Below are 72089 nucleotides of genomic sequence, written 5' to 3'. Positions count from 1 at the left end.
AACCATTCTCTGTGGTTATGTGAAAAATAATTTAAAGTCTTGCAAACAAGTTGTAGAAGTACAGAAGAAAAATACATTTGCATATGTTGTTTGAGCTAAACATGATATTGTGCATTAATTGTTGTCATCAGTAGAGTTTGAGGACACAATAAAACTAGCTTATATTTGATCCATTTATGCTTTAATTTTCTCCCATAAATGTGAGGTGGTTGATATTCATTTCCATAATTTCTTTATAATTCATTATTTTCAGACTCAGCAATATCACCCAAAATCTAACAATAAAAAGTTATGAATTTAACAAGTATTTTCTCTGCCAAAATTATCACTGAACACTTGAAAATGCACCATGAAAAGATCATAAATATTGTATCACTAATTTATATGAAATTAACAAATAATTGTTAAATGCCTGTCATTCAAAAGAGACTTAAGTGGTTATTTTTAGAAAAAGATATATGTAGCAAACACACTTTATCCTGGAATGCTGAAAACATTACCTTTGGGATTAAGAAACAGAGATGCCTCCTCTCACCACTTCTATTAAACCTTTTCTAGAGGCATTAGGTTTGGAAAGGATGAAATAAATCTGCCATTATTTGCAAATCTGTCATTATTTGCAAATGCCACCTTCACTTGGTCATTTAAAACTTTTCCATGGGCTTTTTAAAAAAAAAAGAAAAGAAAAAGATGTATGTGAAAATTATTTTTATGGAGTTTAAAATTTAAGGAAATAATGAGCAAAGTAAAATTAATAATATTTGTTCAATAGAATTTCAAAGGAACAAGAAGGATATTTTTACAAGAGAAATGAATAAAATAAAATGACTGGTTAGGTGTTCAAGAGTATAGATATGGGAGAATTTTCTACAGTCACTGGTGGTTTAAAAGTATGCTTTAGAACTTATACATTTATCAACATTCTGTTCTAACTTGTACTGAAACTACTGCCATCAATTGGGGATGCACACTTAAAGCAAATGGCAAAAATATAATGTATATTTTATGTAATATTTACGATTCTGGAAAGTAAGTATTATTATTACAAATAACGAAAGGGGAAAATGGAACATAAATGACTTTGCAAGATCTCTGCCCTTAAGTAACTAATCTGAGAATAGAAACCAGATTTGTCTGACTTCAAAGCTTATGTTCTCTTTCTTATACTATGATCTCTGTTTAAGACTTTCTTTTTTTTTTTTTTTTGTGGTGCACAGGCTCCAGACGCACAGGCTCAGTGGCCATGGCTCATGAGCCTAGCCACTCCACGGCATGTGGGATCTTCCTGGAAGGGGGCATGAACCCATGGCCCCTGCACCAGCAGGCGGACTCTCAACCACTGTGTCACCAGGGAAACCCAAGACTTTCTTTTCTTAATTAAAGTTACCTTTTTACTCTCATGCTTATTAAGAAAGGAACTAGAATGTCCTGAAAATTAAGACTTGGAAATCATATTGCTAAAGTCACTCAAGGTTTTATAAATATATATTTTTTATTATTTTTCATAAATATTATAAATGACATTATTTTGGGGGTTTACTCTATATGGTCTATTCAAGTACTTAAAGTTTTCATAACTAATCTAAGATTTTTCAGCATGTAGGTAATATTTTGGGAATTTGTGTTTATTTATTGGCTTATAACTCACTGACAGTAAGTCAAATTATTATCTGTTTAATTGTTCTGTCAGATTCTTCCTACTTAAGCAAATAGTGTAGACCAAATTCAAGGGAGAAGGTTTAACAAAAAATATCTGTAAACATTCTAATCCAAACTCCCTCCCACCTAATTCAATCCAAAAGTAATATATTCTATTTGGTGATCACTTCATGAATAACTAACTTTTTATCTATTCCCAGGCTAGGATCGAGATGAATACAGGAAAAGCAGAGCTTACTTAGTTTCACTCTCCCAGAAAGAGATTATTAAAATCTAGAATTTGAAAAACACATGAAGAGAACATCATCACAGGGCCTGTAAGCAACATTCTATAAGGGATTGAACCGTAATCACAGAAACTTGATCAATCTCATTCTGGATCTGGTAGGAAACAAAATGACACAGACCTTTGATACCATCATTTCTCTGAGCATTTTGCAACACTGTTTTTATTAGAACACCAGGGCCAAGGTTGTTCAATCCTTCTGCTATTTTGGATTGAAGATATAGCAGGAATATTCATGCTGTTTTTTCTTTTCTAACACACATCATGTTTGCCAAATTATGTAAAAGAAAATGTACACTGATATGTAGTGTATGTATTTTTGCATTTTGAAATCATTTTAGTAAATCGAGTAATACATGTACATTTTGATTAAAAGTATCTTATTGTTTTTTTTTTTCAGTATAAGATGCAAAACCAGATGAGCAGACCTCATTTCCCACAAAAATGTTCTGATTATATTAAAGTTCACAGGATGTTGATCTTTTTAATATTTTTATTAAAGCTAACTTTAGAGAATGATAATCTAATGATGCTTTGTATTATGTCCATTTTTGTATTGCTTTATGTTTGACAAAATGCCAATGTGAAACCCTATTGTCAGAGTATTTAATTATGAAAGTATGTAATTTTCAGGAATATAGTACATATCAGCAATTCATAATACCTTTATTAAAATACCAAGAAAAACCAGTGTTATGTTTTCATGCCCACAATAGTGAGATACATTTTTATCTGAAAACTCCATTTATTATTTCTTCTCCCTAATTTTTATGGGGTTATATCAATACATATGTAACTTTCAAAATCGTAGAATTATACTTTTAATACCTAGGATTAATTTTTCTCACTGATAACTCTTTGGTAAGTTAAGTATAGCGATAATGCCTACTTTAATCTCCATCTTTGATCTAAAATACAAGTGGAATGCATCAAATATACCAACCAAAGAAAACGGAAAAAATATTACACTTTCAATAGTTTCTCAGCTGGCAATTAAAATGTAATATTAGTTTAAATATTTTCTCTAAATACATTCCCAGGTGGGAGGCCTTTGCCCAGCATTGTGCTAATAATCTTATCCTTTTCTTGCATGCTAATATCACACTCTCACAGCTGGAAACAAAGCCATATAATCTTGCAAATAGGTCTTTGGTTTAAATCAGTTATTCAGAATCAGACAATAGAGTCAAGTAATATGATTGAAAAATAGTAAATCTCTAGCTTTCATTATCTGCTTATCTTTATAATCATTTATCTTTGCAATATTCCTTAGCTTTCCCTCTGCAAAAGTTGATATCCTGAAATAAGCCAATTCCAGAGGATCAGGGAACTATAAATTCACAAAAAGACACCCTAGCTCCTACCTACCACTTTGTTTCCCGAGAACTAAGATTTTATGTCTTTCATAGATACATAGGTACATTTCTGTATCTATGTATCTATGACATAGATAGATACATTTTCTGTTCTGCATAACAGATACATTTCTGTAGATACATTTCTGTTCTGCATAACTACTTATGATATATGGATATTTCTTTTAATGGGGCTATGCCTACAACACATAGATGTTCAAATATTGCAATAGTATATGTACATATATTAAAATTTCAATGACACTCTAATGAATCATAGTTATAAACCATACAGCTTAGAACTATGCTGTTAATAATTCTTCTAATGGGCTAGATAGATATCAAAGTTATTGCATTCCCGAATTTCTAAATTCTAAAAGTAGGATAATATCTTCTTCAATTCCTTTTGATATAGTAACTAAAAACAGTCATTTAATGTCTTTTAACCTTAAACTATATCAAGGAAGTCTGATATAGTCTGATATGAAATTGTCCCTACTCTTTAACTTATTGTCTTCTTCACCCAACTGTAACCCAAGTTGTATTCCCTAAGCTAGGTTTTGAGATTAGTGAACTCACTATTGTTTCACTTATTGATAGTTCTTATGGTTTTATAGACTGAATGTTTCTCCTTTTAGGCTCTTTATTTCTTGCCTTAGAATTCTGATCATTTTTCTTGATTTCTTTAGGACTACTTCCTAACAGGTTTAAAACATGGTTATCTTTTATTGAGTTATTTTTGACATTATACTTTTAAGATACTAGAACCATAATTATACGAAGTATTTCACATGTGCCCACTCTATAGTGTTATCCAAGAACAAGTTAGCTTTGTTCTTTCAACTGCCCCTTTTCATCATGACCAATTTTTAGATTGACTTTTTGTGTAGGGTAAGTCACGATAATTTTGTCTTCTTAAATAACCTACAGGTATTCCTTAATTAAAATATTTAGCTTGCAAATAATAACCCAGAGACCATAATCATATAAACTGTTCATCAATAGTTGATTGGCAGCCATTAGATTTAATCCCAATATAACCCAAAATATAACCCCTGAGTGTAATACATGATGGAATAAATATCCTCCATTAACTGCTTTCTTTACTTCCCTTCTTAAAATTTTATAGCTAATTCTCAGGAAAACCTTAAAAATATTGTTTATGTTGTGTCTCATGCTTTAGGCAAAGTGAAAAACTGTATTATAAAATTTGTGTTCTAGAAATATGACTCACAACACACAGAAATGCTAGTAAACTATAACAAAATATATTAAAAAGAAATGTGGTTATGCTTACAAGTCAATGATAAATCTACATGTTCCCAAAGTTAAAGAGAAGCCACAGTCCAGAGGAATGGGTACAATAAAATATTGAGCTTGCTCTAAAAAGAAGTATGGGTGCTATTGCTTACACATGAACAAGAAACAAGTTATCAGAGGCAGGTGACAATACAATAGGGTAATTAGATAAGGCTTATTGAAACAATGACATTTGATCAAATATTAGATGATGAAAAAATTATCAAGAAGACATCTTAAGGAAAAAATATTACACACAGAAGGAAATCATATGCAAAGGTTGATATGAGATGGAGATAAAATTATAAAAATATAAGGGTTGAGGAGATTATACATAAGGTAAGGAAAGCCATTGTAAACACTGATAAATTACATCCCCAGCAAGAGATACCAAGCTTCTTCCTTCTTACAGAGTTTTGGGTGGGGGAAAAAGTTTCTTTTAGGAATTAACATTCTGATACAGTATTGCATAATATTTAAAGTACAATTTATTTCACTAACATGACTTAGTAATTCTCAGATAAAATTAATTTTTAATAATGTCACAAGCAGAGAGGAACTTTTGGTATAGTGGAAAAAACAATGATAAAAACTGGGAAAAATTATAAAGATTATAAAAACAGCCCTTAAAAACAATTATAAACTGGGGAAAAAAATCTAAAAATGGAAGCTGTGAGCATGTACAGAGGAGAGAAAAAAAGGGCCCACTAAAATAAACAAAATTATCCTTCAAAAAATGAAGTACAATAAAAACATGCCCAGAAACATGAAGACCAAGAGAACGTGTTACTAGCATATATGTCTTGCAAGAAATTCTTAAGGAAGTCTTTCAGGCTTAAAAAAATGATACCAGACGTCAATTCAAATCCACAGGAAAAAATAAGTGACCCAAAATTGTGATAAAAGTAAAATAATGTCTAATTTTTTTCTCTTAGGTTTTTACAGTTATAAGATGGTATAAAACAATTATTATAACACTGAATTGTTGAGTTAATATATAGATGTAATATATATTAAAATCATAAGACAAAATAGGGGAGAGGAATGTGAACTGTATTGGAACAAATATTCTATATTTTATAAGAATTGGCTTAGTATCAATAAATATCAATACACACATGCACACACATGCTTGTAATACTATTTACACAAGAAAGAAAAAAAGATAAAATTAGATACTATTCTTATGACATTTAATTTTAATTTCTGACATATTAAAGACTAAATATAAAAATAATAACTTTAAACTGCTATTTTTTAGTTGAAATACTTCTTAATGACTTTAAGATAGGAAAATGACCTGATTAAAACTTTAAACACATTTTTTATTGAATTCTTCCTATTTGCCATTCATTCTTATAGGTGCTAAGGATAAAATAGTGAACATTACTGCCGAATCCCTCTGTCCTGTAGATTACATTTTCATGGGTTTAAAAGTATTTTCACAACTGCATAAAGAAAATGCTGATAAAATTGTCCACAGCAAAATGAAACATTTAAATGATAAAGATAGTGTAAACAAATAGAAAGATTGAAAAATGATATATGGCATGGATGTAGCAAAAAAGTATTTAACTCTGGAATGATAACACATCAACATATCAATAAGAATAAGAAAACATGACAAAATAAAAATGGAAAAGTCTGTAGAGAGAAATCTTGAATAACCAATAAGCAAATGAAAGATTCTCAAGCTAATCATTAACTTTAAAAAAGGTTATTTAAAACAATCTTGAAACATAATTTCACATCTATAGGATTATACAATTTAAAAAGTTGGCTAACATGAAGGTGTTGGTGGAAAGTGGAAAAACAGAACACAATACATTGCTATAAGAGCATAATATGAGAAGAAATTGGTAATAATGTTAACAATAAGAAACCCAATGCTCAGTAATTTACCCTAAACAAATTCTTGTACATGTGCAGAAGGAATTGTGGCCATTAGTGTCTGTGGCAAAATTTGTGTGTAATTATGAACACACTAAAACAACCTAAAAGTTCAATTTGTTGGTAGAAGAAAAATAAATGTGGTTAATTCATACAAAGGAATATTATGCAATAATGGATTAATGAACTAGAGTCAAATGAAGTAGTACTTCTCAAAACCATCATGTTAAAGGAGGAAGGAATCTTTTATAAAGGTAAATAAATGCCATTATTTCACTTTTGTAAATATGCAATACCAATCCTACATATTGCTTTGTATGCATATGTGAGCAGTTATACATAAATATCAAATTTTAAATATAAAATATCTAAGTATTCACACCAACTTGAAGTTACTCATGAGAGGATGGGAGAAGTAAGCTAGGCGGACTTGGCCGTGAGCTGTGCTCTTCACAATTAAAAAAAAAGCTGTATAGTCTGAAGTCAGGGAGCCTGATTCCTCCAGATCCATTTTACTTTCTCAAGGTTGCTTTGGCTATTCTCAGTCTTTTGTGTTTCCATACAAATTGTGCAATATTTTGTTCTAGTTCTGTGAAAAATGCCAGTAATAGTTTGATAGGGAATGTATTGAATCTGTAGATTGCTTTGGGTATTATAGTCATTTTCACAATGTTTATCTTCCAATCCAAGAACATGGTATGTCTCTCCATCTGTTTGTATCATCTTTAATTTCTTTCCTCAGTGTGTTATAGTTTTCTGCATACAGGTCTTTTGTCTCCTTAGGTAGGTTTAGTCCTAAGTATTTTATTCTTCTTATTGCAATGGTAAATGGGAGTGTTTCCTTAATTTCTCTTTCAGATTTTTCATCATTAGTGTATAGGAATGCAGAAGATTTACATGCATTAATTTTATATCCTGCTACTTTACCAAATTCATTGATTAGCTCTAGTAGTTTTCTGGTAGCATCTTTGGGATTCTCTATGTATAGTATCATGTCATCTGCAAAGAGTGACAGTTTCATTTCTTCCTTTCTGATTTGGATTCCTATTATTTCTTTTTCTTCTCTGATTGCTGTGGCTAAAACTTCCAAAACTATGTTGAATAATAGTGGTGAGAGTGGACAACCTTGTCTTGTTCATGATCTTAGTGGGAATAGTTTCAGTTTTTCACCATTGAGAATGATATTGGCCATGGGTTTGTCATATATGGCCTTTATTATGTTGAGGTAGGTTCCCTCTATGACTACTTTCTGGAGAGTTTTTATCATAAATGGGTGTTGAATTCTGTCAAAAGTTTTTCTGCATCTATTGAGATGATCATATGGTACAAATCTACAGTCATCAAGACAATATGGTACTGGCACAAAAACAGAAATATAGATCAATGGAACAGGACAGAAAGCCCAGAGATAAACCCATGCACACATGGACACCTAATCTGTGACAAAGGTGGCAAAAATATACAATGGAGAAAAGACAGCCACTTCAGTAAGCGGTGCTGGGAAAACTGGACCGCTACATGTAAAAGAATAAAATTAGAACACTCCCTAACACCATACACCAAAATAAACTCAAAATGGACTAAAGACTTAAATGTAAGGCCAGACACTATAAAACTCTCACAGGAAAACATAGGCAGAACACTCTATGACATACATCACAACAAGATCCTTTTGATTCACCACATAGAGAAATGCAAATTAAAACAAAAATAAACAGATGGGACCTAATGAAACTTAAAAGCTTTTGCACAGCACAGGAAACCATAAACAAGACAAAAAGACAACCCTCAGAATGGGAGAAAATTTTTGCAAACGAAGCAACTGACAAAGGATTAATCTACAAAATATACAGGCAGCTCAGGCAGCTCAATATCAGAAAAAAAAAAAAAATCAACCCAATCCAAAATTGGGCAGAAAACCTAAATTTCTCCAAAGAAGATATACAGATTGCCAACAAACACATGAAAGAATGCTTAACATCACTAATTGTTAGAGAAATGCAAATCAAAACTACAATGAGGTATCACCTCACACAGGTCAGAATGGCCATCATCAAAAAATCTACAAACAATAAATGCTGGAGAGGGTGTGGAGAAAAGGGAAACCTCTTGTGCTATTGGTGGGAATGTAAATTGATATAGCCACTATGGAGAACAGTGTGGAGGCTCCTTAAAAAACTAAAAATAGAACTACCATACAACCCAGCAATCCCACTACTGGGCATATACCCTAAGAAAACCATAATTTAAAAAGAGTCACATACTGCAATGTTCATTTCAGCTCTATTTACAATAGCCAGAACATGGAAGCAACCTAAGTGTCCATCGACATATGAATGCATGAAGGAGATGTGGCACATATATACTATAGAATATTACTCAGTCATAAAAAGAAATGAAATTGAGTTATTTGTGGTGAGGTGAATGGACTTAGAGACTGTCATACAGAGTGAAGTAAGTCAGAAGGAGAAAAACAAATACCTTATGCTAACACATACATATAGAATGTTAAAAAAAAAAGAGTGGTTCCAAAGAACCTAGGGGCAGGACAGTAATAAGGATGCAGATGTAGAGAATGGACTTGAGGACATGGGGAAGGGGGAAAGGTAAGCTGGGACAAAATGGGAGAGTGGCATGGACATATATACACTACCAAATGTAAAATAGATAGCTAGTGGAAAGCAGCCACATAGCACAGGGAGATCAGCTCGGTGCTTTGTGATCATCTTGAGGGGTGGGATAGGGAGGGTAAGAGGGAGACACAAGAGGGAGGAGATATGGGACATATGTTTATGTATAGCGGATTCACTTTGTTATACAGCAGAAACTAATACACCATTGTAAAGAAATTATAATCCAATAAAGATGTTTTAAATAAATAAATAAATAAATAAAGTCCATCTATTAGTAAAAAAAAAAAAGCTGTAAAATTAATAAGTCAACTTGCCAATATCTTTCAAATCTGTGCGGCCAAAATACTTATTTTATATAATTTCATATATTTTTATGTGTTTTTGAATAATAGTATAATAATTTTTATGTTAAAATCAGTTTAAAATTAAGTTAACTTTCAATTCAAATATTAAAACTATGATTTGGAATGTCACAGTTAATAAAAATAATGATATATGAAAATAAAGTTTAAAAAAATCAGTTAAGATGCTTTCTCTCTAAACACTTCCACTGTCATCCCACCAGTGTACGCCAATGTTTATTTAAAGATCTGTTACTATGTACTCCACAGAAACCAGAGGTAAAAGAAAAATCATCTTGTATTTCTGTTTGAAGGTCCCTTAATTAGCAGCTAGGGATCTGAGAAACTTTAATCAAAATATAAAGAGAGGACTTCCCTGGTGGCTCAGTGGTTAAGAATCTGCCTGCCAATGCAGGCGACACAGGTTTGATCCCTGGCCCGGGACGATCCCACGTGTTGCAGAGCAACTAGGTCCATGCACCACAGCTACTGAGCCTACTCTCTAGAGCCCGTGAACCACAACTACTGAGCCCACCTGCCATAACTACTGAAACCTGCATGCCTAGAGCCTATGCTCCACAACAAGAGAAGCCACCGCAATGAGAAGTCCATGCACTGCAATGAAGGGTAGCCCCCACTCACCGTAACTAGAGAAAGTCCACGCACAGCAACGAAGACTCAATGCAACCAAAAATAAATAAATAAAAATAAATAAATAAAATTAAAAAAATATATAAAGAGACATCAACAATTAAAGAACAATCATAAAATAAATAAACCATTTTCAAAACTAGGCCAATATGAGAATAGATATATGATTTTTAAAAATCTAATTTACATGTAGTGTTTTTACCCCTCTTAAAACCAGCTAGAAACCTAATTAAAACATTTGCAGCTGTTTTAACTTGTGTGAAACAAATCCCTTGAAATCAGCTCAACCTCCAGAGATGAGGAGTGAATGAACAACTTATAACTGCTTATGAATATCTACACAGACATACATACATATGCAGATACATGCATACATGTACATGTGAATGTAATATTAATTTTACCAGGAAACAATGCTTTAGTAAGTTCTTTAAGTTTCTAATATAGAAATTTTGGTAAACATAAGTGTTACTTCTTATTCAAAAACTTATTCTCAACTTTTTTGTCCTTTTGACCCTGTGTGCTTAACCCAAAATACTTTGTATCGGCAAACACTGTTTTTGTAAAATATAGCACATTTGGTGTGTCATTGAAACCACATTATTTTTTATTTAGTGTTGCTAAATTATTTAGATGAATACAAAAGTAAAATTATCTTAGTCTATATTACAGCAAAATTCTAAGGGTCTGATTATAACAAGCATGCAAAAAATTTAGTTAATTATAGTGAACAATCACACAAATATTTTGTAATAATATATACATGAAGAATATAGTCTCCAAAATTTCCCATTTAAGAAAATTGAGGTTAAGTAAGGTCCCAAGAATAATAAATGTTGATTGCTTCTTCTAGTAATACTAGGGCTTATGAAATGTTTATGTATTCTGTAAGTACAGAGAAATCTAGTAGAAAAAATCAGGGCAAATGAAAATAAGGACTAATATAAGATTTTAATCCAGTGTTATTGTTTAGTATACTTTAAAAATATTTAATGTGGCATTCTTTGGAGAACATGTTTCATGCTACTTGTTTAGGGAATATAATTTAGCATTTTTTGTGACAATAGTGTTTCTTAACGTTAGAAAACACCATGGGGAAGCCATTCTATTCTGCACCTTTCTGAAGTCTATTCCAAGGGAAACATGCCACAAAGAAGAATTTAGTTGAGAGTCTCTAGCTGTAGGTGCTTTCAGGATCTACCTTAGTTTTTGAGCCATGGCACACAACAGAATGACTGTACGGTTCCAATGACTGAACATCATGGTGATACAAGGATTCAACATTTAAGACTACATGAAACTGTTTGAAAGACATCTAATCATTAGAGTTCTCTGTTGGGCTAGTCAGGGTTTTCCTCAAGGCTGTACCACTGTCTGGGGCTCTTCCTAGTCAATCTTCTTTCCTTCATACTCTCCTTTCACAGATGTCAGACCTGTATTCAAGTCAGAAGTCTTTCCCTGCATACTCCTGCACTCTGTATCCTTTATCTTTCATGAGTATTGTCCCAATAAATCTTAATAAATCTCTTGTTCTTAGTACATATTTGTGTTTGTTCCTTAGAAAACACAAATGACAAATGTAAGATTACAGCAACTAAAGTTTAAATGAATTTTCTACATAATTAGCTAAAATTTGTCTTAGGTCCCAAGTATTTTAATAAAATTTTGAGCAATTTTCTTAGAAAAAAATCAATGAATATAATAGTTGGCATATAATATGCTTAATAATAGTATATTGGCAAATAACTGTTGAATTAATGTTCTGCTTTCTTCAAAAGAGACTACTAAGACAACTTATTAATGACTGTTATCTATGACTAATCTCAGTATTAGATGGCAACATAATACTTGCCTCTTAGTCCAATTTATCACCAACCTTTGACTGGATAAAAATATCCAATTGATTTTGTTCTCTTTGAGTCACTATAAATTCTATAATTCTTAAAATAATACAAAAATGTATGAGCAATTTTTATGACAATAAATTCAATAAATTAGATGAAATAGACAAATTTTTTGAAAGATAGAAACTACAAAACTCACTCAAGAAATAACTTGAATGGCCTAATATCTATTTATTAGATATTAGATATTAAATTTGAAAAAATAAAACTAAACAGAAAGAAAACTCCAGACACTGATGGCTTCATTGATAAATTATACTAAATATATAAGGAATAATTTCAATTATAAGCAAATTCTTGCAAATAGATTAAAAGAGAAATAGAGAATACTCCTAACTGATTCTATGAGGCCAGCATTATCCTCATAATAAAACCAGGTGGAAAAAAGAACTTACAAGAAAAGAAAACTACAGATCACTATCTCTTGTGAGAATGGATGCAAAAATTCTGAATAATATTTCCTCAACTTGGATCCAACGATATATAAAATGTCAATTTAACATTTAAAAATTAAAAAGGGGCACACAAAAAAATTGAAGGTGATAAATCTGTTTATTTTCCTCATTGCACTGATGCTTTCACAGAATACACACATGTCAAAATTTATCGAATTGTACATTTTAAACATATGCAGTTTACTGTATATTAATTAAATCTTAATAAGTCTGTTACAAAATAAAATGATTCTATTAAGGCACTAGGTTTCAGGATAGATTGTTACACAGCAATGAGTAACTAAAACAGTGTGATAATACCCATGCTCCCTTTGTGTTGGGTAGCTTTGAGCCTAAGCTCTTCACGGGCTTTTGGCAATCCTAAGTGGTAACTTGGTTGATAAGAAATCCTTTTGCCCTTTTGAATATGTGTCAGTTAAGCTTTAGTAAAGTCCCAGCCAGTTAAGCTCTGGTAAAGTAGGTTCCCTGTAGGACAGGACTTGTTAAGGAAAGCCATAGGCATATTTCAAAATGGTTACTGTTTCCCAACCTCTGCTGGAAGTGCAAGGGGATTTTCCTCTGTTAGAGTTAGAATCTGGTAGAGCTCCTGGAGGTAAAACTCAAGAAAGTAATTGGTATTCCCAAATACTTGACTCCCTTGGAATTTTTATTGCTCACATCAGTACACATTGAGCCTCCAGTATCCTCAACTACAATATAAAATGGTTTTACCAATACTGGTCCAGACACAGGCTTTGCTTCTGGACTTCTGCTCCCAGTAAGTTGTGATTCTGTTTCTGTCTTTCTCTCCAGTTTTCAGAGGAGGCAGCAGTTTGCCCTGGGTTTTCAATTCTTTGATATATATACTAAGAGTTTTTGATTTTCAATTCATTTATCTTTTTACTTGTAGGGAAAGGAGTGACAAATTTTAAGCTCTTTACATATCAGAATGGAAACCAAGAGTCTAATGTACTTCATAAAATACTTCATCCAACAGCAGATTATGCCAGCTTCTCACACTCTCACATGGAATTTTTACCAAGATAGAGCATATTCTGGACCATAAAACATACTTTAATATATTCAAAATAATAGAAATCATACAAAATTAATTCTCAGATTATAATGGAAATAACGGGGTTCATAACTACTAGACTTGCCTTACAAGAAATGCTAAAGGGAATTCTTCAAGTTGAAATGAAAGGGTTATAATTAATAACATGAAAACATATACAGGTATAAAACTCACTAATAAAGAGAAATACACAGTCAAATTCAGAATACCCTAATACAGTAGTGCTGGTGTGTAAAACACTTTTACCTCTAGTATAAAAGTTGAAAAACAGGGACTTCCCTGGTAGTCCAGTTGTTAAGACTATGTGCTTCCAGTGCAGGGGGTGCAGGTTTGATCCCTGATTGGGGAACTAAGATCCCACATGAACATAGCATGGTCAAAAAAATAAAAATTATAAAAAAAATAAAAATTATAAAAAGGTTGAAAGACAATATTAAAAATAACTATAACTATGATAATTTTTAAAATAATGTACAATATAAAAAAAGTAAAGTGTGACACAATAGCATAAAATGTGCAAGGAGGAGAAGGAAAACTCTAGAGCTTTTGTGCCCAGTTGAAGCTAAGTTGTTATCAGTTTAAAATTGACTGTTCTATACATACAATGTTTTATGTAAGCCTCATGGTAACAACAAAGAAAAACCTATAGTAGTTACATAAAAGATATATAAAAAAGGAATTAAAGCATACCATTACCAAAAATAAATTACAAAGGAAGAGAGGAAGAGAGGAAGAATCGAGCAAAGGAACTTTTAAAAAAACAGAGAACAATTAATGAAATGATAGTAGTAAGTCCTTACCTATCAGTAACTAGTTTAAATGAAAAGTAATTAAATTTTCCAATCAAAGATACAAAGTTGCTGAATGAAAACAACAACAACAAAAAAAAACTCCAAGTTCCAACTACATGATGTCTACAAGAGATTCACTTTCACTCTAAGGACACAAATAGGTTGAAAGTGAGGCAATGGAAAAATATATTCTAGGCAAATTGTAATCAAAAGAGAACAGGGGAGGCTATACTTACATGGGATAAGATAGACTTTCAGTCAAAATCAGTCACAAGAAAGTAAAAAAAAGTCACTAAATAGTAATAAAGGAAACAATTCAATAAGAGGATATAAGAACTATAAATATATAGGCACCCAGCACTGGAGCACTTAAATATTTAAAGCAAATATTAACAGACTTAAAGGGGGAAATGGACAGCAACAAAATAATAGTAGGAATATTAAATATGCCACTTTCAACATTGGATAGGCCATCAAGACAGAAAATTAATAAAGAAACAATTTATCCATATATGGCTATGCTCAGGTACTAAGATAATTTCTTTTTTTATTAATGTACAATTAATCATAACAGGTATTAAAGAGTTTGCCTATTTTGTTGCCTTGAATATTTACTGTGTCATTTAATTTAGACATCACTTAACTTCTTCAAATCTACTTTCTCACCTCAAAAAATCTTTGAAATTTTTATTCTAAAACAAAGCCTTTCTAGTGCCTGGAACTTCAAATTAAACTATAAAATAAAATAAAATAAAAAATTTAAAAAAAAACCCACCTCATTTCAAAATCCAGCAGCTTTAAAAAATAGACTAAAGAAAATCCTCAAAAGGAGCAGTTAGGACCCAAGCAATCATATTTAGCTGCCAAGAACACATGTATGCTATTTGGTAATGTACTATTTCACAAGGAAATAGTACACCTTGTTTGTCTGGAAAAAAATAATTTAGTGAGTTATTTGAAGTGATGGAAGTAATCTGAATGAGAACTTAAATTTAAAAGAAAAATTTGCTAAATTGCTCAGCATACTGAAGAAGAGAATAATTTGGAATGATACAGAAAAATAGTAGGGGGAAGCCTAAGAATTTAAGGGCTAGTTATTGCCAGAATGATAACAAAAAGAATTGCCAATACTAGCACAAGAAAGAGGGAAATTAGGGGTGAGAGATGACATTTATTTGGTTAAAAATTGTTCTCTGTGAAACATGAATCATCTACGTAATACATAAAAACATATGAGGTTTTACCAATGTTTTTTTCTTGTTGTTGTTCTTGCACAGCTGTTTTATTTTATTTTATTTTTATCATTTTTAAATATAACAGTGTGTACATGTCAATCACAAACTCCCTATCCCTTCCCTCCACCTTCCCCCCCACCCCCATAAACATTAGTTCGTTCTCTAAGTCTGTGAGTCTGTTTCTGTTTTGTAAATATATTCATTTTTTATCAATTCTTTTTATATTTTATATATAAGTGATATGATATGATATTTTTCTTTGTCTGACTTACTTCACTCAGTATGACAATCTCTAGGTCCATCCATGTTGCTGCAAATGGCATTATTGATGAAAAAAGTGGATGATATATATTTGACAAAGTCATTTCCTGAGTTTCCCCAATATATATCCAACTATCCAAATACTTTGTGAATACTTTAGTCTTCAAGGAATTTGATAGCCTTATTGAGAATATATAGCAACTGCATGAAAATGCCCAAGGATACTTTTAAAGACCATACAAAGATTGGGAATGAAAGTATTACAAACAGTGCATAAGGGCAGAGGATAAGTATAGCAAAGAAATTATCAGAGTGGGATTCAAGGAACAAAAGCTTTTTAATAGCCAAAGTGAATAGACAGACATGCTTGGATTTTGGTGATAAAATGCTGGGGCCTAATGAAAGGAAGGCTGCTAGAAATGTCTAGTTTCATAAGTATTTCTTTCTGAAAAATATTTCTACAGGACTTAAAATTTATGGGCTCTGTTAACAGTAGGATTCTAAGCATTGCCAGTCATGTGAACAGACAGGACCCAACTTTAATCAGATTATGTAGAAGGGATGCCCTAAAGATGCATTGAGGCACAAATTCTAATGACATAGCACAACTGTGTGCTATAAGATAGCAATAGCTGCAGCCAGGCCTCCTGGCAGTTACTTATGATTCCTGTCAAGAAACTCTATCAGACAAATTTGATTTGTTGCAGTTAAATGATGGTGTCAGAAAGAAAACAAAGGTGGCTCTTGAGCTAACAAGGCCAAAGGCAACGTTCATTCAGAGGCAAATCTGATTGTTTTCCTCTACTTAGTCGCTCCCTTTCATATAAATTTCTTTAAATTTTAAGCCCTTGTGACATCTACATCTCTTCTCTATTTAGATTTCTGTTATGAATAAAAATTACTTATTATAGAGCACTAATCATTGCTGCCCTACTTTTTCAATTGGTCTACCTTAAACATTGTTTTTGAAATGTTTTTGAATTCAGACCATCTGTGGTTTGAATTCTCCTGTGTGTGGTCTGATTACTCCAAACAATAGTTTGTAAAGCATGTTTCAGAAGGGTGTGAATTGAAGTGTCCTCTCCTGTAGTGAAATACAACATTTTGTGTTTTATACTTTACTTGATCTATAACAATTATTGATGTTTTTTCTAAGTATTTGAAAATATAGCACCTTAAAGATTCTGCAACTGACATGTCAAAATGTAAAGAGATGTAATATCTACACATTTATATTGCATAATTTGCTATATTGTACATACCTACAATATATTGTACTGTATATTGTACTATATCTACAGCAGTCAAGCAGATGCATTTGCATGGGATGTCTCAGGGGTCCACAGTCTGGGCCAGTGTTTGTCCATTAAAAACTCTTAGGATAGTGCTATGTTTAATCAATGGTAGCTCTGCCTCCAAAAGTGTCTTTATCAGTTCTCAGCAAAGCATCCGGAGTGATATTTTCAAAACTTAAGTCAGAAAAATTTATTCCTCTACTCAGGACCTCAGAACAAATGAGATTATTGGTCCATTAGAGACAGTGCCAAAACGAGCAAGACCTCTGATTCCAGGGTTAAGAACCTGGCTCTGGTGAGAGACTGCCATATTTCAACTCTCCCACCATCACTTACTGGATTTCACTTAGTCTTTATGGCAAAGTACTTAACCTTTCTAAGTCTCAGTCACCTTTTCTACAAAACTGAGAAATAATAGTATTTACTTCATAGATTCAGGTTGAAGAGTAATCAAATTAACTTATGTAAAATGTTTAGGACCTGCCACATTGTAAGTATTTCAATGAATGCTAGTTGCTATATTTTTTAGATAAACAAGCACTTAATGCATTACATTGCTAAGACTCTTGCCTTGCTATGATATAGATATGATATATTGTATATGATTATCTCTGCCTATAAATTAATGATGCTCATTTCCAACATGTGAACTTATATAATTCTTATGAAGGTCAGTCAAACATGAATATATATTGGTTGATTGATACTAGTAACTACAACATTGCTGACAAACAAGGGAAGTATAATTGGTATAATTATGTCACAGTGTTATCTCCTCAAAGGAAATGCGGTCATAAGAGTCAAGCTCAGCATTAAAACAAAGACAATTATTTATATAAGTATTGTCTAAAAAGCCAATGGTAGTGCAGTGGTATGTTTAATCTTCTCCACAAATAAGAAGAGGAAGGCTTTCAACAGCATACTTTTATTCCAAGGACAATAATACATGCAGTATTTTCTTAGGCTACACAGCTAAACATGACACTGTTTCAAATAAAATTTTTACTACTACCGCATATTTAAAAGGTTACAAGACTTTTGAGGGTGTTGTTATTTATTCACTTTTTATATAATGAATATATCAAATAAATAAGTGATTTGTAAATTGTTTCCAAAATTCATTGATTTCAGAGGGCAGTAAATGAGTATTTTAGAATTTGTGTTCACTGTACTGCTTGACTAATAAAGATGTCCCTTTGAAGACAAACTTGGATTAGAGAGATTGGCTATTTTATGACTTTTATACACCTTGCTATAGACTTGCAGTCTAGTGCTGCAGTGTCCCTCATGGAGGGGCAAGACACTGCTGCATGCACAGTTCTATTTAAGTGGTTCTTGAAAGGTGACCCTCACTGGCATTAACTCTTTTAATTGTCTTTGGCCTATGCAACTATTGCACAAGGTTGCAATTCTGTAAACAGGGATTCTCATCATGATTGCCAGGGAATAGCCCTGTGATTTATAACATCCGGCTTAATAGATCAGTGCCCTGAAGCAGCATTCATGCTGTCTGTGAGAAACACAACATATAGGGTTTCAGTTGCTCAAACTATTACCTTATTGAGCTTAACTATTTGTCGTTGAGTAGGAAGTGTCTTGAATCAACTGTGGGTAAAATTCTGGAAAAACAAAAGCTTAGTTTAAAGGTCCAGGAATATTCTGGAGATTTTCTATTAGAGTCAGTTGAAGCACAGCTGATATACTTTCTGTTATACACAGTATTTCAAATTACAGACATTCCAGCTTTTTCAACAACCATAAAAGATCCAGTGACCCATAAAAACCTAGATTGAAGTGCCACTGATTCCTACTATTTATAAAGTGTAGCTTAGATGCTTAGAATCAATAAGAATGATTCTTCTCATCTCTAGGGCACACAGACTTCAGTATTTTTTCTTTTTTGCTCTACACAGGCCTCTCACTGTTGTGGCCTCTCCCGTTGTGGAGCACAGGCTCCAGACGCACAGGCTCAGCGGCCATGGTTCACGGGCCCGGTCGCTCCGCAGCATGTGGGATCTTCCCGGACCGGGGCACAAACCCGTGTCCCCTGCATCGGCAAGCGGACTCTCAACCACTGCGCCACCAGGGAAGCCCAGACTTCAGTATTTTATATTCAGTATAAGGAAACACATATTCTTAAGCTACAAAATATATATACATTTTACATACATATATTTAATATACAAGACAAGATATCACTTATAATCTCATGTTTCAATGTCCAATAGTTTTCTCCTTTTATACTGCTCCTGGTTTCTTTTATATTTTTGGTCTGTGTTAAAGATATTGAAACAAACTTATTTATGAGAGCACATTGAAATGACAGGAGTCTAAAGCTTGCATAAAGTGGACATAAATAAATTTGTCATTTCCTATAAAATACCTACTTTGATCTGTAAAGTTTATATACAGGAGGAAACCTGGTAAAGGAAAAATGTCTTAGACTTTGAATGAGGCAAGTATGGGATCATATTCTTTTATTTGGAATCTTTGTGACCTAAGGTAATTTACTTAACCTGTCTGTAGAACTCAATCATTGTGGGCTACTATTCAGAAGGGGATTTAACTTTGGGTGAGGCAGTTCCCTTCAGATATGGGCAATTCCTGAGGAAAGAGATGACCCCAATCTTCAGCAGGCAGCCCTCCCAGCAGTGGAGGGAGAAATGAATGCCTGAAGGGAGATCTAAGCAGGGCACCCCAGTACCCAGGACTGTCAACTATTTTGCTAATTCTTTTCTATTTACAAAACCAAATTTTCGACCCCAAACAATAATCCCCTCCTCTCTATATCTTATAGATCACGTACAAAAATTCTCCCCCTTTATTGTCATTATTTTACACTGCTTTTTAATCATTGACTTCTTGCATGAATAATATAGTAACAGAGAAGCAGTGGTTTAGCAGTTGAGTGTGGGATTTGGAGATAGACTATTTGAATTTATGCCTTAGTTCTGCCAATTATTTAACCATGAGAAATTAGTGAAGATTTATCTTTCTTTACCTTGGTTTCCTAATTCACAAAATGGTGATAATAATACTTTTAACTTTGTAGGTGGTAAGGATTTGATGAGTTTAAAATAACACTTAGGAAGCCCTATTGGCACCTGACATAAAATAATCACTATGTAAGTATCAACTTTTATTACTCTGTCCTGTGCTGTGTTGTAGAATCCTCTTTGACATGACTCAGTACTTATTACTATACTTGGCATGTTTTCACTGTAATCGAAGGAAATGAATTCAAAATCCATTATTAGCATTAGAGAGTTTTATAACATTCAGATCCCTCTCCAAATTGTCATTTTATTACATTAAAACGGGAAAAAATCTTTCTGCCTGGTGAGTTTATTTTGAACACCACGTAAGGTAATATATGTGAAAACACTCCCTATCTTACAGCCAAGAAATTCCTCTTCAATGTTCCTAACATACCATGTGTTCTCATGTCCCAGATCTTTTGCATGTAGGCTGTTCTGCCTAGAGTTCTTCCTTTCTCTCCCATCTTTTGACTTCTATTTGCTCATCAAACTTCAGGTTTATTCTTCTCCACTGAAGTTTTCTATAGCATCTCAATTAGTGCCATGCACCCGTGCTCCCCTGAAACTCTGTAGCTAATAATAACATCTCATTTATTCAACTTTTTTTGTAACTATCCATTTTGTTGGGGGCTTTTTGTGTTTTTTTAGGTGACTTGAGTCTTCTAAAGGAAGGTCTTATTCATTGCTTTGATATTACCAAGCCTAGCCCAGCATCTGGATCACTTATTAATAAGTGGGGAGGGAAGGATGGGATGGTATGGGATGGGACTGAGCCAAATCTTTCAAAAACAGTTGGATCTGTTCAAAAACAGATGATTTAAGATAACTAGCAAAATATTCATGTCTACTTTACAAGTAGAAATTAATCTCACTTTCTGTCAAAATTATCAAAACTAATCTTTCCTGGATTGAATTTCTCAACACTATTTCAAAATTATAGCCATTGTTTTGCTCAGTAGCTCAGCGCTGATCAAAGCAAACTCTCCTCTCTATCTCTAATAACCTCTTACAAAGTATGTTCACAGTGCAGGTGATTTTTGAATGTTTCTTAGTAAACAAGACAGAAAAAAATAGTTAAAAGTAGGAAGAAAACTGCCTGAAGTGACTTAGTGCTGTATATGTTTAAATTATATCACCCTTACAGAGTAAAGTAAGTCAGAAAGAGAAAAACAAATATCATATATTAATGCATATATGTGGAATCTAGAAAAATGGTACAGATGAACTGGTTTGCAAGGCAGAAATAGAGACACAGATGTAGAGAACAAATGTATGGACACCAAGGGGGAAAAGCAGGGGTGGGGGTGGGGGTGGGGATGTGATGAAGTAGGAGATTAGTATTAACATGTATACACTAATATGTATAAAATAGATGACTAATAATAACCTGCTGTATAAAAATATAAATAAATTTAATTTAATTTAAAAAAATTATATCACCCTAGCTGGAAGTATATACACACACAAACCCCCCACAGGTGATAATATCAATGGTGATTAGATTAGAGTTCATATTTTTATGAGCTGTTATAAAGGCAACTGAAAATTTCCAACAGATCCAATATTTCTTACATTGCATTTGCCTTTATTGTTGAAGCTGTGGAATTGGTCAACTCATCTGTCTGAGGACTACAATGGAGTGAAAATAAGAGAGTAGGACATAGAGGCATTATAGGTGTCACAACACTTTAAAATCCATAATCATACTTAGGAATGGCTACACTGTTCAGTTAGTATTTGTAATATTTTTTTAAGAAATAGGCTGTTTTTATTATAACAGCTATGTCTTGCCTTTTTTCTCTTCTTTTCTTCTAGTTTTATGGTGGTTCTTTTTGAGGATCTGGCTACTACAAATATCCTTTAATTAGCAATGCTTTTGACATTACACCTATTGTACAAAGAAGATTGAAATAGGATAGGAATTCAAAACAACTGATGGAACAAATTGTGTCTAGTAATGCATTCCTTCCCATTCTCATGCCTTTTGTTAACTTTGCAGAATTAGGAACAGTGTTTCTGGGTCAAGTGAAATTTCATATGCAAGGTTTGGTAAGTTTCATTCCCATTTAAACCTTCACTAAACCCCCAAATTTAGCTATGCTCCTCTAGAGACGAGTGGCTCATGCTTTAAGAAGTAAGAGTAGCAATACTGCTTACTGACCACACATATTTTCACAGGAAAATGGGGATAATGATGTTGCCCCTTACTTTAAGAGTGATATACAGTTCACTCTCAATTATCCAGAAGTGGTTGTCCATTTTGCTCATTATTTCTAACCTTTATTTCTTCCTTTTCCTTAGTCTTAATATTTTTGGACTTTGCATTGTGCCAGCAGAAAATGGAGAGGAAAAATGATGAAATATAGGATATAAATGAATATTGTGTTGTCATTTCTAGCTTTTTAAAAATGAAGCTATATTGAAATAATTACATCAATTTTTGATCACTTAGCTTGTATTTGTAGCTTTTTCCTTGTGTGAAAAAAATGGCTAAGTAAATTAACAAGATAAAGATTCCAAAGGAGACAATTAAAAAATACCTAATAGGAGAAAACTTACAATAATTTCACATCAATTATTTATATCAAACAATGGATTTCTAATACTTACAACTTAGACATGTATCAATTAAAGTCACTCCCTACAGAGTCTCTATGTGAAATCATTTGTTAGACCAATTCAAGTTATGATTTAAAGCTAAAATTAATTTAATTTATATATTCTACAGTTGCAACTTGTTTCTATTTTTTATCTGAATTCATCTCTAATTATTTTGAATTTATGATGCCCTTTATTTTTTCCAGTACAATTTAGGCATTATTAACTATTCAGGGACTATCCTTTACCCATATATAGCAAAAAGACAATTTCTTATTATCGTTCACCCAAAATATCTTGCATACTGATATGAAGAACCTAACCTCCCCCCAAAATGCACTTCCAAAAGTCATATACACTCCAAACTCAACGATCAGTATAATCTGGGCTCAACATTTCTGTCAAACCATGTTTCCCACTCTTCTTCAATTCTTACACTTTATACTATCTAGGTCACCTTCCTTTTATTTTTACACCATGAGGTTTTTAAGTCCATTTTCTGATACAGTGTTCATCATTGTAATATACTTGTTCCAATTCTGTATCTGTGGGAGTATTGTGAAGTCAACCAGACATGGTTTCATATAATAAAAATCATCATTAAAATAAAAATTATGATAGTGATAAAAAGTGTGTAATTACAACATGCAAATTTTTTTAATATTATCTCATTTAGTTCCTCACAATAACCCTACTTATGAGGTACATATTATTATTGTTATACAGATTTACTGCCCAGGAAATTAAGGTCAGGTGGTTGACAGACTTGCCCAGAAAACCAGTAAATGAAGGATGTTGAGATCTTACCCCAGATAGTCTGATCCAGCATTTAGCTTTTCATGCTCTCTTTATCACTTATTTGCTTGTGACTTTATGTAAATGACATAACCTCTCTAATCCTTTATTTCTTCCTTTTAAAAATGAATTTGTATTTGTTTGTGTAGATGTTTCATATCAGCCATTTCTCCAAGGATCCCTGGTACATAGAAACCAAGATCTGTGGGCTAGGTGTGCTCATTGTATCAGAGTTTCTTTACTTCCAAGTGCTCTTAGCAGATAGAAGCAGAAAACAACACATACACATACATCTGTAACGACTGTATATCTATCAATTATATTACAACCTACAAGTTTGTACTGATCCCTTTAATGCATATCACAGAACAGAGTTTATTCTAGTTTTCTCCTTTTCCATATTTGTAGCTCCCTTCTTCAGTGTTTGTGAATATTGATTTAAATATATGTCAGCATATTAATAGTTTGTGACGATTGGTCTATAATTAAATTTTATTCAAGTAGCAATGAGATTACTATTCTTCTTGATCTGGTATAATTAACTTCACATTTTGGGAAAGATAATCATTTAGACTGCTTTTGAATATTTCCTGCTGAGTTTTAGCTTTGTGCTGGTTTTGGTCATGACCACATGACAATTTTACTATTAATATATTTAAATTAAAGTTGAAAATGCAAGAACAATGTACACAAAACAAGAACATGGTAGCATGTTAAATATAAGATCTTAATTCTGAGATTTTTCTTAGGAGTTGGAAGGGGAGATTCAGAATTTCAGCCAAACATAGTTTTCAACATGTGTTTAAAAGCATTATTCATAACCCTTATGCTCAGTTAGGATCAGATAAATGTCTTATTGATCTATCAAAACTGGAGGCTACATATTATATTTTAGAATCATAGTAAAGTCCACATGTGTGGTCCATGTTTGAAATACAGTAATACATTATCAGTGAGGCCCATAAGCTAAATGAGAATTATTCACAGTTCTAAGACCCTCTGTTAACAGTGTGACTCAAGTATTTTTCACACTCAGGTCTGGAATTCTCAAGGATCTTAAATGTAGAGATTATTGATTTTAAACAATTACACAGGTGCAGTCCAATCTTAAATAATGTTTGTCAAAAGGCTTCAGAATATAGGGCTAGACACCTAAAGACAGCTAATTTACAGCTGGAATGGCTAAGCTTTCTGTCTCTGGAGATGCCTGGTTTTTTGACTCTTGTCTGAGATAAAGGCAATGACATTTATGATGTGCTGTTTAAAGTTGGAAAATTTTCTGGTGATCCTGCTCCACCCAGGGTTGGCTTCTTTACCAATGGCTCAACTAGCTCAAATAGTTTGACAGGCCTGGTTTGGCCACTTGGAGAACTTCTTAGAGTTTCCTCTAGCTGCTCTCCTGAAGCTAAGATTTCTCATGTAAACTTGGCAGTGCAGCCAGAGGCTCAGTACAACTCAAGGGCAAAAAGATTGTTTCTCAGACCTTTGATCGCTGCCTGAAACCTACTTCTCTTGTTCTGTATGTTTTACATTTAAATAAAAGCCTCATGTGAATATACTCTATGGAATCTGTTAGGTCTTTCAAATATCCAAAGAGTGGAAAGCATTACAACACCACACTGACTACTCTGGGTAATAGTGGAATATTATTTCAGGCAAGTCTAATATGGATAGAAGGTGTGGTAAATTTGGTAAGCAACTCCAACATGGGTGAAACTACAAAAGATAAGACAATATTGAATAGGTAACTCAGAACAGACCAAACACATGACTCCATACCTCCCTGAAGGTACCAGTGTTTATAAGGGTCAAGCATCTATTTGATCCAACTGAAGGAAAACCTGGTGTGATCTTCATTCTGTGTTTTAATTGGGGGAATTTATAGGGGCCCCATGATGCCTGATTCTTCCTTTGTATCCTGCAGAAGAAAAACTGATCCCTGCGGGGAATATTTGCTTCAAGGTTATTCTTGTTAAATGGAGTTAAAATGTATCCCTAGACTTTCTCGTATTTGTTGCTTCTCACAAATGTGCTTTTGTTGTAAGCTCAGGCATGTTCTTAGAAGGGAGATGATCTGGAGTTCAAATTCCACCTCTAACACTAGTTAAATGTTACATCTTTTTTGGTACATTTTGTTACATTACAGTCCTTATCCATAAAATGAAGATAATAACACTACTTACCTCATGCAATTTTATGTGTTAATGAGACAGTGCATGAAAAACATTAACACAGTGCTGGCTTGTAAGTGTTCAATAAAAGCTAGCTTATTTGATATTTCTAGTCACATGGTTAGACAGTCTAAATCTCCTCTACAAAGTCATTCTTGACAGAATTAATTTTGCACTTTAATGCTAATGATGTATAGTCCATGTGTTCTGAATATCCAGTCCATAAGTCATATTTAACTGGTGAAATTTAACATATGTAGCATTAGACTTAAAATGACTGCTTGCCTTAAAAATCAATGTGACCAGGGCCATTTCTGTATGTGGTCCCAGGAAATATCCTTATGACTATCCAGATTCCTTTTTTTGGAGATCATTAATATGCTCTTTCCTGGACATTATATAGTAAAATATGCATCCAAGTCCCAGGCAGACATCATTGGTCGCTCTTTCTGCACTGTAGAGTGCAGCATTTTTTTGTGTTCATACTATTTTCTTTATTTGAGATAAAATCATTGTAATTCAAATTTCAAAGGGGTTCTTTTTGTTTAGCTGAACACTTGAATAAGGACTTTTATTTTATATCTTATCACCACCATAACTCTTGAAGATTTCTGTGGCAAAGTGAAATAGTTTTATTTATTTATCCTATAAATTATTAATTTATTAATTCTATAAATAGTTTTAAAGATAAAACTATTTATAGAATTAACAACAAATATAGAGGTTCAAACCTTGAAACGTTCACTATCAGTGTCCATTTGACTTTGAAATCAGACATTGACACTTTACAAATATTCAGTTGATACTAAGTAAAATGGTAGCATTTGCTTTAGAGTTAGAAAACATGCATGTGTAGTGCAAGATTTAAATATACCTGACTTGTGTTATTCATTTTGAAATACTTCTTCGTGTGAGAAGAGAGGGCATCTTACATGATTATTAGCTTCAGGGCCATTTAAAGTATTTGAAAGGAAGTGCATTATTTTAGAATAGCACATAAAAGGAGATTGTCAAGACTTGGTGAAATTTTATTAATGACTCAGGTGATTTAATAAAACAGCCTACCCACTGAAAGCTCAAATCTGTTTGGTAAGAATTATATTTTTGAATTGAAAATTAGATATTTCCAGGGTGATTTTGCCCTTTTGAAAGAACCAGTGAGTAGAAAGAACCCACCTTCCTTGCCTATTAAGTTAAATGTCACCAAAGTCACTAGTACCTTAGTTTCTTTTTAGAAAATTCAAGTAAATAGAATTGTAAGAACTCTCTAAACTTTTAAAAATAAATGATTGAATTTATGTATGAGATATAAAATTTATAAGAAATCTGACCATCACAAAAAATATTGTTTGATAGGAATATGTTAAAAATAAACAACTAAGAAGGCATTTTAAGAAGACGCCAAAGGCAGAGCCTGAACTTGTCTCCTCCCAGAGATAAATATCTACATGTGGATTAATTCCCTCAGAAGAGAACCTGAAAACTAGTTGATTACCTGTTTCACAACAAAGAATAAAAAGGACTACATCAGGATGGGTAGGAGGAGCAGAGAAAAGTTCTCACCCAAAACCCCGCCCCTGGCCTGGCCACACACAATACAGAGGGATCTTATTAGAAAGGCTTTTCTCCTGGGGGAGCAAGTGTGGGACCCCACATCAGACACACAGGCCCAAGAATTCTACACCAGACAGCTGAGTCCCCAAAACGCCTAGCTTAGAAAACTAATGGGGTTAATGTCCAAGGGTCCAAAAAAGCTATTGGAAACTGAGACTCCCCTCTTAAAGGGCTCACATGCAATCCTTCTCACTCAGAGACCCTGCAAAATATCAGCGGTTTGAAAACTGCAGAGACTGTTTGTGAAGGAGAGTTGTTTGCAAATCTAAAATCATCATTTGGGGGGATGCAGGGAGTGTAATATGGTGGTAATACTCGTAGGAGGCACTGGCAGAGGCCATTGTCTTCCTCACCTCACCTGCTAGCACAGATCTGAGAGCTTGGATGCACTACCTTGACACAAAGCTGAAGCTGGAAAGCTCTGGCAGCTGCAGCATCCCCCCATGCCCTGACTGGGGTGGCACAAATAGCCATGGCATTCTCCTGCTCCCTAACTAAAGTCTGCGTGGCTGTGACATTCCCCTGCCCCCCTGGCTGGGACTGGAGAACACAAGCAGTCATAATATTCTCCCACTCCTTGCCTAACGGCTGACTCATGTGCACAGACAAAACACTTTTGTACTACATTGCTGAAGCCCAGGGGTGGGTGCAGTCAAGACATTTTCCTGCTGCCTTCTTGAAGCAAGAGAGCAAGTCCCACCCCCTATAATCTCCAGCTACCTAGCTAAAGCCAGTGGGGTGCATAGGGGACACTACTGGCTGGCCTGCCCCTGGGGCCACGGGGGCTGGTGTTCTTGAACTTCATGACACTGGAGCAATCGGAAAGACAGCTCTTGGCAGGCCACCATACCCAGGGCCCTGAACAGACAGCAGACTGAAACATAACTCTGTCTTATATGAAGAAGGCTTATTTACTTAGCCTGGAGCTTCATCCTGAGGGACAGGCTTCAGGTTTCCCACATATCTAGAGGCTAAGGAGGTGTTTCCAGGGACTGTAAGCAGGGAGACACCATCCTTGCACACCCCCTTGGCCTCATTAAGGCTTGATGAGGCTCCTCAGAAAGGAGCTTATACACTCACCAGGAGCCCCAGTTTTTGCAACCACAGCCAAGGAGACACCTACGGATCTTCTGGTCTGGAGGTCAGCAGGGATTACAGAGTCCTGTCATCCTCACGCAGTGGCTGACCCACAATTGAGCCTGACGATTGCCCTGAGCTCCAACCAGCCCACACATAGATCAATCCACACCCAGGATGGGCAAGTGACTCCAACCCTCTCCTCCCCATATGGCAGTCACAGACTTATCACAGCTGGCGGGCACCTACAGCCCACATGAGGGATGGCCATAGAATGCCTGGGTCTGGTGGCCAGAGGAGACTGCACTTCTGGGCCACACAGAACAGCTTCTAAAGAATACCACTCTTTCAAGACCAAGGCTCTCCAGTAGAGTCTTCAGACAACTGGTGCCAAAGCCCCAGGAACATCCTCCTCTCCTCAATCATGCCTTGTGGTCTTGTCATCAGCAACCTGAATCTCAAACCTGGGGAGTGCCTCAGGGTGCTGGGCAAGGTGGCCCTGGATGCCAAGAGCTTCATGCTGAACCTGGGCAAAGATGGCAACAACCTGTGTCTGCACTTCAACCCCCGCTTCAGTGAGCACGGGGACACCAACACCATCATGTGTAACAGCAGATGGCGGGGCTTGGGGGGCCAAGCAGCAGGAGTCTGTCTTCCCTTTCCAGCCTGGAAGTGTTGTGGAGGTATGCATCTGCTTCAACAAGGCAGAGTTAACCATCCAGCTGCCTGGTGGATACAAATTCAAATTCCCCAACTGCCTCAACCTGGAAGCCATCAACTACCTGGCGGCCAATGGTGACTTCAAGATCAAGTGTGTGGCCTTTGAGTGAAACCAGCCAGCCCATGGCCCACAATAAAGGCAGCTGCCTTTGCTCCCCCCTGGAAAAAAACTGATGGAGGTAGCCATTTTCCATAATACATGTAGACAAACACAGAGAGACAGACAAAACAAGGAGACAGAGAAATATATTCCATATCAAAGAACAAGCCAATCCCCAGAAAAATACTTTAATGAATCAGAGATAAGCAACCTACTTGACAAAGCATTCAAAATAATGTTCATAAAGACACTCACTGAACTCAGGAGAAGAAAGGGATGAACGTAGCAAGAAGCCAACAAAGAGAAACTATAAGAAAGAACTGAAGAGAAGTTATAACTGAAATGAAAAACACATTGGAAGGGTTCAACAGCAGAATGGATAAAACAGAAGCAGATTGGGAGTCTGGGACTGACATGTACACACTGCTATTTTTAAAATAGGTAACCAACAAAGACCTACTGTATAGCACAGGGAAATCTGCTCAATATTCTGTAATAACCTAAATGGGAAAATAATTTGAGAAGGAAAGATACATGTATATGTATAACTGAATCACTTTGCTGTACACCTGAAACTAACACAACATTGTTAATCAACTAAAAATAAAAAGAAGCACAAAACAAGCTGAAAGACAAAGCAATGGAAAACACCCAGACAGAGCAGCACAATGTAAAAAAAGAATTAAAGAAATGAGGATAACATAGGGGACCCTGGAACAACATCAAGTGGAATAACATTTGCATTATGGGGGTTTCAAAAGGAAAAGAGGAAGAGAAAGAGAAATTTCTTTAATTTGTATTTAAAGAAATAATGGCTGAAAACTTTCCTAATCTGGGGAAGAAAACAGATATTCAGTTCCGGGAAGCCCAGAGTGTTCCAAATAAGACAAACCCAAAGAGCAACACACTGAGACACGTTATTTAAATGGTAAAAATTAACGATTAAGAGAGAATTGTAAAAAGAAAGAAGCAAGAAAAAAGACAACTTATTATGTACTAGGGACAACCCATAAGGCTATCAGTACATTTTTCAGCAGAAATTTTACAAGCCAGAAGGGAGTGACATGACATATTCAAAGTGCTGAAAGAAAAAAACTGCCAAACAAGAATTCTCTACCTGGCAAGGTTATCATTCTGAATTAAAGAACAGATTAAGGTTTTATAGATAAGCAAAAGCTGAAAGAGTTCATCACCACTAAATTGGCCTTATAAGAAATGTGAAAGGGACTCCTCCAAGCTAAAAAGAAAAGGCACTAATTAATAAGAAAACATATGAAAGCAAAACTCTCACCAGAAAAGGTAAATAAATGGTAGAGATAGTAAATCAATCTCTTATAAAACAAGTAGCAAAGTAAAAGTCAAAAGTAGTAAAATTAATTAAAAATACAATAATTATTCAAGGGATACATAAAATAAAAAAGATGTAAAATGAGTCATCAAAAATATAAAATTAAGGAGGTATTAAAATATAAAGCTTTGGAATGTGTTCAAAATGTAAATAAATAAACAAACAAACAAACAAATAAATAAATGGAAATAGATACTGTACTCATAGATTGGAAGAACCAAAATTGTTAAAATGTCCATACTACCGAAAACAATCTACCAATTAAATGTAATCCCTATCAAAATACCAGTGGTATTTGTCGCAGAACTAGAAAAAAAATCCTAAATTTTGTGTAGAGCCATAAAAGATCACAAATAGCTAAAGCAATCTTGAGAAAGAACAAAGCTGGAGGTATCACAATCCTTGATTTCTAACGGTATTACAAAGCTACAGTAGTATGTTACTGACACAAAAACAGACACATAGATCAATGGAATATAATAGAGAGCCCAGAAGTAAACGCATGTACTAATGGTCAATTAGTCTACAACAAAGGAAGCAAGAATATACAGTGGAAATAAGACAATCTCTTCAATAATAGTGTTGGGAAAACTGAACAGCTACACGCAAAAGAAAGAAACAGGGCAACTTCATTACCACATATACACAAATAAACTCAAAATGGATTAAAAACTTAAATGTGAGACCTGAAATCATAAAAGTCCTAGAAGAAAATGTAGGCAGGAAGCTCTTTTACATCAATCTTAGCAACATTTTTTGAATATGTCTCCTCAGGCAAGGGCAATAAAAGCAAAAGTAAACAAATGGGACTACATTAAACTAAAAAGCTTTTTCACAGCAAAGGAAAACATCAACAAAACAAAAAAGGCAACCTACTGGATAGGAAAAGATATTTGAATATGACATATTCTGTAAGGGCTTGATATTCAACATATATAAAGAACTCATACAACTCAATATCAAGAAAAGAAACAACCCAATTAATAAGTTGACAGAGGAGCTGAATAGACATTTTTCCAAAGAAGACATAGAGGGCTCCCCTGGTGATGCAGTGGTTAAGAATCCACCTGCCAATGCAGGGGACACGGGTTTGAGCCCTGGTCCGGGAAGACCCCACATGCTATGGAGCAACTAAGCCTGTGTGCCACAGCTACTGAGCCTGAGCTCTAGAGCCCACGAGTCACAACTACTGAGCCCACGTGCCTAGAGCCCGTGCTCCACAACAAGAGAAGCCACCGCAATGAGAAGCTCATGCACCGCAACAAAGAATAGCCCCCATTCGCCGCAACTAGAGAAAGCCCGTGCACAGCAACAAAGACCCAATGCAGCCAAAAATAAATAAATTAATTAATTTAAAAAACTAAAAAGAAGACATAGAGACGACCAATAGGCACATGAAAAGATGCTCAACATCACTAATTATCAAGGAAATGCAAATCAAAACCAGGATGTACTACCTCATACCTGTCAGAATGGCTATTATAAAATAGACAGAAAACAACAAGTGTTGGTAAGGGTGTGGAGAAAAGTCCTCATGCACTGTCTGTAGGAATGCCTATTGTAGTTACTATGAAAAACAGTATGGAAATTCCTTTAAAAAACTAAAAATAGAACTACCATTAGTGATCAAGCAATTTCACTTCTGAACATTTATTTGAAGGAAACAAAAGCACTAATTTAAAAAGATACATGCACCCCTATGTTCATTGAAGCCTTATTTACAATAGCCAAGACATGGAAGCAACCTAAGGGTCCAAGGGTAAATGAATGGATAAAGAAAATGTGGCACATATACATACAATGGAATGTTACACAGCCATTAAAAAAAAAAAGAGGAAATCTTGACATTTGTGACAATATGGATGGACCTAGAGTGTATTATGCTAAATGAAATAAGTCTGTAAGAGAAAGACAGACACCTATAATTTCAATTTATATGGAATCTAAAAAACAAAGCAAATGAACAAACAAAACAAAGCAGAACAGGTTCAAAGACACAGAGAACAAAACTGGTGGTTGCCAGAGGGGAGAGGGGTGGGGGGGAAATGGGTGAATTAGGTAGAGAGGATTAAGGGGTACAAACTTATTGCTATAAAATAAACAAGGCATGTGGATATAATGTACAGCATAGGGAATATAGTCAGTAATATTGTAATAGCTCTGTATGGTAACAAGATTTATTATGGTGATTATTTTGTAATATATAAAAATATCAAATTACTATGTAGGACACCTGAAACAAATATAATATTGTATGTTAATTATAATTCAATTAAATAAATAATTTTAGAAATAATGAAATTTCTTGAAAAATACTTTGTTTCATCTCCTTTATATTCTATACTAATGGTAAAGCTTTAAGAGAAGTGAGGTAGGAAGGATTCTAACATGGCTGCCAAGATTCCCACTTTACTGGTGAATAAAGCCAGTTTAATCCCCCAGTGAGAGCCAAATGGATCAGCAAACAGGAAACATCATGGACCCTTTAGGAAAACATGTAGTTTATGCTTATTAGATTATAATATAAGGCAGAAGCTGGCCAACATAAGATGTAAAGGAAGATGGAGACCAAATAATAAATGAGGAAGTGAGATCTTATTCTACAGTCAATGGGAATAGTGAGAACACATAAAACAGGAATAGAGGGGAGAGTAATAATTAGTCTTTCTTAGCTATGGTCTTGTGTTTTTTTTTTTCTTTTTTTCTTTTTTTTTTGAGGGGCAATAACTGATACTTTAATAGTAAAAATAGATCTCATTCCCTTAGGAATTCAGGAAAGAAGTCTGAAACCCAGTATGGAACTGGCACTTTGGAGAGACTTTGTAGCCAGTTGTCTAACTCTACTTAAGTAGGTTTTAACTTCTGATGTAGTATTAACATATCCATAACAGGAGCTATTGACCACTATGCATATATCTCATCTTTCTATTAGTATCTGATCTAATATCTGATCTAACATCATTGTTTAAAAGTTAAGAGTTAAGAGATGTTAATATGTTAACAAGTCTGATAGTAATTTCAATTTGATATTAAAAGACAGTTTTGTCAATGTGCAGGCCCTGTGTTGAGAATTAGAATCAATAGGCACACTATATTAGAAGAGAAGAAATTCTGAAAATTTTAACTGTGGTATTCAAATGCATATTCATGAAGGTAAAAATGAAGACATTAGTGAAATGTGAAAAATACATATAATTACTAAATTATGTGTTAGTTAGACCCTAGAAGATTTATGCTATATACTAAAGAATAGTATAAGAATGAGTAACATATTTAAATGGAAAAGAAGAAAAACTCTGTTCAACTTAAATCAACCCAAACTAGTAATCTATTTGGGAAGTACACATATCATAGGCTATTGATTCAGAAAGTGTTGGATTTCAATTCTTCCTTTTATAATTTGCCACCTATTAGATCATGGGAAAAATACGTAAGTGCTTCTAACTTGTCTTTTTTCTCTTTAAGAATAACAGGAAAATATGGTTTTCCATATTTAAATCATTAACCTAATACTGGACAAAAATTACAATCAATATTTTTTTCATCTAAGTATCAACATAATACCTAAAAGCCTATTAATCTTTTTAATATGGTTATTATCTTTCAAAAGAAAGTCACTTTTTAAAGTTATGATATTTAGTAAGCAAGCTTCTCTGTATTACTTGAGTTTATTTAATTTTATGCTAGAGACAGTTTATATAAATTTCTACCAGAAGTATTACTTGAATGTTAAATATTATGTTGCAAAGATGATGGGCTGAATTTACCATCATCTCAAAATGCTCATAGTGTATAAGGCATCCATAAGAGCAGTTTCTTTCTATAGCTGTGAATGTTCAAGCAAGTGTATGTTGTGATCTGACCTGGATTATACACAGAGCAAGAAAGACAAATCCAGGATGAAGACCAGAGCAGCTTCAAACTTAATCCTCTACTCTATAGTGAGTTATGCGATTTTTGAAGAACCTGGGTAATTCCACGGGAGCTTATGTTAGACTAGCTTATGTAATTGATTCTGCATAAAAGACAAAAATACTGATGGTTCAGTATTCTACAGATCTGTGGGCATTGTATTCTCCTGGGTAATTGCATGGGCAAAGAGAAAAAGACATAGCTTCCTCCTCACTTTCTCCTTAAAAGAAAAGAAAAGATAAAAAGAAAAACGTGGGAGTTCCCTGGTCTAGTTCTTAGGATTCGGTACTTTCACTGTAGAGGCCCGGGTTCAATTCCTGGTTGGAGAACTGAGATCCCCACAAGCCACAGTGCGTGGTGCAGCCAAAATTAAAATTAAAATTAAAAAAATGCAAAATGCTTCTGAAAATCTGTAATAAGATGGTTTAAAAAAAAAGTAAAAAAAAAAAAAAGGAACAAAAGAAATCCAGTCTTTGATAAATAAAACTAAAGATATTTCTAAAGGACAGTATTTTTCAAGCTTACTTTTAAAATTGAGCTTATAAATTCAGATAAACAGAGTTTTTAATGATTGCATTTTAAAAATTGGAAACTAATTGCATTTAATTAATTAAATATATTTGTCTTCTAGAAAAAACATGCAACAACTATACATACACACACTTATATCTGGAATTTATTCTATATGTCTTTGCTGCTCTTTGTATTCAATTGTTTCTGACAATTAACGGGAATGCACATGCTCCTAAATTATACTGAAAGTCTAGTGTTTGGAAATAAAATTTTGGTAGCTGAAGTTATCTAATTATTTTTGTACATATAGTATACATATAGTGTTTGTAAAGTGTAATAAAATATTCAAGGAATTAAGGATATTAATAAGTAAATACAGACATCTGAAAAATTTGATAAAGCAGATTAATTTAAAAGTATGAAATTGTGGATGAAATTATATTTTAGTTATAAAAGTAGTTTACAAATTTTTAGAAAATACATGTAAATGATTCCAAGATTCAAAAGAATTAGTGATGTCAAAAGGAATAATTAATATGTATCATTGTCTCAAATTTACAGAAGTTTGAGAGTCATTATTATAAGGATCATTTTTAGAAAAATGTGGAACACAGAGGGAAAGAGTAGGAATTTCATTTGTCTCAACTTGATTTTTACAATGCAGAGACCCTGATGACCCACTTGAACAATTTGGTTTCCAAAACTATCAGTTATAATAATTAATCTTCATGATTCCATTGCTAAATACAGTGCTTACCAGTGTAGTGTGTGATGTATTGAATTTTTCTTCAATAATTGTATTTAGTGGATCACTTACACTAGCTATTTTGACAAAACAAGTTCAAATAACCTGAGATATTTAGCACTGAACCATCAGTTGTTTTACAAAGATAAACGCATAAAACTAGTTATTTTGAAATCACAGTTCTCTTAAGTATCTTTTTCAAAGTTATTTTTGTAAAACGTCTTCAGGTGCTGCACACTATGCTAATTTAATATATATTTAGTCACTAAAAGAATGTCTGAATCAGTGTCAGACTTTAGTGAGAACTTTGTAAATTTACATTGAATTATTTAATATGATTTAGAAATCTGACATAATCTGTTGGTTCTAAAATAAGTTGTACTGAATGTAAAAAACACTCTTTAAAGTCCATGACTTTACTAAAAGTTTACATATCACAACACATTATTTAAAGATTTCATGAGTCATAAATACTAAGTAATGTATAGAAAGGGAATATGTGATAATGTATCTACTTTTTGCTTGAAATAACTGTTGGGTGTTCCCTATGTGTTCTCATTTTCTCTTGGCCCATCTTGGTACAGTGTCTTACTCTTACTGTCAAGAGTATGATACATGTTTTAAGTTTACTCTGTTTTGTTCTACAGCATAGATACGTTAAGCTCATTTATGCAGTTTAAATTTTCCTTTACATAGTTTGCAGTGTAAAAGACATTGTGTGGTTAAGGGCCTTATCAGGTGCTGAATTTTAAATATAGTGAAATCTGTATCTATAGTGTTTGTTTATACAGTATGCCGAGTCCTTGAAACCTACATATAAGCAGCAGTATGCTTTATTTGACTCTTATGAAGTATTAATTTTGAGTTTTGCTTTAAAATTTTAATGTCTTCATTAGAAAAAAAAAACAGTTACCTGCATATTTTAGAGTAATATTAATTTTAGATTAATTAATTAGATTAATTTTTAAGTAAGTTTTTTTTTTTTAATTGTGGTAGACTAAGTTTCTTTCTAGAAAGAGGTCATCCAAGAATATTTGTAGTCGGGCTTCCCTGGTGGTGCAGTGGTTGAGAGTCCGCCTGCTGATGCAGGGGACACGGGTTCGTGCCCTGGTCTGGGAAGATCCCACATGCTGCGGAGCGGCTGGGCACGTGAGCCATGGCTGCTGAGCCTGCGCGTCTGGAGCCTGTGCTCCACAACGGGAGAAGCCACAACAGTGAGAGGCCCGCGTACCAAAAAAAAAAAAAAAAAAGAATATTTGTACTCATCACAGAAAAGTTCAAAACTCCAAGGAAAAAAAAAGAACAAAACTCCACACTATGGAGGGGCTACTTGCGTTTGCTTCGTCCCAGGCACAGTACATGTTAGTCATCAAATATGCCAAGAATTTCCTTGCCTTGAGGCCTTTTTATCTGCTGTTATGTCCAGTTAACTACTGCCATCTAATCACACAGGTCTTAGTTTAACTATCTCTTCCACAGTGAGGACTAATCTAAATGTCATATGTGTTTGTTACATCCTATGCTACAACCTTATAGCACTTATTATTCTTTTGAAATTACATAATTTGTCTGATTATTTAATCTCTCTCTACCCATTATCTGTAAGATCTATGAAGGTAATTATCCTGCCTGTTTGCTTTTCACTGGATGTCCCAGAATAGACCATGGGTTTAGTAGTAGTCTATTAAATAAATACTTCTTACATGAATAAATAAAAGAATGTGAAAAGTTTTCTACATAGAATCAAAGTAAAGTTACTTATTGCAATGGTAATAAATGACCAAATTTGTATTCAAACTTGGTGTCTTAGTAAAAATTAACAATTTTTGTTTATATCCACATACCTATATTACAAGTAGCAAGGTTTAGCTGGATAAAACTCATGTTATGAAAAGATGGGAATGTGAGGATAGTAAAGATAAGATCAGAGATGATTTTAATAGTCTCTGTAAAGGAAAAAGTCTGGGTTAGACTGAGATTTTGATCCATAAGGATTGTTTCTCTCAACAGAAAAAGAAAGACACAGGATTAGGAGTAGATTTAAGAATGTTTCAAAATGAGTTTCAATTTAGACTATTTTGGAGAAAATTGTGCCAGGTTTGTATGGCATCCAGTTATAAATCTCTAACATGCAACTTCAGATGTGGAACTATAATTCATGGACTGAAAGAGAGATAGAGATAGAAATAGATCGAGAGAGAGAGAGAGAGAGAGAGAGAGAGAGAGAGAGAGAGAGAGAGAGAGACTTGATTTACAGGAACTTAGTCAAAAGTGAAAACAATAATAGCATATTCCTGTTTTGTCAGAGGCATTCTCCATTGGTTGCAAGAGCAGAAAACTGCACAGTGACTGTTGTTCCTTAGCAAAATCCCTGGGAGACTGAATGGCTAGGTATTTTCAGAATAACAGAAAGTAATTCTAGTTCATCAAAATTACATAAAACTGAAAATCCGAGTCAGGGTGGCACACCTTTCTGTGATTTGTCACCTGAGCTTAGACCATAAAAACACATGAAGTCAAAAGTTTAAAAATGAAACTTAACAGTTTAGATATGGATCAAGACACTCTACTGAATAGGTGCCTTTTGAAATTATAGAAATGAAGCAAATGAATAAAATAAAAGCAGTGAGCATGAAGCCTTTAATAAAACTGTGGTTTGACTTGGCATGTCATAAATGTCAAAAGGGGAATCCAAAGACGTTTATTACTAAGGCCCTACAGCTCAGATAAAATCTGCTAACTATTGGTCTTTGTACAAAAGTAAGGAGAACAAAAATGGTAAATGCAATCCCAGCTATATTGGAGTCATAGATTATAACAAAATAACAAAAGCTTTCCTTACCTATTATTTTGCAAGTGGAAATGTAGGGACAAAAGAGATCTTTGTTATTTCTCTGAGCTCTGAAAAAAGACACTGTCTGCGGTATGTTATAGATTCTTGTATATGTAGTTCAATACCTCTGGGGTGTAAAGAATATATACTCTGAAATGGCATAAACGGCCATCCCTCTTTTTATACATTAAGACTGTGATGCTGCTTGTTAAGCTTTCCAATAGTTAATGTCATTATATGGTGTGCTTTTACTTCTGGATTTGGCAATGAGAAGATGGAGAAATGAGGAGTTTTGATAAATCTCCATGTAAGTGTGACACAGTTTTCATCTCTACTTTCTGTTATAATGCCTGGGGGTAAAACAGAGTAATACAATGGAAGATGGGTGTGCCCCAAGAATAAAATCACCTACATCAGAATTCTGTCAGACACCTTACCAAGACCATCCCAAATGTGCTTCTAGCAAAGGGTATTTGTTTGACATAAAGATTAAATGAAGACAGGGTGAATGAAAGTCATTTTCAGCCTCTTTATGTCTGAATTTGTTGTTTTTTTGTGTGTGGGTTTTTTTAGCCATTCCAATAGAATACATCAGTTGTTGTTTAGCCTACATCTACATTCAGCTAAATAATTAGAAAAATATATTTTTCTTCCTATTTGCCTTTGCATCCTTTTCTCCAGAAGGTATTATGTCAATATAAGCTGATCAATCTGTCTGATTATTTCTAAGAATGATAGTATTATGCCAGACAATAATCCTTAGTTTAAATACTATCATGATTACAATAATAGAAAAGACCTACAATTTTCTGAACAAAGTATTACATGACCTTTCAAATATGCAATATTTATGCATGATGAATTTGTACTCAAAAAACTAAATATATCTTGATTTCTCCAAAATTACACTTTAAAAGTATTGTTATTAACTGAACAAATTATCCATCAGTGTTAATGCATACTTCCTTCCCAATATTACAGTGAATGCACATCCATCTCCCTTATACTAAGTGCTAGAATTTGTTTCAGTGGAAATGTTTGAACTACATATAAAAATGCCTGTAACTATCCTGAAATTCCACCATAGAAAGATAAGTACTTATGACTTAGCTTGAAAAGTACTATGTCAGACCTTGAATTTACTTTTGGAAAATATGTGGCTAAAGTTGGTAGACTTAAAATAACATAAGGAGACAGACACAGCTTTTGAACAAGAAATATCATTAACCTTTTTAATCTTAAAAATAGTACTCTAACATTTTGGGAGGCAGGGCTAGTATAGATAAATTAATTTCCATGGACTATTTAAAATAATTTTACATATAACTAAACTAAATATAATTCTACTTGGCTTGGATTTCTTTTAAATTCTTCATGGTTGAAGTAAAAAAAACAAAAAATTGGTTAATACCCGAAATAACAATTTAATATATTTATCTTTTTTTGTGGAAACTGTGTGAAATGTTGGCATGTTAAAGTATGACTTTGACAGTTTCATGAATTAAATTTAGGAAAAACATTTTAAAACTACTTCTATTTGTAAAATTTATTTATAAAGATTTCTCTCTATATATCTATAAATATATATAATAGATACATACAAACACACTTTAATTTTCTGAGTTCCCTCTCTTGTTAACAATTTCTTCCTCAACATTTACATAAAATATTCTAAATTTTATTCTAAGACTGCTAATTGTTAATGGTTGGTGTTAATGTGATTTAATCCATTAATTTATCAAGAATTTAGTTTTAATGTACAGTGTAAAGAATAGGTCCAACTTTGTTTTTTTCAAGATTCATAATCACTTGTGCCAGCATAATTTTTAAAATAAAACTACATTTTCCATTGAATTAAAATAATCAACTTTGTCATCCATGTATATGTGGGTATATATTTGGGAGATTTCTATTTTATTGCATTAGTATATCTGTCAATTCTATAACAGTACTGCATAGTTTTATTGGCAGTTACTTTATATTATATTTTAATATATGGTAAATCTGGTAGCCTTTGACTGGTCTATTTTTTAAAATTAATTTAATGGCCATTCTGTAACCTTTGATTTACTTCTTGCATGAAAAATTAAGATGTTTTATACAATTTTGATACGTTGGGATTTAACTGAAGCTACATTAACTAATAAACCTATAATACTAACAATTATACTACAAATAGCTAAGGAAAGTAAATTGATGTGCTTCAGATAAGTTACAGCCCTTAAAAAAAGTTACTTGAACTTTTAAACAGCTAGGGTTTGCTGTTAATAATTCCAAATTAACCTCTCTTCTTCATTACCTTCTATAACTAAAAAAAATTTTTAAACTTACTATTATTGCAACTAGGTTTTACTTTCTGGTAATAAGCGTCTCCCAGTAAACACAAAGAAAATTTCCTTCATAGACAATATCTTAACTTATTCATAAAAAAGTGACCCCAAGTATTACATAGAAGTTTTAACATCTGGTATAATGAGGAAATGAACACTTCCAAACTTTTATCATCTCCTTCAACTCTAATTTTATGTTCTAGGTAAACACTTAATATACCCAAACATACTTTGTGGTATGAAGATAGAATTAAAAAAGAAGGAATGCGTATTTACTTTCCCCCTAATTAACTTACAGTAAAAAGACATTGCAAATATGTGTAGAGAGCTCTATGATAAATTATAAAATAAGTTTCATTGAATTTCACATATTGAGATCATTTAAAAATTGTATCTTACATAACAGCATTATTGAAAACTGATAATAACATGTTTTGCATGTAAAGATTTACTTGAGACTTTTTCCTTACTATTTTTGGAGAATAATGATCTCATATGAGTAGCTGATAGACTTTCTTAACTTGTATGCCAGGAAACTCAGAGTAAACATTTTACCTGTTTCCTGTTCTTTTCCTCAGACTTTTTTCCCCCAAGTTTATGTTACCTCAAATTATTTTCAGAAATAGATGAAAAGCTAGATGTAAATACACAGGTAAAACAAGTGAACAATTATCAAATGGCAGAATTACTAGGGAACCCTGTATTATTGCATTTGCTTCTGGTGCTGGCAAAACACATTAGATCAGGTGGACTTAACTGTGATTAAGAAAGGGTCTAAATACTTGGTAAGGAAACATGTCTCTGGTTCTCTTACAATGTCCTGTTGCTATTGGTAACCAATCAATGAGAGATTTAAGTATTAAAAGGACCTAAAACTTGATCCAGTAGTTTAAAACAGCGTTCCTAGAAGTAAAATGTCCAAGCTCTTGCCCACAATTTTGATATGATTCCTCTCAAGGGGGTAAAATTACATGTTATTTAGCTTCATTGTCTTCGCCAACATCTAAGAAAATATCCAGATATTTCTCCCTAACTTCAAAACAGAGAAATACAACAGCTGATTATTCTGCCTTAAATTTTTTTACGTAACCAAATTGACTCTTTCATTAATCAACTTTATCTGAAAGTTCCAGGTTTACTAGAATTTGTAGAAACCCAGAATATTCCTGCAAAAAAGTCTGCCCATCCAGCCTTATTATTCAATCTTTTCCAAAAGTTTAAATGTCTTTCAATCAACTTGGTAATAAAGTTCTGAAAATTTTTTCAAGTTGAATTTATATAATCTTGAAGAAAACAATGTTTGTGAAGACCATATTCTTTTTCCAAAATTAAAGTCAGAAAGGTACTACTCAAAGTTATCTGATGTGAGAAAAATTGAATTCAAAGTGCCTTAAAAGACATGCAGTGTAAGATTATATGAATTTTTCTATATTTCTCTGTGTCAAATAATACTGAATAAACATATTTACTCTGACCTATCAAGCCAAGTGAGTTCCACCAAATCAATATGCTGGTGGTAATCCCTACGTTTCCAAAGATTTCTCAGAACATCTGGGTGAGTTGAAAACATGTATATGCTATTTCAATTTCTGTACATCCTGGATTAATATCTAAATCTGGGCATTAGTAACTGCCTAATCTTCACATTTAATTGTGCAAAATCTTTAATGATTAGTGCTTAACACACCAATTAACAACAGTTTCCCTGAAAATACAAAAGGAAGACAAAATGAAGAACATTTCCAAAATTCTAAGACCAATGTCCTTTCTTTTCAGAATCCATTTTAATAAAAGAATGAATGAATTCAATGTACCTCAACTACTTTTCCTCTTCCTAGAGAAAGAATCCTTCATGTGAATTCAAAGCCCAGTTACCATAAATCCTTGATTATTTCAATACCCTCTACTCCGTGATTAAAGTCATCAGATAAAATGCCATTAGGACTGATAGCACTTTGAAATAAATTCACTTGAAGACACCATCAAATATTTTATGAAAATCAAATGAGTGGAATAGAATTCAAGAAAACTGGAGACTGAGTATTTCACTCTTGAAATGTAGAGTTATGGGCAAAGAAAGAGCAGTTACTTGCTGCTGGCCTCAATTTATTGATAGTTTAGACTTTTACTTAGACTTATTTCCTTCTTTTTGACATTTGTGCATTAATGTCTCTGTGTGGTGTCTTACAGATGGAAGATTTTTATGTATATATGTATATGATTATGGAAAAAGTCTAGAAGGAACTCAGAAATAAAGAAAGGATCTACTTCATTCCATCGATGTGAGAATCATTCACAGATATGTGCCACCAGTGCAAATAAAAATGTTCTAATTCATCTATTCATTTATTCAGTCAATCTGTTGCTCAACAAATACACGTTTTGTATATCTTCTGTATAGGAACTAGAGACAGAATGGTGAGTTAAAACAACATTTCTTGCTTTTGTAGAATTTAATGGAGGAGGTAATTATAATAAAGCAGCCATATGCATACTGTAGATTTATAATTCCAATCTCTAATCATTGCTACAAAGAGAAAGTAGAGAATGAAAGAGTTTATCAATGTGCCTGACTTAGGCCAAGGGGCAGTGGACAACAGAAGCTTACCTAGATAACTGACGTTTCAGCTGACATTTGAAAGATTAGCAGTTATTTCTCTCATCTCTAAAATAGGTAAGAGCCGAACATGCAGAGAATTAATGCCAGGATTTCTTTTCAGAATCAGGGGAGATGCAGATTAATTTATTTCATTGCAACATAGGAAAGCTATGGCTGGTGCACTGTATCCATGCTGGGTTAATTTTTTTGGGCAGGCTGCCACAAGTACATTAGAGAGGATTTGTCTTTCCTTCTTTCCTTTGCTTTTCCTTTGCTTGTATGTTTTGTTCTCCCTGTAGCCAACTTCCTAAGGCTTTCACCTAATCTCTAGCTTCGACTATTATCCTCATATGGTTGATTCTTAAACCTATTGTTTCAGCCCAAACTAATCTCAGTGATTTCAACCTTAAACGTACAACTTCCTAATGGATTTTTTTACTTGGATATCCTAATCTTTCCTTAAATATAATATATTTGATGAAAGCTTCTCATTTCTCCCTCCTTCCTTATTCCCTATGGTTGTCTGAACCTGGAAAATTTAGGATAACATTGGTCCTTCTCATAATCACTCATTCATTTATTCATTCTCTTCCCCACTTCTCTGTGTATGTAATGTGTGTGTGTGTGTGTGTGTGTATGTATCTAGGTGTGTCAGTTCTTTGACTTTTCTTTATGATTTTCTATGTATGCCACCTCAATCAATATAACACAATTTTTTTGTTTTTTTTTCTTGTTTGTTTTGGATTGACTTTTACATAAATGGAATCATACCAAATATATTCATTTAATATTTATCTAATATGTTGGGTGTAGCTCTAATTCTTTCATTTTCTTTGCAGTATAGTATTGTATGAATATACTACAACCATTTTATCCATTTTAAAATTGTTGGACCTTTGAGTTACTTCCAGTTTATGGCTATCACAAAGAACTACAAAGGTTATTTTTTTAAATGTCTCTTGGGGTTCATATAATGGAAATGTCCTTATCTCTGCAGTCCAAAGTGGTAGCTACTAGTCATACATAGCAAAATAACATTTGATATGTGGTTAGTGTAACTGAGGAATTAAAATTTTTTAGCTTTGTTTTATTTAAATTTGAATTTAAACCACCACATGTAGCTACTCACTACTGTACTGGACAGTGCAAGTCTATGGCAAATACCTAGAAGTAGAATTTCTGGGTCATACGGTATGTTCATCTTCAAATATTCTAGATAATGCCACACAATTTTCCAAAATGGTTGCAAAAATTTCCACAATAATGTAAGGAAATTCCTATTAATCATCATCTTTGCCAGCACTAGGCACTGTCTGACTTTTACATTTTTCTCAATCCAATCAGTGTAAAATGCTATTTTATTTCAATTTTTTTGCATCTTGCTGATTATTAATGAATTGAATATCTTTTCATATGTTATTAATTTTCTTAAATGTGTGTGCTTTTGAGTGTGTTCAAGTGCATGTGTATGCATGGGTTGCCTGTTAAGTAATTTATCTTTCTCTTTAGTGGTCTAGCTTGTTCCCCCAAAAGTCAGGTGTTCCTATATATTCTAGAATTAGTTCTTTCTCTTTGTGGGGGAAGGGTAACATATGTTACAAATATCATTTTCTTCCTCTTTTTGAATTCTCTTTCCACTCTTCATATGTGTATTTAATGAATGAAAGTTTCTTAATGCAGGCAAATCTATAAATAAATTCCTATTAAGTAAATATATATTCATATTGAATTTCCTCAGATCACCAAAAACTATTAATTTGCATAAGTTCCCAGAAGTCCAGTCAATATTATCTTTACCCACCCTCAATTCTAATTTGAACTATCTTCTGTTAATGGGATATCCTCACTTATTCCCTGTATGTCTCACTCCCTCATTTAACCACCATTCTGATTCTCTGTAAGGTATACTCCATTAGGCTAACTGAAGCACTTGTGCAAAATTTAAAACCTACAGAACCAGACTATTGTACCCTCCAAATACAGGTTTCTATTCATGGCTCTGGGATTTACTAGAATCAAGAAGCCCAAGTCTTAATAGTCTTGCACACACTCATTTGTTGATATATCAGTGGGCATTGTATTTCTTCCATTTGCAACTCTATTTTCCAAATTAGTGTGACTCATACTAGCTCCAATGACTCTGTCTTCTGAGAGAGGAACTTCTTTAATCAAGAACATCTATAAGATCTGAAAAAAGTCATGGTCTTAGAGCTCTTGAAATTTAATGACTGTTTAACCCAGTATTGTCCTGTAATAGTCTGGAGTATTACTTAGTCAATATTCATTCACCTCCTTCTCCCACTGAGAGTAGTGTGTATATCCTTGCCCATTGATATTGGGCTTGGATCTGTGACTTGCTTTGACTACTGCAATGGTAACACATTTTTCAAATTAGAATCTTAAAATAAATTTGCAATCTGGTTTTGTGCTGTTAGAAGATTATGCTCATGGTAGCTGCATTCCCTTCAATCTAGAGCCTAGAATGAAACTAATTGTAGCCTAGTGTGAGACAATTGATCCACAACCTAAGGCAGAGTCATCCAGTCAAGCCAACCCTTAGTCAATTGAACCACAGTCCACCTGCAGACCTGTGAGCATAAGAATGGATGATTATGTTGTAAGCCACTGAGATTTGGAATGGTTTGTTACACAGCATTACTTTGGCACCAACTGACTAACACTTGCTGTGATGGCTAATTTTATGTGTCAGCCTGACTGGCCACAGTCAGTGTGTGTGGATTAAACATTATTTCTGGATGTGGTGGTGAGGTTGTTTCTGGATGAGATTAGCATTTGAATTAATGACTCAGTAAAATAGATTATCCTACCCAGTGTAGGTGGGCACATTCCAATCCTTTCAAGGCCTAAATAGGACAAAAAGTAGAGGAAGGAAGAATTCATCCCTTTTTGCTTCCTACCTGTTTATTTAAGTGGAGCTATATCATTTTCTCCAGCCCTGAGACTGGGATTTAAACCATCTGCTCTCTTGATTCTCAGGCCTTTAGACTCAGACTGAGCAATACCACTGGATTTCCTAGGTCTCCAGCAAATGGAAGATTGTGGGACCTCTCATTCTCTATAAATACATGAACCAAACTGTCATGATAAATGTATATATCTCCTACTGATTCTGTTTCTCTGGAGAACCTTAAGGTACTTGTCCTAATTAAAACAGTTTATCTGATAGTTTTTGGTTCTCTATTGTCTATATTCTTTTATCAGAGTCATTTGATCTACTCTTCCTCTTTGAATATTGCCCTCTCTTCCTCATTGGACCTTTTTTTTTCTGTACATTTGTTCATTATTCAAACCTCTGAAGATGAAGATACTTTGATTTTCTTAGTGTTTTAAGAGAAAAAAGAAAACACAAGTTCGTCAGCATACTGCATCAAAAATAGCCTAATTAATTATTTCATAATATAAAATGTGACATCAAAACCAGCACAAAATGTCTATTATTAAAACAAATCCTATTGTTATAATCTGCCTTTGTAGGATATTCCTACATAGGGAACAGCCCCATCAGTCCAAATTTTCACTTAGTTTTGGACTCATTTATTATATAGTTTCCTAGATCACCTTATGCTTTTTAAATCTGAGTCTCCAACAAGTTTTATATTCATTGATTGTTGTCTGAGATATTCTAACTGGAATTCCCAGTCTTCTCTCCACAGACCTATTCAGAGCTGGTATAAATACTAAATGTAACTATCCCAGTCATGTAACTAGATAGTATCTTGCTCTGTTATTGACTTCCAACCTTAACTTTAAGAAACAGTCTCTCAGTAAACTTTTTGGAAAGGGTTTCCACTAGGGAAACATTTTTGTTTACTCTCTGAGATCTACTTTTTTCCCTTTGTTAGAGTTCTCTGAGCCTTAGTAATCCTCACTGATTTTGTCATGAATAAAATATCTTCCCCTTTCATACTCCACATTTCAAAGCTGTTAGTTCCAGATATATTGTTCTTGTTCCATTTCTCTTTCTTTTCACATAAGACTAGTTTGGCCTTCAAGTTCTCAAAGTAGCTTGCTGCCTTCCTCCATTCTCTGAATTTCTCACTGCCATTTCTAAAGCTAAGTTTATCTATTGTACTACATTTCTCTCTTCATGAGAGTTGATAAAGAATTATATTCTACAGTAGAGATTTTGGCATCAGAACATCTTAGAAATAAAAGCTGCATAATCTTTGGCAATTTACTTAGTATTCTATGCTTCAGTGCCCCATCTGTTAAATGGAGATAATAATAGTATTAGCTTAACAGAGTTCTCCCAGGAACTAAATGCTATAGTTTATGTGTATCACTTAAAATAGTCTTAGGACATTTGAAACATTCATCAAAATGCTTCTATCAGTTGCTTTGTGGCCGTACCGTAGGAGGAAGATGGCGGCCACCTTAGTAGCTGCTCGGGGAGCGCGGCCGGCACAAGCCTGGGGGCCTGAGGCCATTACCCCCGACTGGGAAAACCGGGAGGTCTCAACAGGGACCACTATCATGGCCATGCAATTTGAAGGGGGCGTGGTTCTAGGAGCCGACTCCAAAACAACCACTGGGTCGTACATTGCCAATCAAGTGACTGACAAGCTGACCCCTATTCACGACCGTACGTTTTGCTGCCACTCAGGCTCAGCAGCTGATACCCAGGCAGTAGCTGACACAGTCACTTATCAGCTTGGTTTCCACAGCATCGAGCTGAATGAGACTCTGCTGGTACACATGGCAGCCAGCCTCTTTAAGGAGATGTGTTACTGATACCGAGAAGACCTGATGTCAGGAATCATCATTGCGGGCTGGGACCCTCAAGAAGGGGGGCAGGTGTATTCGGTACCCATTGGGGGTATGATGGTAAGACAGTCCTTTGCCATCGGGGGCTCCGGGAGTTCCTATATCTATGGCTATGTCGATGCTACCTACCGGGAGGGCATGACCAAGGAGGAATGTCTACAATTCACTGCCAATGCTCTCACTTTGGCCATGGAGCAGGATGGCTCCAGTGGAGGGGTGATCTGCCTGGCAGCCATTGCAGAATCAGGGGTAGAGCAGCAGGTACTTTTGGGAGACCAGATTCAAAAATTCACCATTGCCACTTTACCACCTCCCTGAATCCTAAGATTCTAAGATAGCACAAGAGACACCCCATACTGATGACAAAATTCAATAAATAATTTGTCAGTGAGAAAAAAAATGCTTCTATCAATATTATTATCCTTATTAAGGTGTTATAAGGAGTAAACAAGCTATTATAATTGAGATACTATAAAACTCTTAGAGGAAAACATAGGCAGAATGCTCTTTGACATAAATCACAGCAATATCTTTTTCAATATGTCTCCTAGAGTAAAGGAAATAAAAACAAAAATAAGCAAATTGGACCCAATTAAGCTCAAAAGCTTTTGCACAGTAAAGGAAACCATAAACAAAACAAAAAGACAACACACAAAATGGGAGAAAATATTTGCAAAACTTGTAACCGACAAGGGATTAGTCTCCAAAATTTACAAACAGCACATGTGGCTCAATATCAAAAAAACAAATAAACCAATCCAAAAATGGGCAGAAGACCTAAATAGACGGTTCTCCAAAGAAGACATTCAGAGGGCCAAGGGGCACATCAAAAGTTGCTCAACATAACTAATTATTAGAGAAATGCAAATCAAAATTACAATGAGGTATCACTTCACACCAGTCAGAATGGCCAGCATCAAAAAATCTACAAACAATAAATGCTGGAGAGGGTGTGGAGAAAAGGGAACCCTCCTGGACTGTTGGTAGGAATGTAAATTGATACAACCACTATGGAGAACAGTATGGAGGTTTCTTAAAAAACTGAAAATAGAACTAGCATACAACCCAGCAATCCCACTACTGGGCATATATCCATAAAAATGAAAACTCTAATTGGAAAAGATACAGGTACCCCAATGTTCACAGCAGCACTATTTACAATAGCCAGGACATGGAAGCAACATAAGTGCCCATCAGCAGATGAATGGATAAAGAAGATGTGATATATATGCAATGGAATATTACTCATCCATAAAAAAAGAATTAAATATTGCCATTTACAGCAACATGGATGGACCTAGAGGTTATCATACTAAGTGAAGTAAGTCAGACACAGAGAGACAAATATTATATAATATCATTTATATGAACTTATTTACAAAACAGAAACAAACTCACAGACTTAGAGAATGAATTTATGGTTACTGAGGGGAAGGGTGGAGGGCAGGAATGGATTGGGAGTTTGGGATTGACATGTACACACTGCTATATTTAAAATAGGTAACCAACAAGGACCTACTGTATAGCACAAGGAACTCTGTTCAATACTCTGTAATACCTAAATGGGAAAATAATTTGAAAAAGAATAGATACATGTATATGTATAACTGAATCACCTTGCTGTACACCTGAAACTAACACAACATTGTTAATCAACTATATTGCAATATAAAATAAAAAATTTAAAAAATACTTCAGCTGCCACTCAAGGTCTGTAACCATCTCCAGGTACATCTGGTTCTCAAAGCTAAGATTCCAAAGAAACCTTGCTTAAAATAATAGACACACACATTCAATTTTACTTTCAACCTCTCACGTTTGTCCCCTAGTATGTTGTAATTTGTGATACAAAGTACTCATCCTCTCTTCTTTTTTTTCTTTTTTGAGAGGTAATTGGCTAATAACATTATATTAGTTACCAGTGTACAAAATAATGATTCAATATTGTATATATTGCAAGATAATCACCACAATAATTCTAGTTAACATCCATCACCACACATAGTTATAAATTTTTTTCCTTGTGAATCATGCTCTCTTCTAACAAATAAAATATAAAGAGGGGGAAAAAAAGAACCCTAATAAGACTCAAACTATTGGCTTTATTATTGCACAGCCAAGTTTTAATAACCCCTGACCTACAGTGATTCTTAATAAAACAGGTCAAAGACAACACATTTTTTTTTGTTTTTTGTTTTTTGCGGTACGTGGGCCTCTCACTGCTGTGGCCTCTCCCATTGTGGAGCACAGGCTCCGGACGTGCAGGCCCAGTGGCCATGGTTCACGGGCCCAGCTGCTCCATGGCACGTGGGATCCTCCCAGACTGGGGCACGAACCCGTGTCCCCTGCATCGGCAGGTGGACTCCCAACCACTGTGCCACCAGGGAATCCCAAGATCACACATTTTAAAGTCTCTTATTCCATGCTTCAATGTAGACAATAAGAAGTAGGTTGAGTTTGATCTGCACAGTAGATTCATTCCAATTACTTACTATCCAGCTCCTTGGTGTGTTGAATACTTAATTAGCATCCAGTTTCTGGCAGAAGAGTTAATGTAATAAAACCCATGGGCTTACAAGTTGGTGACCTTGTCTCGAGATAAACACATGTCTCAGTAAACATCCTAGATTCTGGCCATTCATATTCATATTGCTCTTAATTATGTGGAACAGTGAGGGGGTGGAAAGAGTATGGTTATATTCATTTCAGAACTCCCCTTACTTAGAATGAAGTAGATTGCATTCCTTTATAGGAATGAAGTAGAGTCCTTTTATAACATACAAAAAAAATAAGAATTCCTTTCAGAATTCATCAGATTATATCACAATCTTGTATTTATGTAACATATCTCATGATATCCTTTACTCTTGTATTCTTAGTGATTGCTAAAGTATCTGGAGTGTAGTAGAGAATCAACAATTGTTGAGGAATAAATAAATATATTGATGTTAAAATAGTCACAGTTTGCTGAAACCCTCTGTGTGAATTAATCAGGTTTTATCTTTTGAATTTCTTTTGTTCAAAAATCATTTTGCTTTTTAAAAGTGAGGCAACATATATGTCACTCAACACTAAAAATTTCAGTCATGAACAAAGGCCATCACATGGCCTACTGACATTCATTTAATGTTTAATCTGCTTACAGGTGAGATAAATGGTTTGTAATATCCTTTTACAATACTGTGATTTCACATAATTAACAGTAAAAAGGGATAGCAAGATGGTAGATGGTTCATAAAGTAATAACAAATACAAGCATATATTTTTTTACAAAACCCTCTTAATTAGACTATACTTAACCATATTAATAAGAATTCTGAAACAAAAAGGAGAACATTGAAAACATTGGGAGTAGTTTTATGTCTGTAAAAGTATGTGTATATACAAACACACACACACAACCAGTTATACTTGACTCCTCATGTTCCATGTAAAGAAACTTATTTGGAATCTAACTGTTGGCCTTTAGTCAACTTTTATTCTATTCTTTTCCTAGATGTGAGCTACCTGATTAATGTCACTGGATGAAAAGTGTGGGCATGCACAGATCAATCAGTTCCTTTCTTGTTTTCTTTAAGAAAATTGACCTGTATAAAATAAGCACTCAGGTCTGCTGTCCCACACTTATGAATGGGTTATAAAGTCCATTTAGTGTGCATCTGAGACATGTATTTTAATCTAACATTTATCACTAATAAAGCTGATAATCTGATCTCCTCTTTCATGCTTTCGTATATATCAATTGACTCCAAAACCATGTGGAAAAAATTGATGGCCTTTGAAAATCCCTAGTATCTTGAATATATATGTGTGTGTGTGTGTGTGTGTGTACAACATGTACATATTGTGTATGTGGTTGTGTGGCATGAATATGTGTGTGTGCATATGCACACAAATACGTGGATTGAACAGATTTTATTATTTCTTAATCATTAAGATATACTCTACACAATTTAAAATGTCTCCCTTTGGTTTTATAATTTATTCTGAGAACTCAAAACTTCAAAGCTTTCAAGCCTAAGTGTGTGTGTGTTTTATATTCTAGAGTATTTTGTGCTGAATTCTACCATGATTTAAATTAAGCTGTTTGATTTCAAAGTTTCTCAGAAATACTTTACACCTTAATTTTCTAAAACCAGAGAAATAAAAGCAAAACACTGGGTCCTAAAGGAACGTGGGTGGTTGCTCTAGCAGGTTGCTCATTTTGGTCCTTCTCCTTGAGTTTCTCTCAGATCAGTGCTGTTCTCTTGGATTGGACCCAGGTGAGCTTTCAAATTCTTCTTCTATGTTCTATTCTGCTTGAGCATATTCTGATTTACTTGTTCTTTCCAGGTACATCTTTTGTTTCTGATTTACTATTAATATTAGTAGTCCACTATAAAAATACATTGCTCTGTTCAGTAGATTAAATATACCAACAATCTCTCTCAGAAGGACATAAAATCTAGCAGAATAGTTTTGCTGTGAGGACAAAAATATTGGGCAAAATAGTTTTACTTCAACTTCTGTGTCTAACTAAATAACACAAAACCGTATCATCAGCTAAAAACACTTTTCTATTTGTTTATTTAAAATATCAAATTCCTTAATTCTGTTAAGAATGACACACAGAAAAGAGAATGATAGACACATACCTGATAGTTTAATGTTTCATTTGACAAATATTTGAGAATTTAAATGTATATTTCTAGTTTTAAATAAAGTTCTACTTGTACTCTGGTTCCAGCTTGATTTTGTAATATATCATAATGTTTATTCCAGCCCAGATATTTACTAACTAAATGACCTGCAAGAAATTTTTTAACCTCTCTGCACCTTTTCCAAAATAGAAATAATAATAAATAAACATATATTACTAATATTAACATTAAATTTAAAAATGCATGACTGGTTATACCCAATAATGAAACTTATATTAAGCCATCAAGAGATGTAAAAAAGGATTTCATCACAGTTTTCAAAAATCTTGTGTTGATCTCAGGAGAAGGGAATGGAACACTACAGGAAAACCAGACACTACTATCCTATGTTATGTAACAATGTTTTAACTCCATGAGTTGAAATGCATTGTCCTTATGGAAAGGTCATGATGGCAAAGAAGTAGATCATCTGTTGGGTTATCTGAAAAGATGAAGTATGGGTCATCCATGGTATCAATACACGTGCAAAGGAGGAGGCAGGATTTGCCCAGATGGAGAAACTGAAGAGCAATGTAGTCCCAATGACAGCCTCAGCCAACCCCTAGAAAAGCAGTGAAGCTAGAATGGCCCAAGAGTTGTCCTGAGTAGGGACAAGAAGGCCAGACCTTTATTTTAGATGTATATTATTTATGGTCACCAAAGGAAGGCAGTGCAGCACTGGCTAAGGTGCTTGTCTTCACTGATTCAACTCTCGAAATAGCTAACAGCTGAGGGTTATCCACCACGTGCACTACTCTGGAGAAGAGTTCTGAATAAGATTCTTGGTAAGCTGTACAACGTTCAGCACAGAGTGGATATAAGGTGCTAGCTCTTTATGAAAATCCTATATGGGACTTTCTTCATGGCACAGTGGTTAAGAATCCACGAGCCAATGCAGGGGACATGGGTTTGAGCCCTAGTCTGGGAAGATCCCACATACTGCAGAGCAACTAAGCCCGTGCACCATAACTACTGCACTCTTAGCCCGTGAGCCACAACTACTGAAGCCTATGCACCTAGAGCCTGTGCTCCACAACAAGAGAAGCCACCACAATGAGAAGTCTGTGCACTGCAACGAAGAGTAGTTCCTGCTCGCCGCAATTAGAGAAAGCTTGCATACAGCAATGAAGACTTAATGCAGCCAAAAATAAATAAATACATTTATAAAAAGGATCATTTGATCCTTTCCCAGAGATAACTAAATCCTGAAGTCTTTCCATACAAGGAACTTATTGGATTGCCTAAAAGGCATAGAATAGAAATTTCACCAGGTTTGCAGAAGAGATTGTATGTGTGTGTGTACATGTTCACATGTGCACATATGCTTGCTAAAAAATGTGACAGAATTTGAACCGAGGCTGATTTTTATTGTAAAATTCCTTGTGGGAGTAAGTTTCTTGGAGAGAAAATGTTCAGCTCCAACTTATCTCTAGCAATTGGAAGCTACCAATGGTTACACAAAAATTCTTATAGCTCTAAAAAACAAATTAGTTTAGGTCAGTTTGTAATGCAAGCTAACTAAAGCAACTCAGATTTCTAACACACTGAGTTAATATTTCAAGAATATATTGAAAAAGTTTTTCTTTTTTAATGTAAGAATTGATATCAGAACTTCCAGTACTATATACACACATGGGCAGAATGCTGCCTTTCAATAAGTATTTTAAGAGATGGTTACAGCAAAATTAATCCCCTTATAAAAAAAAAGTGATTGGTGAAAAATAAGTGAAACAATTTGTGTTCAAACTGTAGCTAAAGATTCATACCATTTTTTATAAAACATACAAAAAAAAGGGCTCGTGTTTTTCTACTGAATAGAAATACATATGGAGGAGCAAGCACCAAAATGTTAATGGTGGTTATATTTCAGGATGAGGTTACAGCTGTTTTTTATTCCTGTTTTCATGCTTTTTACTTAAGAATAATCTTAGATGAGAAAATATTACCTATATATATTATAGAATTTATTGAATTTGAATGAAAATATGTATTCAAATTTGTTTTATTAATTAAACCATCATCATCTCTTGCTCTCTGCCACTGACTTCATTATCATTCTTATAGTTTATAAAGTTTATAAAGTTCTTATAGTTTATAAAGTTTTCTTCCAAAGTTCTTCAATTGTTTTGTAGAATCAAACTACATTCATCTTCCAAACTTCAGATTCACTTTAATCATCTTCTACTCCTTCATACAAACCCCTCTTATCAAAGCTGACTAATTCCCTTTGATTTCTTTATCCTCCCCTACCTCCAATCCATATAAAACTGTAAAATCATTCAAAACACATCTGTCTTCTTTCATTGTTGAAAGCATTCCAGAAATTCCACATCAAATCATTCATGGTGAATTTGAGGATATTTATTTCTGAAGCTTTTAATTTTACTATAATCTCTGGAACAGGAAATTGTAAAGTTGCTGCATCCTTTATTAAAAAGAGAGTGGCAGGGGCTTCCCTGGTGGCGCAGTGGTTGGGAGTCCGCCTGCCGATGCAGGGGACATGGGTTCGTGCCCCAGTCTGGGAAGATCTCACATGCTGTGGAGCGGCTGGGCCTGTGAGCCATGGCCACTGAGCCTGCGCATCCAGAGCCTGTGCTCCACAACGGGAGAGGCCACAAGAGTGAGAGGCCCGTGTACCACAAAAAAAAAAAAAAAAAAAGAGAGTGGCAATATTATTTTAAACTATATGCTGAATCCAGCAGCCTGTGGAAGAAAAACCACGTTCACAGAAAGATAGACAAAACAAAAAGGCAGAGGGCTGTGTACGAGATGAAGTAATAAGATAAAACTCCAGAAAAACAATTAAATGAAGTGGAGATAAGCAAACTTCCAGAAAAAGAACTCAGAATAATGAGAGTGAAGATGATCCAGGACCTCAGAAAAAGAATGAAGGCAAAGATCGAGAAGATGCAAGATATGTTTAACAAAGACCTAGAAGAATCAAAGAACAAATAAACAGAGATAAACAATATAATAACTGAAGTGAAAAATACACTAGAATGAATCAGTAGCAGAAAAACTGAGGCAGAAGAACGGATAAGTGACCTGGAAGACAGAATGGTGGAATACACTGCTGCAGAACAGAATAAAGAGAAAAGAATGAAAAGAAATTAAGACACTCTAAGAGACCTCTGGGACAACATTAAATGAACCAATATTTGCATTATAGGGGTCCCAGAAGGAGAAGAGAGAGAGAAAGGACCCTAGAAAATATTTGAAGAGATTATAGTTGAAAACTTCCCAAACATGGGAAAGAAATAGCCACGCAAGTCCAGGAAACACAGAGAGTCCCAGACAGGATAAAACGAAGGAGAAACATATCAAGACACCTAGTAATCAAAATGACTAAATTAAAGGCAAAGAAAAATTATTAAAAACAAGCAAAAATGACAAATAACATACAAGGGAACTTCCAAAAGGTTAACAGCTGATTTCTCAGAAGAAACTCTACAAGCCAGAAGGGACTGGCATAACATATTTAAAGTGATGAAAGAAAGAACCTACAACCAAGATGACTCTACCAGCCAAGGATCTCATTCAGATTTGATGGAGAAGTCAAAAGCTTTACAGACAAGCAAAAGCTAAGAGAATTCAGCACCACCAAACCAGCTCTACAACAAATACTAAAGGAACTTCTCTAAGTGAGAAATGCAAAAGAAGAAAAGGACAAAAACAAACCCAAAACAATTAAGAAAATGGTAATAGAAACATATCGATAATTACCTTAAATGTGAATGGATTAAATCCTCTAACCAAAAGACACAGACTGGTTGAATGGATACTAAAACAAGACCCATATATATGCTGGCTAGAAGAGACCAATTTCAGACCTAGGGACACATACAGACTGAAAATGAGGGGATGGAAAAAGATATTCCATGCAAATGGAAATCAAAAGAAAGCTGGAGTAGCAATACTCATGTCAGATAAAATAGACTTTAAAATAAAGAATGTTACAAGAAACAAGGAAGGACACTACATAATGAACAGTGGACCAATCTAAGAAGAAGATATAATAATTATAAATATATATGCACCCAATATAGGAGCACCTCAATACATAAGGCAAATGCTAACAGGTATAAAAGAGGAAATTGACAGTAACATAATAATAGAGGGGGACTTTAACACCTCACTTACACCAATGGACATGTCATACAGGCAGAAAATTAATAAGGAAACACAAGCTTTAAATGACACAATAGACCAGATAGATTTCATTGATATTTATAGGGTATTCCAGCCAAAACAGCAGATTACACATTCTTCTAAAGTGCACATGGAACATTCTTCAGAATAGATCACATCTTGGGTCACACATAAAGCCTTGGCAAATTTAAGAAAACTGAAATCATATAAAGCTTCTTTTCTGACCACAACACTATGAGATTAGAAATAAATTACAGAGAAATAAATGTAAAAAACACAGACAGATGGAGGCTAAACAATACATTACTAAATAACCAAGATATCACTGAAGAAATCAGAGGAAATCAAAAAATACCTAAAGTCAAATGACAATGAAAAGATGACGATCAAAAACCTATGGGATGCAGCAAAAACAGTTCTAAGAGGGGAGTTTATAACAATACAATCCTACCTCAAGAAACAAGAAATATCTCAAATAAACAAACTACCTTACACCTAAAGCAATGAGAGACAGAAGAACAACAACAACAACAAAAAAACCAAAATTAGCAGAAGGAAGGAAATCATAAAAATCAGATCAAAAATAAATGAAAAAGAAATGAAGGAAACAATAACAAAGATCAATAAAACTAAAAACTGGTTCTTTGAAACATAAGCTAAATTGATAAACCTTTAACCAGATGCATCAAGAAAAAGAAGGACAGGACACAAACCAATAAAAGTAGAAATGAAAAAGGAGAAGTTACAACAGACACTGCAGAAATACAAAGCATCATAAGCAACTACTACAAGAAACACTATGAGAATAAAATGGACAACCTGGAAGAAACGGACAAATTCTTAGAAATGTATAAGCTTCCAAGACTGAACCAGGAAGAAATAGAAAATATGAACAGACCAATCAAAAGTAATGAAATTGAAAGTGTGATTAAGAACCTTCAAACAAGCAAAAGTCCACCACCAGATGGCTTCACAGGTGAATTCTATCAAACATTTAGAGAAGAGCTAACACCCATACTTCTCAAACTCTTCCAAAAAATTACAGAGGAAGGAACACTCCCAAACTCATTCTACGAGGCCACCATCACCCTGATACCAAAACCAGACATATATACTACAAAAAAAGAAAATTATAGACCAATATCATTGATGAATATAGATGCAAAAATCCTCAACAAAATACTAGCAAACAGAATCCAACAACACATTAAAAGGATCATACACCATGATGAGGTGGGATTTACCTCAGGGATGCAAGGATTCTTCAATATATGCATATCAATCAATGTGACACACCATATTAACAAATTGAAGAATAAAAACCATATGATTGGGCTTCCCTGGTGGCGCAGTGGTTGAGAGTCCGCCTGCCAATGCAGGGGACACGGGTTTGTGCCACGGTCCAGGAAGATCCCACATGCCACGGAGTGGCTGGGTCCATGAGCCATGGCTGCTGAGCCTGCGCGTCCAGAGCCTGTGCTCCACAATGGGTGAGGCCACAACAGTGAGAGGCCCACGTACTGCAAAATAAATAAATAAATAAATAAATAAATAAATAAATAAATAAACCATTTGACCATCTCAATAGATGCAGAAAAAGCTTTTGACAAAATTCAACACCCATTTATGATAAAAACTCTCCAGAAAGTAGGCATAGAGGGAACCTACCTCAACATAATATAGGCCATATATGAAAAACCTACAGCAAACAGCACTCTTGATGGCAAAAACCTGGGAGCATTTCCTCTATGATCAGGACAAAGACAAGGATGTCCACTCTCACAACTATTATGCAACATAGTTTTAGAATTTCTAGCCAGGGCAATCAAGAAGAAAAAGAAATAAAGGGAATACAAATTGGAAAAGAATAAGTAAAACTTTCACTATTTTCAGGTGACATGATACTACATATAGAGAATCCTAAAGTTGCCACCAGATAATTACTAGAGCTAATCAATGAATTTAGTACAGTTTCAGAATAAAAAATTAATTTATAGAAATCTCTTATCTTCCTATAAACAAACAATGAAAGATCAGAAAGAAATTAATGAAATAATCCCATTCACCATTGTGACAAAAGAATACCTAGGAATAAACATACTTAAGGAGGTAAAAGACCTGTACTCAGAAAACTGTAAGACACTGATGAAAGAAATCAAAGATGACACAAACAGATGGAGAGATATAACATGTCCTTGGATTGGAAAAATCAATACTGTGAAAATGACTACACTACCCAAAGCAATCTACAGATTCAATGCAATCCCTATCAAATTACCAATAACATTTTTCCAGAACTAAAACAAAATATCTTTAAATTTGTATGGAAATGCAAAAGACCCTGAATAGCCAAAGCAAACCTGAGGGGAAAAAATGGAGCTGGAGGAATCAGACTCCCTGACTTCAGACTATACAGGAAAGCTACAGTAATCAAGACAATATGGTACAGGCACAAGAACAGACATATAGATCAATGGAACAGGATAGAAAGTCCAGAGAGAAACCCACACACCTATGGTCAACTAATTTATGACAAAAGAGGCAAGGATATGCAATGGAGAAAAGGCAGCCTCTTCAATAAGTGGTGCTGGGAAAACTGAACAGCTACACGTAAAACAATGAAATTAGAACACTACCTAACACCATACACAAAAATAAAATCAAAATGGATTAAAGACCTACATGTAAGACCGGACACTATAAAACTCTTAGGGGAAAACAAAGGAAGAATACTCTTGGACATAAATCACAGCAAGATCTTTTTTGACCCACCTCCCAGAGTAATGAAAAAAAAAAAAACACGAAAACCAACTGGATCTAATGAATCTTAAATGCTTTTGCACAGCAAAGGAAAGTATAAACAATATGAAAAGAGAACCCTCAGAATGGGAGAAAATATTTGCAAATAAATAAGTGGACAAAGGATTAATCTCCAAAATATATAAACAGCTCATGCAGATCAATATTAAAAAAACAAACAACCCAATCAAAAAATGGGCAGAAGACCTAACTAGACATCTCTGCAAAGAAGACATACAGATGGCCAAGAGACACATGAAAAGCTGCTCAACATCATTATTTATTATAGAAATGCAAATCAAAACTACAATGAGTTATCACCTCAAACCGGTTAGAATGGGCATCTTCAGAATATCTACAAACATCAAACACTGGGGTGGGTGTGGAGAAATGGGAACCCTCTGGCACTGTTGGTGGGAATGTAAAGTGATACAGCCACTGTGGAGAGCAATGAGGTGGTTCCTTAAAAAACTAAAAATAGAATTAACATATGACCCAGCAATCCCACTACTGGGCATATACCCAGAGAAAACCATAATTGAAAAAGACACATGAACCCCAATATTCATTGCAGCACTATTTACAATAGCCAGGTCATGGAAGCAACCTAAATGCCCATTGACAGACAAATGGATAAAGAAGCTGTGGTACATATATACAATGAATATTACTCAGCCATAAAAAGGAATGAAATTCGGTCATTTGTAGAGACGTGGATGGACCTAGAGACTGTCATACAGAGTGAAGTAAGTCAGAAGGTGAAAAACAAATATTGTATATTATCGCATATATGTGGAATCTAGAAAAATCGTACAGATGAAGTGGTTTTCAAGGCAGTAACAGAGACACAGATATAGAGAACAAACTTATGGACACCAAGGGGGGAAAGTGGGGTGGGATGGTGATGGTGGCGGGATGAATTTGGAGATTGGGATTGACATATATACATTCATATGTATAAAATAGATAACTAATAAGAACCTGCTCTATAAAAAAAATAAATAAAATAAAATTGAAAAAAAAAACCTATATGTTGCTCTTTTACTTTTTACAGAAGAGAAAATGAAGGGTCAGAGAAATTAAATTACTTACTCATATATGGCTGGCAAGAAGCACTCTTTCTATTCAAAATGATTATTGCTAATACTCAAATATACATTTTCACCTGGCACCCAACATGTCACAAGATATTAAATCTAGAGTTACAACAAACATACAATCATTGAATTAATTAAGTACCAAACTATAAAACATTAACAAAACAAATATTGAAAGTCATGTCCATTTTTGTAGTCTTTCTTTATAGCATTTTTGGTGCTAATGTATTTACTTGATTTCATAGGGCACATTTATTCCTCTCTTGTTTTTTTCACCCCAAAAGTTAGTATAATGTTTTCCAGTAATGGATTAGGTAAGCATTAAAATATTGAGCAAATGAAAAAGAAATGAATGACTGAATAGATATTCAAAGCTATGTAGAACAAACCCTCAAATATTCAAGGTTGTCTTTGATTTCTATAAAATTTATCTTTAAGGGGTTAGACTAATGTCAAATTTCAAGTTATATTTAAAATTAAGTTACATCACAGTATTCTAATTACATTCATATTTGATCTAAAATAATTAAATGGGTATCCAGGATTACTTTTTAATCTTCCTCCTATTTCATGAGCACAGCTGTTATTGTGTTTAATTACATATCTGTTCAGTGTTCCTTATTCAGTAGACTGAACACTGAATGCGTGGATGGTTCCAAAGCATGTTGCATTTCTCATATCTCCCTTTGATTATAATCCCCAGGGGCAATTATAAGGAACAGTATAACACTGTTTGAAAGAAGAAATTTTATCTGAGACAAAATGATGAGTAAAACGTATTTTCAAATGAGTAAAATAATTGAATAATGGTTAAAAGAGCATGTAGAATGCATTTGAAGTTTTGTTAATATGTTCACATTGATTTGACTACCATTTTTCCTGGCTTTAGAAAATCCTTCTGGAAGACCAATTGATGTAAGATGATAGATAAATACAAAAACATCAACAGAGTGCTGTTTTGTAATATAATCAGAAAATTAGAATTTTTGAAATTTAGAAAAGCTTACCCACAGAAATTTGGTTGAATACGTTCATTACTGCAAAGGACATTTTTCACAAAAATATTTGAATCAGTCTGTATTCCATAAAGACACAGGTTACTAAATTATACTAATTGTGTGGTAATTTTTAATGAATCCAATAAAGATACAAGCAACTTTTACTCCTTTTATTTCTAGAAATCACATTTTTTCCCTATGCTTCAAGGATAGCTGAAGTGCCTTAGAATGGTAGAAAGAAATTCTATTATCAGTGTATAGTAATCAAGATTTTTACTAAATGGCCTGTATTTTTTTAAGTACTTATGAGGAAAATTGTTTTTTTTATTGTCAATTGTGTGAAGCACCTCAAAGTTATAAGCCACACAAATCACAGTTACATGAATAAACTAGTAAATCCAACATTTTTAGCTATAATATTTTCCAAGCATCCCTAATACTTCTAGACTTATTATTAGGTGTTATTCATTTTAACATCATTTAGAAAGTGAAATGAATTGTTTTAGAAAACAAAGTAAAACACTGAGGGGGAAAAAATCATTCCACAAACTTTTATAAACCATTGTTATATTTAATTTCATACTGTTTTACTTTTTAAATAATTTTTCCCTTTGGGCTTTAAATGGCTATGTACACTATGAAAGAATGCTTCAAATTGTGGTCGATCATAACGGTTGACTATCTGTTTTATCTACTATAATATTTCTTTATTAGGTAACAGTAAACATTCCATCCATCTCATTACACATAGTACCACTATGTGTGCTACCATTCATGTTTATAATCTTTTAAGTGAGTTGCATAGAACACCAAGGCCTCAGATATTCTACAGCATTCAGCCTAGTATTATTTATGTATTGGAGCTCAGAAAATATTCATTGAATGAGTGATTGGCCAAATAAATAAATGAAATTGGTTTTGCCATATTTTCATTGATTGGTCATTTTTATTTATTTGTTTATGTATTCGTGTATTTATTTTTGCAGAGAGGGAGAAGCCATACAATAAACTCTTAAAATGAAAGTTTTTCTCCTTTTTGTTACAATTTGTATTCTTCAGTCCTTTTGGAGGATTTACGCATTGGAACACATGAAGTTATTACTTCTTTGGCATATCATGTAAATTTGTATTCTTTTTTTTTTTTTTCTTTCTGTGGTACGTGGCCTCCCACTGTTGTGGCCTCTCCTGTTGCGGAGCACAGGCTCCGGACGTGCAAGCTCAGCAGCCATGGCTCACGGGCCTAGCCTCTCTGTGGCACGTGGGATCTTCCCAGAGCAGGGCACGAACCCATGCCCCTTGCATCAGGAGGCAGACTCTCAACCACTGCGCCACCAGGGAAGCCCTATATTCTAAACTCAATATTTATTCCTCAGAAGACATACTATTAAATACATAAAAGAGTCTATAACTCCTCCAACAATATTGATGTACAAGATCCATGATATACATGACAAAGGAAAGATCAAATTGAGAAATGCTAAAGCTCCAAGCTGATAAGAAGTTCTGGCAGAGATTTTCCATTGTTCTATTGCTCAAAACTAACCTCAAATTCAAGGAATGGAAGAGTACAAAGGGCAGAAACGTTCAGAGTAAGACGTTCAGTCTACTAAGAAGGCAATATTTACAGTCTTAAGTGAAATTGGATTGTGTGCAGAAATGGAGACTAGGCAGAACCTGAGTACAAACTGAGGTTTTTCTCAAGAATCAGATACACACACTTTAACTATTCCACTTTGTTAAGCTCTGTTACTAAGGGTAATTTAGTTAAACTCTTTGAAACTCAGTTTATTGTGATGCAGTAAGTCTTACCATGGCCAGATTTTTTTTTTTTCTTTTGCGGTACGCGGGCCTCTCACTGTTGTGGCATCTCCCGTTGTGGAGCACAGGCTCCGGATGCACAGGCTCAGCAGCCATGGTTCACGGGCCCAGCCACTTTGTGGCATGTGGGATCTTTCCGGACCGGGGCATGAACCCGTGTCCCCTGCATTGGCAGGCGGACTCTCAACCACTGTGCCACCAGGGAAGCCCCATTGGCCAGATTTTAAATCAGGTACAAACATAAACCTTGTGAGCATCAGTTGAAGATTTGTATCTTCAGGCAGAAATGACTGAATCCATGCAAAAGTGGAAAAAACAGGAAGTAGAATAAAAATTGAAATAGGAATTTAAAAAACCATGTTGTTTTCCTGGATCTGATAATAACTACTTTTCTGATCTTGAACTAGTTACTTAATGTCTCTGGGCCTCATGTTTCTTAACCAAAATAACAGAAGATTGACCTAGATGGTTTCTGATGACATAAACACTTTCCAAATGTTAAGCTTCATACATTGTTCTTAGAGCATTTTCCCATAATGTCACTTGATATAATAGAAGGACTGTGCCACTCCCATGAATCCAGAAGGAGTGTAACCTAAACCATAAGCTTGTGGGTAGGTTAGAACACAAATGGAATGCTATGTCTCCTGTAAATTTGTCAAAGTATTCCTAGGTCTTTGAATTCCTTGGGCTAGTTCACATTGGTAAGGTTCATTCTGTTCTTTGCTTTCATACTGATCTTTTGCTTCACTCACAAAGAGAGCTATTCTTCCTTGCCATGAAGAAGAGATGAAGTTCAGTAATATTCCCTTATAATGAATATCTGTGTTGTTCCTTTCTTCAACAAAAACACACTTGAAATTTCAGCAAGAATACCAACTTCTAAGAGATGTATTGAATGGATGATGGATGTAAATTTCTACATTTTTTTTTCCTGTGAATATAACTACCTGGTGATGAGAAACTTATAACTTCCTGCCACTTCCTTTGTGAACATTTTAAAAATTGGGGTCTCTATAACTTCTCAAAAGAGCCTTTGAAGTTCTTTCCAAACATAGAAAGAACAAGGAACATATAATCATTTTAAGATGAAAGGAGAAGAAAGATGTAAATTGCTTAGTAAATTTTTGTATACAAACATTTTTATGTATGTACATTCACATTGTACTAGCTTGACTCAGGTAAGAAGCAACAGTAATATGTTTAGCTTATCTCTACTGGTGTGGGCATTTTACTGTACAACTGTGCATAAGAGAAATAAAATGCTTTAACAAATAAAATGAAAGCACCAAGGTCAAGTGAAATGTCATGTATGATAGCATATCAGGTCTAACATCACCAAAATAATTCATGACTCAAGTCATGCAAATTGGTTGCTGTGGTGTCCACTGCATCTGTTTCTCATATTTCTACTTTCTTTTTTCTATTTTACCTTTACCCTTACACTTCTCTTTATTCTTGGTTTTTACTGTGAAATGGATTATTCTGAATACTTTCTCTATATATCACTTGGATTTTACTCCACTTAACTGCCTGCAAAAATCCCTTGTCAGGCTTCCCTGGTGGCGCAGTGGTTGAGAGTCCACCTGCTGATGCAGGGGACAAGGGTTCGTGCCCCGGTCCGGGAAGATCCCACATGCCGCCAAGTGGCTGGGCCCATGAGCCATGGCCTATGAGCCTGCGCATCCGGAGCCTGTGCTTCGCAGTGGGAGAGGCCACAACAGTGAGAGGTCCGCGTACCAAAAAAAAAAACAAAAAAAAACCCCAAAAAACTCTTGTCTATCTTATGTTAACCAAGTCCCAAAAAGAGATTTGATTGGGTAGGTTAACAGAGTGTCTAAATCAGTCTTCCTCATAAAGCCACTGGCCTTCCTTATATTCAATGTAACTTTTGGTCGGTCGACAATCTATAGTGCAATCTGGTCAGGGGAAATCCTTCTGGTCATCAGACCCAAGGCATGGCAACCTACATACATGGAACTATGTCTGGGCACTTGACACAAAAGGGAGCTATGGGTGTGATGAGAACTCAGAGGGTCATTCACCTTACAGTACTCACACAAAATCTACTTTTAAGACCTACACAAATGATGTGTTTAATTAAAGTAGTTAACACATGAAATTGGTAAGCTTCTGAACTTATAAAACTTGGGCTTAATCTTGGTTCCAATGCTCAATAAGAACTGTGTGTCTTTGGACAATTTGCTTAATATTTTGGTGCCTCTATTCCCTCATAAATAAGTGTGGGTAATAATAACATTAATTGTGATAATGCATGTAACATGCTTTGTGTAATTCTTGATATTGCTTAATTAATGTGAGCTCTTATAATGTCAGACAAGAGGACTAACACCTGTTGTTCACCTCCAGTTCTCAGGCCTCATCTCTGGCTGCCTTTTTCTCTGACCCACAGGCTGCAAGTGTTCTCCTCTACTGCTAAGATATAAATGGAAAGAGTATAAAACTAAAAAGTTAGAATAATCCTGAATGTCCCCTTGAAATAGGAAGAAAAGGCAATAAAACATGCAACTTTTGGACAAAAGTTTTAGTGTTCATACCACACTCCCTTCCAGGCATCTCTGTTCTAGAGGAAAACCTTAGGAACTCAGTTACATAGAGAAATGCAAAAGGTGCATTTAGCATGGCTTTATAGCATGTTAGTTTTCCAAAACAAGCAGTCAACTGAGAAAAATGCTAATTAATATGTTACATTTAAGTTTAATATGGGTCATATATTCATTGAGCCTAATGGTGGTAGGTAGTAGTTTGTTCAAGCCAGCTTGTGGTAGCTTGTAAGGGACAATTTGTAAATATTCAGAAAATTTGTGATCTAGTTTTAGACAGTTATGTTTAAAAATTAAATTATGTAGTTATATTTAAATTATATTCTTAAAGTGTTTTAAATACTTAAAAGTCATCATGTCCCAACTATTTTCTACATTTAATTTTCCTCTTGTTTGTGCTATTGTCTTTATATCTCTTGCATTTCTGTAAGTGCATGTTACTATACATCTCTTCCCAACTCTGTGGTAAGCCCCATTACATCAAAGTTTAAAATCAGCCATGGTAGGAATATATATATATATATATATATATATATATATATATATATATATACACACACACACACACACACACACACACACACACACACACCACAGAAGTCTGCAAACACTACAAGTCGGGACTTGATTTTCTTTTATTTTTCTAAACTTAAGAAAAATGGAGACTGTTAATAATGGAGAATAAAGTTGACTGTTGTGTCTTTGGCCGTTAACATTATGAATACTTCCTCATACAATAACTGGTCAGCAGGGTGTGTCATAAGACCTGGCTTCTTGCCTATATTAACATCTAATTCTGAAAGGTCATTCCTGCTCCACAGCTAACTGTAGGATTGGCTAAAGCCTCTGTTACAGATGCATCACAGTTCAGCTTATCCTAGCAACATCTGTGTCCTTCACTCTTAGAGATGCTGTTCCCAAGGGTAACTCCAGATAAACTTATTACATGCAAATCTCCATCTAAAAGTCTGTTTCCTGCAAAACTCAAACTAAGTTGGTGTCTCGACTGACTTGAGAAAGCAAATTATAAAATAGGATTTTGTAGCAGGCTGGCAAAGGGACCCTGTCATTGTTGGTAAGTGACATATAGATCGCTCCAGGTGTATTGTCATGGTACAAATGTTAAAGTTGTGACTGGTGATGAACTTGGCTGAGATGTCAGTGTAAGTATATGAATTGTCAGGTGTAGTATCTCAGAACATTGTGAGGTACAAGAGAATTAGTGATTATAAGGACCATATAAAAATATGGCTGAGGTCAACAGATTCTTTAAAGACAGTAAAAGGCTGAAGGTAAATAATCACCAGTTTATGGCAAAATATGAAAACTAGAGGGACTAACTAAATGATAGCTTATTAAGAGATAATCATCTCCTTTAACAAGAAGACAGAAGGAAATAAGAAGCAGTCCCAAGATTTCGTTAAGAGGGTAGCAGAGTGTCAAAGTTTAAATCCTCAAATCCAGTAAATCTTTTATGCCAAGATTAGGTGTTTTATAGAGAAAATGAGAACTGTATGAGTTGGATTAGGAGCATGAGGATTGATGCACTAAAAAATCATGAATCCTTAGATTCCCAGGAATACTTTGGATTTACCAAAGTGGCCAACTCTTCCATGTTAGTTCCCCCTTATTTAAAGACAATACAGAGTCCCTATTTTAAAATAAAACATGCCCTACCACATTCCCACCTGCCCTCCTGACTACCAGAGGAATAACTGAGATCAAAACACAACAGAATGTGGATAAGCAAGTGCTCAGTCTGAATAAAGAAGAGACTCTCTGATGAAGAAGCTGCAGGAGTTATCCAAAATGTTTTGGCTAGACCTATGAAACCACATGTGACACTGGCTCCTGAGGATGCTGGGAAGTAATTTAAAATTGGATAAATTCTTTGATATGGCAGCATTTTCTCAGAACGCAGGATTTAACACCCTGATGAGAATTCTGGGAAATGTGCTAACATGCTGCTAAGATGACTTTGGGAACTTTGGAGAAGCAATATTCCATGGTGAAATTGATAAGCCACAAATGCATGGCAGATGGTAGAATAAAGGATGATAAGATTCAGAAAAGTGGGAATATTAGAATAAATATACTAATAAAACTCATCTGCCTATTCTTTTTTTTTTTTTCACGGTACGCGGGACTCTCACTGCCGTGGCCTCTCCCGTTGTGGAGCACAGGCTCTGGAGGCGCAGGCCCAGAGACCATGGCTCACGGGCCTAGCCGCTCCACGGCATGTGGGATCCTCCTGGACCGGGGCACAAACCTGTGTCCCCTGCATCAGCAGGCGAACTCTCAACCACTGCACCACCAGGGAAGCCCTGCCTATTCTTTTTAATAGGAGGACCAAGAGGATATTCTTTTCACTAAAGCAATAAGGAATGCAGTGTTGAAAAGAGAGTTAGCAACCCTTGTTTGTTACACCTTTTGAAATCTTTCAATAGTTCCTGGATGCTGTTTTTGTTGCTGTTAATTTTCATTTTTCTCTCTTTGCATTTCAGTTTGGGGAGTTTCTACTGACCAGTTTTAGGTCACTGATTCTTTCCTTGGTTATGTCCAGTCTACTAGTATGCACATCAAAGGCATTCTTCACTTCTGTTAAGGTATGTTTTATTTCTAGCGTTTCTTTCTGAATTTTTTACTTAGAATCATCTCTTTGCTTACATTATTACTCTGTTCTTATATGTTGTCTACTTTTTCCATTATAGCCCTTAACATTGATCATAGTTATTTTAAAATCTCTGTCTGGTAATTCCAAAATCTAACATATGTGAGTCTAAATCTGATGCTTACTTTGCTTCTTCAGACTGTGATTTTTCCTTGTTTAGCATTACTTGTAATTTTTTTTGAAAACCAGTTACGATGTATTGGAGAATAGTAATGGAGGTATAAAGAAAAAAACATACTCTTATGTGTCTCCTCCACTGTCAATACTACTCTACAACAACTGCTTCACTTCTGACACCAGATGTGTAAGTTTTTCACACATTAAGCTAATCTGTAACACCAGATCGATGTCATACAATTTAATTCAATTCTGACACTGTCTACCTGGAGGTTAAGGATTCAGGCTTACAAGATTGCCCCTGATGAGATAAAATTTATATTTTATGGCAAAATTTAAACACAAAATTTTTCTTTGCCCATTTTGGCCTACTCCCTTCCCTTTAGAGTGTGCTGTGCATCTGCCTTAATTAGACCTCCTTAGGAGATAACATTCCTTCTTAATCTTGTAAGGGGCCAGGATGACCCATGACCCAATACTCACTTTGTATGTTTAGATCTGGATTGTGTAAACTATCAACAACACGTCATTTGATGTATAACCCTTTGTCTCAAAAGCTTATATAACTGCTTTGACTTCTAATGAGCAGAACAGTCAGAGCTTTCTGAAATACTGTCTCCAGGTTATAATCCGCATGTTGGCTCGCATACAATTTCCCATTTCTTTCTTAGATTGACTACTGATTTTTCTCATTGACATCCCCCACCCCCACCCCACACTGTAGACATCAATCACAAATGCAGGTTGTTACCTGTGCTTCTGATAGACTGGAGGTTCCCATGGGCCTCTCTTGGGTTTGATTAAATTTCTACAGTGGCTCACAGAACTCAGGAAAACAATTTACTTACTAGACTACTAGGGTATTATGAAGCTCTATTAGAGGCTACAAAATAACAGTCAGATGAAGAGCTACATAAGGCATGCTTTAGGGGAAGGATCAAACAGCTTTCATGTGCTTTCCAGGCAGCCATACTCTCTTCATCTCCATGTGTTCACCAACCTGGAAGTTCTCTGAAACTGGTCCTTTTGGGATTTTATGGAGGCTTCATTGCATAGGCATGACTGGTTAATTTACTGGTTATTGGTGATTGATTCAACCTCCTGCTCCTTCCCCCTTCGCTGAGGTCAAGCACTGAGACTGAAAGTTCCAACACTCTAATATTGATTGGTTCCCCTAGCAACCAGTCCCCCCATCTTTCAGGGCTTTCCAAAAGTCATTCCATTAACATAAACTCAGGTGTGGTTGAAAGCAGCTTGTTATGACACCCATTTCATCTTTATGACTTGGATCTATTTCAGGAAAGGATGATAAAAGACCAAATACTATAAAACAGAGGTGCTTCCACTGCTCTTATTACTTTGGAAAGTCTAAGAGTTTCAGAGTTCTGTGCCAGAAATGGGGGCAAAGACCAAATATATATATATATATATATATATATATATATATATATATATATATATATATATATATTTCTTATTACAAATTGCAATATCTCAAGAGGTAAATAGGTAGTTAGTGTGTGGTTGCATATTAATATGAATGGGAGTTCCAGTGTGCTTAATGGTTGATATAGCTGTAGGTAACGGAGGTTTCAATTTCCTCTAGTGTCCTTGTTTGTGTTGACTTTGTCCTGTCCTACTTATTACTCTTCTGAGAGATGTTGCATCTTGCAGCTATTTCTGTTGTAATTCACTGGTATTATAGCAGAGCCCTCTTAGTTTAGTGGTAAGGTGTGAGGAAGTAGAAAACTTCTCTAATGTTATGATGAATATCAGTATCATAATGGGCCTGGGTCCCCAAGATGTGGAGCTGGAGTATGAAAAATACCCTTCCTGAAGGTGGGGTAATCTCTAGTAAACTGTTTTTCAGGAGGGCAGGACTTTGTTATAGAGAATGCTCATGGATTTATTTCACAATTTCACTCTTCCTCTCCCACTGTGAGAACCAAGAGTTGATCTTTCTAGGCTCTTCACTGTGAGAAATAGGTGGGATTTCTGATCTTAAAACCCACAAAAGCATGTGAGGCTCTGTAAGACCCGATCCCCAGAAGTTTCTCACTTTCATATTAATCCACACTTAGCCTCTAGCAATTCATTAAGATTACCATTTATTTGTTCCTACCAGTTTATGGCTATAGCAACTTTTCCTGGTAAGCAGATCTCATTTGTGACTGTGTAAATTCACTCATCTTTCCAGATTTTGAGGTGACATCTTGCCCTGTGGGTTAAAAAAGTCATCGATTCTGAGTTTTTTCATCTTTTATTTGTTGTAAAGATGGGAGAGATGACCACTAAACTCTTCACATGGTGAAGATGAAACCAGAAGTCTTTTCACACCCTTTTAATAATCAGTGTTCCAGTTAGTTGAAGTAACATTCCTTTTCGGTTTTTTTTTTTTTTTTTTTTGCAGTACGTGGGCCTCTCACTGTTGTGGCCTCTCCCTCTGCAGAGCACAGGCTCTGGACGTGCAGGCTCAGCGGCCATGGCTCACAGGCCCAGCCGCTCCATGGCATGTGGGATCTTCCCGGACCGGGGCATGAACCCATGTCCCCTTCATCGGCAGGCGGACTCTTAACCACTGCGCCACCAGGGAGGCCCTCCTGTTCTTTTTTCTTAATTATACTCATCTTCTTTGCACTCATCAGTGTCCCATTATCTAACATTCCTGTAAACAACTAAGCATCATTTCTCAGATTTAGTATTCTTCCTTGACTAAATAGTTCAAATGGAAGATGATCATTATTTCCTCTCCTTGATTAGCCTGGTCACAGGGCTCTGTTCTAGGCTTGAACAATAAGATGCTCCTGTTAGGTACTATGAATCTTGAGGCTGTGGTTCTGATACCACACCTCAGATGGGGCTCAAGTACACAATCTTCCAACTGAAACCAAACAACTCATCTCAGGGCTT

At 34.7% G+C, this 72089-nt stretch overlaps 1 protein-coding gene and 1 pseudogene across 2 annotated transcripts; both read left to right on the top strand.

The window, feature by feature from the left end:
* Nucleotides 1–28779: 28779 nt before the first annotated feature.
* Nucleotides 28780–29244, top strand: LOC309797256 (galectin-1-like; annotated as a pseudogene). Its single transcript has one exon. The product of its transcript is annotated as a galectin-1-like (transcript).
* An 18630-nt stretch (nucleotides 29245–47874) lies between these two features.
* Nucleotides 47875–48657, top strand: LOC309792697 (proteasome subunit beta type-6-like). Its single transcript, XM_082602448.1, has one exon. The coding sequence runs from the start codon at nucleotides 47886–47888 to the stop codon at nucleotides 48252–48254; it is 369 nt and encodes a 122-aa protein (XP_082458574.1). The 5' UTR covers nucleotides 47875–47885; the 3' UTR covers nucleotides 48255–48657.
* Nucleotides 48658–72089: the final 23432 nt, after the last annotated feature.

Source organism: Mesoplodon mirus (genome assembly GCF_964341445.2).
Source record: "Mesoplodon mirus genome assembly, chromosome: 2".
Lineage (NCBI taxonomy): Eukaryota > Metazoa > Chordata > Mammalia > Artiodactyla > Ziphiidae > Mesoplodon > Mesoplodon mirus.
Note: the sequence above shows the minus strand (reverse complement) of the source record. Positions and strands in the feature narration are given on the sequence as shown.

Excerpts from the sequence above, each read along its gene's own strand:
- LOC309792697 (XM_082602448.1), top strand. The coding sequence starts at position 47,886 with ATGGCGGCCACCTTAGTAGCTGCTCGGGGAGCGCGGCCGGCACAAGCC.